Consider the following 71,827-nt stretch of genomic DNA (forward strand, 5'->3'; position numbering starts at 1 on the left):
GAGAGAGAGAGAGAGAGAAGAGAGAGAGAGAGAGAGAGAGAAACAGACAGATACACACAGAGACAGAGAGAGACAGAGAGAGAGAGAGAGAGAGAGAGAGAGAGAGAAACAGAGAGAGAGAGAGAAACAGAGAGAGAGAAAAGAAAGAGGGAAAGAGAGACAGAGAGAAACAGAGAAACACACAGAAGGAGAAACAGAGAAAGAAAGAAAGAAAGGAGAGAAACACAGAGAAAGAAACAGAAAGAGAAAGAGGGGAGAGAGGAGAGGGAGAGAGGAGAGAGAGAGAAACAGAGAAAGAGAGAGAGTGGGGAAGAAAGAGAGGGGGCTGAAACTTTGCAAAGGGGCGTTGCACAGGGAGGAGAAAGACGGGAGGAGGGGAGGGAGGCAGAGACCTTGTCTTCTCCCTGCCCTCCAGTCGCTCAGAGCAGGGATACAGAGAGGGAACTGGGTTTCATCCTGGACAGAGGTGGAAGTTGGATTTACCGGCCAGAAGATGCGCTGAAGGGGGAGCGAGGGGGTGGGGTGGGGCGGCGAGGCGGCTGCAGGAAGGGGGATCCTCTGCCACAAACTCCCGTCTTAGCGTTCGAGGCAGTTTCGGGACCGCTTCCTTCAGGATCGGGAGCGGAGGGGCGTTCAGGATCAAGAGGAACCCGCCCCACCTTCTTCGCCTCCCCCCATCCCAACACACCCCAACGCGCCGTTTTCTGCGGTTCAGCCTCCTCCTTCCTCCTCCTCCTCCTCCTCCTCCTCCTCCTCTCCTCCCAGCCGCCCCTCGGATCTCGTGGCGGCCGGGCTGGCCCCGGGCACCATGCCGCTGCCCTGCCGGAGCTGGACCCTGGCGCTCCTCAGCCTGCTCGTGGGAATCCTGCTCTTCGCGGACATCGCCGAGATAGAGCTGGAAATCGGGTAGGAGAAGTGGCCGCGAGAGGGCAAGCCCACCCACCCAGCCAGCCAGCCACCCCCATCCTCCCCGCCCACCGGCCGGCCAGGGTCCTTTCTCTCGGGGCTGCTTAAGGACAGTTTGGAAGCAGGAGAAAACCCGGGAGGGGCGGGGGAGAGAAGTCAGGGAGGGGGGAAGCTGATAAACGGGGCGCGGGAGGGGGCGGGAGGCAGAAAGGTGGGTCAGACAGGTGGGGCCAAGGGGGCGGCTTGGCTTGCCTTAGACAGCCGGGGTGGGGTGGGGGGACTCCCGGGCCGGGTGTGTGTGCGGGGGGCGAGAAGACAAAAGACGGGCTGCTGGAAGAAAGGGGTGCCAAGAAGAGAGGACTTCGGGGAAGGGCTGGGAGGGGCGCCGGAGTTTTCTTTGTTTCCAGCGCAGCCTGTTTCTGCCTCGGCGGCTGGAGAAGGAAGCGAGAAACCGGGAGCTTGCGGGGAGGAAGAGTGTGTGTGTGGGGGGGGGGGGTCGCTTTCTTTTTTATCTCAAAATAAATACAAAATGAAAAAAAAGAATCGGGGACTAGCCAAGCCGGGGAAAGGTTTGCCAAGAGCGAAAGCGGGGTGTGTGTGTGGAGGAAACCACCCCGCCCAGCGCGCTCCTCAATTGCGATTGTTAGGGGAAATTTCCCCCGGACGGTTGGGGTATCTCTCCCCCCCCCCCGCCCCGTCTCTCTTTCTTCTCCTTGCGCTCCGCACCCCACTTCCCAGGCTCTCTGGGGAAGGGGCTCCTCCTTGGCCATTGGCTTCCACTGCCAGCCAGGGAACCGCGACAGTCTTCCCCTGAGCAGGTGCAGAGCGCGGCTCTTTCTAGCCGGCGCGGCACCATTCCGGGACATCGCCGCCGGTCAGCGCCCCTTCCCCCCCATCCACCTCCACCTCGAAAACCCCACTTTGAGTTGCCTTGGCAACCCCCGCGCTTAGACCCCTAAAGGGAGGAAGTGGTGGGGGGGGGGGGGGGGAAAGCTGACAAGCCCCTGGGAGGAGTTTGGAAAAGACCCCCCCCCCCCAGCCTTAGTCCAGGGAAGACCTCGTCCCAGAGCCCCGAACCATCCAGCCGGTTCCGTGCCTTCGTAGAACGGGCTAAGCCCGGTTCGTGTGAACGGCGGTGTGACTTGTTTTGGTGGTTTGAAGGCGACGCGTGAGAACCCAGCCGGTTGGGTGAGTTCATTGTTCAGCGGATTGTGCAGACCTGCGTACACACCCCCTCCCAAGACGCCTCACTTCCACGACAGAATTGTAGCTTGGAAGGGAAAGTGAGTTAAGGGAGGTGGGCTTGACGTGCCTGGCTTGTTTGGATTTCCTGTCTTTAATTTGGGTGGGATTCCACCCCGTTGTGAGTTCCTTCTAGAAGCCACAGTTAAATCAACCCTGCCTTCGTTTGATTTGGCAACCCTGCCTTAGAAGGAAAGATCACTAGCTCGTATCCAGGCAGGGCTAGAAAAGGACCCGCTGTGGACCATAGGGTTTGGAGTCCAACCCATTGAGAAAGGCTGGTGGGTTATTAATGGCTATTCGCATTGGCAGGAGTACCAAAGGGGAAAAAAAAAAGTTCTCAGCAGGATCCTGGAGGAACTAGAAAGACAACCTTTCAAGGCGTTCTTGTTTGGACAAGGCACTTCTTGGTATCAATGAAGATGGAGGTAGAAATGAGGAGGGGGTCACTTGGGGTCTAGCAGAGCAATTCAATGAATGAGAAAAAGCTTCCAGGGGTATCTGACAACATCCAAAGGACTCAGAGGCTCTGGAAAACCAAACAGAAGCATTGCCAGATCCAATCTGGTTTGAGACTGGGGGAAGTTGCTATCTTGGGTTTCAGTTTCCACCATATCCTCAACTAGGACAACAGAATAACAGAGTTGGAAGGGACCTTAGAGGTCTTCTAGTTCACCCCCACCCCCAGCTCTCAAAGCATTTACATCTGTGGCATTTAATTTGTAATGGCTTTATGGAGAGAGGAAGAGAGGAGAGGAGAGGAAGGGAAAAAGAAAACCGACATATGCCTCTCTGTGTTGGGCAGCCCATTCCTCTTCTTCTGACCCTGTTATTCCATGCCTTGACCTTCAGTAAGGTCCTCTACAGTCTTTGGTGGCTTCCTCTCTCCTCCCCCTGTACCATTTCAGACAAATCTCTTCTTAAAAACTTCCAGTGTTGGAGCTCTCACAACGTCTTAATATTGGCAAAAAAAAATCAGAAAATAAAATGCAGGCTGAATAGTCAAGTCCTTGTTGATGATCCAAACTCTGTCAAGGATCTTGGAGTACTCCTCTCAAATGACCTAAGTGCTAGAGCCCACTGTAACTATATAGCCAAAAAGGCATTAAGAGTTGCTAACCTAATCCTATGTAGCTTTTTCTCTGGTAATATTACACTACTAACTAGGGCATACAAAACATTTGCTAGACCAATACTCGAATACAGCTCATCAGTCTGGAACCCATATTAACACAGTTGAGAAAGTCCAGAAATATTTCACAAGAAGAGTTCTCCACTCCTCTACTCGTCGCAGAATATCTTATGCCACCAGACTTGAAATTCTAGACTTAGAAAACCTAGAACTACACCGCCTTCGGTCCAATCTAAGTATAGTATATAAAATCATACATTGCAATGTCCTACCTGCAAATGAATACTTCAGCTTCAACCATAACAATACAAGAGCACACAATAGATACAAACTCAAGGTAAACCACACCAAACTCGATTGCAGGAAATACGACTTCAGCAACAGAGTGGTAGATGTCTGGAATACCCTACCTGACTCTGTGGTTTCTTCCCCAAACCTCAAAAACTTTAACCTTAGACTGTCTACTATTGACCTCACTCCTTTCCTAAGAGGTCTGTAGGGGGCGTGCATAAGCACACCAATCGTGCCTACCGTCCCTGTCCTATTGTTTCTTTTATTTTTCTTATATGTATTCATGTATTCATAACTATGTTTTTACCTATTATCTTGTAAGCAATTGACAAACCAAATAAAATAAAATAAATAAGTTGTTCCACTGATTAATTGTTCTCACTGTCAGGAAATTCCTCCTTAGTTCTAAGTTGCTTCTCTCCTTGATTAGTTTCCATCCATTGCTTGCTTGTCCTGCCTTCAGGTGCTTTGAAGATTAGCTTGGCTCCCTCTTCTTTGTGGCAGCCCCTTAGATAATGGAAGACTGCTATCATAGTCCTTCTTTTCATTAAACTAGACATACCCAATTCCAACAACCGTTCTTTATATGTTTTAGCCTCTAGTCCCCTAATCATCTTTGTTGCTCTTCTCTGCACTTTTTCTAGAGTCTCAACATCGTGTTTTTTTTTTTACATAGTGGTGACCAGGGCAAGAAGTTTTATTATTTCGTGTTGATCGACACTCCTTAGCAAGGGTGAACCTCTGATGATTTGTGGTTTAGTCTGCTCTGCAGATTAAGTCTCTTTAGGTGATGATGGCTTGGTGTTGTCTTGTGTGAACCCAGGACATGGGTTAATTGAGTAACTAGGTTAAATATACAGGCCAGAGGGACACCAGCTTTTACAGCTCAGTTCTTCTGTGTGAGGAAGGTGGAAAAAGAAGAAAGTGTATTTTGTTTTGCTGCTGGACTGGTTTCTCTTGGAAAAAGGGATCTGGGTGCAAGTAACAAGGGGGTGGTTGTGGCCGCCATCTTGACTTTTTTGACTCTATCCCTACAAGCACCTCTCCCAGTTCTTGAAGCATAACAAGTGCTCTGGGTCCTGGTTACCTATCATCAGTTTGGTTTATTGGGCTGAACCAATTATTGGGTAACATCGGCGCTCGAAAGAGGACTTTGAAAGTTGGAGCAAATCAGCTCTGGTTTGGACAATTCAGGAAGGTGAAAAGTCCTCTCCAAAATTTTTGAAGGCAGTCACGGCAGAAGCCAACTTGCCGTTCTTCTGAGATTGCTTCATCTATGGCAACCACTCGCTTCATTGTCATAGGTGAGCAGAGAGAACACGCAGGATAGGAACAGTGGAACAGCCTGGAAAAACTCCCTCCCCCAGACATGCACAAATATACACTCAGATTTGTTAGTGGTCTGTACTCTGGTAGACTGGGAAGGGAAGGGAAGGGAAGTGGGAAGGGGAAGGGAAGAGTGGAAAGGGAGGGGAGGAGAGAAGAGGAAGATGGGAAGGGAAAGGAGATAGAAGAAGAATAGGAAAGGGGGGAAGGAAAAAGGGAAAGGGGAGGAAAGAGTGGAAAGGGAGGGGAGGAGAGGAAGATGGAAAGGGAAGGGAAACAGAAGGAGAAGGGAGATACCAGTAGAAGAAAAAAAGGAAAGGGAGGGAAAAGGAAAAAGGGAAATAGAAGTGAAGAATGGAAAGGGAGTGGAAGAGAGGAAGATGGGAAAGGAAAGGAAGACTTTCACTGGCCTCTATTGTTTAGGGACTTTTGCTTTTAAATGACACGTTTCTTCAAAACTAAGGCTAGCAATGGAAGCAAATTCTAGCAAAAAGTGGTCAGGACCACAAAACGTCTATTCCCCTTCTCTCTTTTTCCCTCCCTTTCTCTCCCTCGTTTCCTTCTGAGCAGCAGCTGCAGGGATGGAGCAGGATGACTTTGGAAGCGAAAGGGTGGGCTGTGTGAAAGTGGGCCAAGGGCCAGACATAGTCTAAGAGCTGAGTGTTGCCAGATCCTCTTGTAAGCCTGTGAGATGTCAAATAGGTGGATGCAAAAGGTGCTTTCCATTCTAACCTAGTGCCTTAGTTTAAAGTCAGAAAGAAAGCACTTGAGCTGTTAAACTCAGTACACTATAAAAAAGATGTTGAGACTCTGGAAAGAGTGCAGAGAAGAGCAACCAGGAGGATGAGGGGACTGGAAGCTAAAACATACGATGAACACTTGCAGGAACTGGGCCTGGCTAGTCTAGGGAAGAGAAGGACCAGGGGAGACAGGATAGCGGTCTTCCAATATTTGAGGGGCTGCCACAGGAAGGAGGAAGGGGTCAAGCTATTTTCCAACACACCTGAAAGCCAGAAAAGGAATCATGGATGGAAATTGATCAAGGAGAGATTCAACCTGGAAATAAGGAGACATTTTCTGACATTGACCACAATCAACCAATGGAACAAAAGTTGCCTTCAGGAGTTGGGAGCTTCATCACTGGAACTTTCAAGAAGAGATTGAATTGCCATCTGTCATAAATGGTGAAAGGTCTCCTGCTTGGGCAGGGGGTTGGACTAGATGACCTGCAAGGTCCCTTCCAACAATGTTAATCTGTTAAAAACAAAAAACTCCTAGAAAGACTCTGGCTTTCCCAACATGGAGAGTCATCAATGGTCCAGGTACATTAAGGTGGGGAACCTTTTCATGGCCTGAACTCACCTAAGGTGACAAAGGTGGAGATTTGCAATTACCAGGATTAACAAGTATGACACCATGCCCAGGTTGCAAAACTCAACTCAGACACTGAGGACAGCCAAAGAAATTACAGGTAGTCCTCAACTTATGACTACAATTGAGCCCAGAATTTCCCGTGCTAAATGAAACGTTTGTTCTGCATGAATGTTGCCCTATTTTATGACCTTTCTCTGCTGTTAAATGAATCACTGCAAATGTGAAGTCAATAACACGGTTGTTAAGTGGAATCTGGCTTCCCCATTAAGTTTGCTTGTCAGGAGGTCGCAAAAGGGGATCCTGCCACCCCAGGACACTGCAACCGTTGTAAAAATGAGTAAATATGGAGATACTGCAATGGCGATACATGTGAAAAATGGCCATAAGTCACTTGTCAAGATTCCAGCAATCACTCTAATTAAATCATGATTCTCCAGCCAAACTTCAAGAAACTTGGAAGGACTCATTAGAGGCAACATACTGGCACTGCCCTGTATGAAGCCAACTCTGGCATACATGATTTACAGTCCCTTGTGACCTTGTTTCCCCCCTCCCCCTGGGTGTGTCATAAATCAGATTCTCCAATTGAGCATGTTCATGGGCTGGGTGTCATCATTCATGTTCTCTAATTAAATATTTTCACGGGCAAAAGCTGTGGTATTTTAGTTTCAATTTTATAAAGAGAAGAGTTGGAATGTACTTTTGCTTTCAAACTGCTGCACTCTTCTTCCAGATTTCCTTCCTCCTCCTCCCCTTTTTTTATGGCAACTACTAAAACAGGCATAGGAATGTTTTATGAGTTGCCATCACTTTTGTCAGCATCATAACTTTGAACAGTCACTAAATGAAGTGCTGTAAGTCGAGGAAGTCGGTTACAGGAAGCTGTAACCCTTGGCCACATTTCTGTAGCCTGCCTCTGGTAATTAAAGCAGAGTAAACTTCATTAGGCTCATTGGAGTTTTTCTTTCTTTTTAACGCTGTCTGTCGGGGTAAATGATGCTTTCTGTAAAATGTTAAATGTCCTTTAAGGCATTTGCTGGAGCGTTTGCATTGTTCCCATCTCAAAATGTTGGAAAACTCTGCTTTTGATTGTCAGCAGGGGTTGCTGGAGAAGATCCTGGGGTTAAAAAAGAAAAGCAATTTGAGAGCTCCATGTATTTAAGAAAGGCATAAAAATAGGGCACAGAATCCAGACGATTCAAAAGAAAATGGCTCGGTTTGAGACTTGTGGTGAACATCTTAATTAATACCACCATTGTATGTTTCTGGTGTCTTATAAGCATACTTTTTTCCTCTGAATTTTTTCCTCTTTCTCTTTTCTGGAAAGCTGAATCGATAGCATCTGACTTGACTTTCTTTCCCAGTACTTCTACATGAGACATTGGCTTCCATGTGGTTTCTTATTTGCTTGGGATGAATTTCTCTTTGCATTCAAAACAATTCACCCTTTTTTCCATTGTTTAGTTTTTTTTTTTAAAAAAAAGACCTTTGCACTCTTGTTTCAATCTACTTTTTAAGGAAACAAAATGGGTGGAATGGCCCATTAAGTCAAGCTGGTGTGAAACCAACAGTTAAGACGAACTAGTGGAAACAAGACTATTGAAATTGGATCAGAATGTCTTTTGAGGTTAACTTATTTAATTATTCATTCATTCCATTTCTAGTTGCCCATCTCAAGCAAGTGACTTCGGACAGCGAACCGGATTTAAGGCCCGCTATGCCCCTTTTTGCCTGAGAAGATGAAACTTTCATCTTGTGTTGAAAATGTTAGTTTAAGGATACTTAAGAATCTAATAAAAGAAGAATAAATAAAATAAAAGAAGAACCAGAGATATCCATAAGGAGGAGGTTAAAACAGTCAAGATGGCTGCTACAACCCTGTGACAAAAGCCTTATCCCTTATACGTGTGTGTGTGTGTGTGTATACATACACATACATATATACAGATAGATAGATATAGATATAGATATAGATATAGATATAGATATAGATATAAATATAAATATAGATATAGATACAGATCAAGGGTGTTCAAACTTGGCAAGTTTAAGACTTGTGGACTTCAACTCCTAGAATTCCTGAGCTAACATGACTGGAGGAGGAATTCTGGGAGTTGAAATCCACAAGTCTTAAACTTGCCAAGTTTGAAGACCCCTGATATAGATAGAAATGATATAGATACAGACATTGCGATGTAAAAGAGGGTGGGCTTTGATCAATGTTTGTGGCCGCCATCTTGATACTTTGACACCCACCCTTACAGATATCCATGACAAGAAGAGAAAAGATCAAGAAAAAATTGGATGATGATTAAAGATGGATCTTGTACTATTTACTCTACAAAAGTGAGCAACTTTGGTGGAAAGAAGGAAGGAAAGTCAAATTGCCAAATAAATACATGAGAGAAGAATAACTGGGTTGAGAAAAGAGGAAAACAGGAAATCATGGTTGGGTTTCAGAGGCTATCACAGAGAAGAAAGTGTTGACTTATTCTTCAAAGGATCTGAAGGCAGGACAAGGAGTAACAAACAGGTAGAAGCTTGTTAAAGAGAGATCCAACCCAGCAGTTAGGAGAAATTTCCTGAGAGAACAATCAATCAGTGGAACATCTTTGCCTTCAGAAATGGTGGTTGCTCCATCACTGGAGGTTTTTAAGAAGAGACTGGACAACCACTTGTCCAGAATGGTATAGTGATTTCTGCTTGAAACACCAGACTAGAAAAACCTCCAATGTCACTTCCAGATCTGTTATTCTATTCTGTATTTGGTATTCTAATCCAATCCTAAAAATAACGTGAGGGGATTAAAAACAACAACAGTGTATATGAAGTGATGAATAAATGCAGTAGAAAACAAGAGTGCTTTGCAAAGATGAAAGAACTGGAGAGATTTAATGAATGGGGTTGATATAAATCAGATTTAGTTTGAGTTCCCTTTCTTATCTCTTATTTCTTTGACTTGCTTCTCCTCGCTTGTCTTCTAGCCTTTGCATAACATGATTTACTTCAAAAGGGAAAAGCATAAGGCATATCTAAGTATATAAGTATGATTTGAATGTGTTTCAAAATATGGCTTCATCTCTGTTTTTTCCCCGATCCTGTGGATTTCCTTTTATGTTTACACTTTCAAGGCAAGAGGCTATTTTGTGTGTGTGCAGAATAATGCACTATATTGTGGGGATACATTTGAGAACTCAGCTCACAGATGCCCCCTGAAAGCTTTAATGTAGCTTTCGGAGCCCCTCCAAGTATAATGGTCACTAAATTGGAATGTTTAATGTGACAGAAAGGGGAAGGAATTGTCAGATTCATGGGGAACGACCCTTAGCTGCCCATAATGTATTGTAAATGGCTTTAATTTAATTTAAATGCAGTTAAACCCACCTTCTTATCCTGACCCCGGTATGATTGGGAATTTGTCCAATGGTTATTAAAAGGAGGGGCTTAGATTGAAAAGTGATGTGTGTACCCTTGCATTTGAATGGGGGGAGGGGAGAAAGAAAGATGGAGGGGGAGAGAGAAAGTGTGTGTGTGAGAGAGAGAGAAAGAGAGAGGGAGAGAAAAAACAGAAACAGAAAGAGAGAAAATAACAGAGAGGAACAGAGAAAGAGAGAGAAACACATAGAGAGAGAAACAGAGAGAGGGAGAGAGAGGGAGAAGAAAGAGAGAAACAGAGGAAGAGAGAAAAAGAGAGGGGGGAGAAAGAGAATGAGAGGAGACCTGTGGACTTCAACTCCCAGAATTCCCTAAGAGTTGAAGTCTATAAATCTTAAAAGTTGCCAAGGCTGGGTTCCAGTAGTCCACAGCAGAGGTCCCAAACCCCCAATCTCTCCACAGAATCAGTCCCTGGTGCTCAAAAGGTTAGGGGTCACTGGTCTACTACAGCAAGCAACAACATCTTGTTAACCATGGCTAATTTCAGAAAGAGCTGGATTGGGTTGGATCAAGGCAGTAGTTGAATGAACAATTGTTGGAAAATCCCAGGGTTGTAATCTTACCCAATTGTAATGCACTTCCATGCTGCTGCCAATAAAAATTGCGCCCATGAAGACACCACTAGTTAGCTGAGCTCAATGTAAGGGAGACAGAGAAATCATCCCCCAGAAGGTGATTGGTTTTTGTAGCTGAGAAAAGACACATCTTTGCAAAAAAAAAAGTTGCTTGCTTTGGTAGCAGTTCTCTTAACCGGATTTTCCCAAACATTGAGAAAGGGAAGGGTTGTTTACAGACGGCTGTTCCCCACTAGAAACCCAGAAGAGGAGACAGTCGATCTGAAGGCTGGAGGTACAAATCAGAGCACATCTGTGGCATCCTGCAGACTTCACAACTTCAAAATGCTGGTCTGATCTAGGGCCATGTTTTTGTTTGGAAAGTTTTGGGGATTATTGTGAATCAGAGAACACCCAGGAAACCTTTAGAACTGTTTTCCCAGAACCTCTACAAAAATGAACAGTGGAATTTACCTTTTAAATTCAGGAAATCATGGGATGCTCAGCTTGTGTTCCCTTTTCTTAAGCCAGTGAAGGAGAACCAATGATGTCACCTTTGTTCCTTCTCCCCTCCCCTTTTTCCTTCCTCTTCCCCTTCCCCTTTCTTTCTGCCTCCTTTTCTTCCCTTTCCTCTTTCCCTTCCTTCCTTCCTCCTTCCTTCCTCCTTCCTTCCTTCTTGCCTGTCTTCCTTGCCTGCCTGCCTGCCTGCCTTCCTCCCTCCCTCCCTCTCTTTCTTCTTTCTTTCTTTCTTTCTTTCTTTCTTTCTTTCTTTCTTTCTTTCTTTCTTTCTTTCTTTCTTTCTTTCTTTCTTCCTTCCTTCCTTCCTTCCTTCCTTCCTTCCTTCCTTCCTTCCTTCCTTCCTTCCTTTCTTTCTTTCTTTCTTTCTTTCTTTCTTTCTTTCTTTCTTTCTTTCTTCTCAGTTCTCTTTAGGATGAAACTCCCATCTTCCTAGGAATGTTTTCTTTGACTTAATGCCGGAGGCACAGTGTGCCCATGGTTATTTGTTTATTTTTAATCAATATACACTTCTCCTTTTTTATTATGGAATGGTAGAGTATGAATGATGCTGAATGCATAATGGAGGTTACAGAAAGGACAATAACCTCCCACTGAATTAAGTGGAGCCATAACTGAACAGTCCGGGATGTGATGCAGAACGAACGGTGGTCTGTTCTGTTCTAACAATCTCTGCATAATAATGAAGCTGCATATTCCACCACCCTTTCCCAGAAAACATCCTGTTCAAATGCCAAATCCTCCTGTCTGCCTTTCTCCTTTTCCTTCCCTTTATTCTATTTCCTTTAGCTCTTTGAAAGGGGATTCCAGAAGTCTTAGAGACACAATTCCCAGGATTTTCCATCCTGTAAGGGTCCCAGGACGGAGAAATATTTTGAGGGTGTTTTTATTTTTTCCTAAGAGAGAATTTCTTAAGAAATCCATTGTTCTTCTTTCTCAGAGATGCAGGTCTGTGTGTACACAAAAAAGAGAGTGGGTTTATCCATGTTGGATAGATAACCTGTATCCCTGAAAATACCACTACCCTGAAAGTAAGTCCTAGCTTGATTTTACATGTGCTCCCAATATAAGCCGTACCCCCCAAAATAAGCCCTAATTAAAAATCCTACCCACTCCAGAGTGCACAGGTAAAAATTAAGCTAAGGTGGAGATGGGGGTGGTGGAGCTGCCCTACTACTTACCTTTAGACAGATGTAGCCAGACCTTACACCTGCCTTGCCAGCCATTTCTTCTGCAACTGGCAAGGCTTTCCTGAAGGCCTCTGTAGCTGATAACAAAGCTCCGTATCAATCCAGAGTTCTGTTATCAGCTGCAGGGGTCTTCAGGAAAGACTTGCCAGCCACAAAAGAAGATCCTGAGGGCCTCTGAGAGTGAAACGGAGGCCAGGGGTGACACACACAAGTGAGGTTAGTCAGTGGGTGACATCCCCTGAAAATAAGACCTGGTGCCTTTTTTTGGTGGCAAAAATATATATAAGACAGGGTCTTATTTTCAGAGGAACATGGTAGATTGGCTTGGATTAGAATGTTCTAAAAAAGCATGACATAGAAGGAGAAAGGGATAAATAAGCCATTCCTTTTAACACAAATCTTTAAGTTAGGTTTGCTCCGTATGGTTGAAGTTGCTGAATTCTAGATTCATGTTGATTGTGGTTAGCCTTTTTGTGGCTTAGTCCAGAATGGGACAACTTGGTGTGGCCAACTCATCACGGCTAGCTCATCATGCACAACTCGTTTTCTCATTTCTAGCCTACTGTAACCACATGCTAAGCAGATTAAGGACAACTCACTGCAGCCAACTTGCCACAACCAACTCAACATGGCCAATTCGCTGTGGAACAGTTCAACAATTGCTTTAATTATTTAAAATAATTTGAAAAATAATTTTAATTTTTGTCATTCACATTTTATTTTGTCCCTCCTTTGGCATCCTTTCTTTAATGATTCTATTTCACCATTTCTTCTATAGTAGTGTAACTCTTGTCCCACAGCAAGTTGGCCATGGCAAGTTGTTCTAGACCAGCTTAGCATGTAGCAACAACTTAGAAATGAGAAAACTGTTAAGTCCTGATCCTGTACCAAGGACTCAATTGTACAGGTGCAATATATGGGTGAGGTTGGTTTCTCTCTTTATCGGGAAGGAAGTAGCTCGTTCATGCAATTTGCTTAACCCTAGCTGCAAGTTAACAACAGAATTACATCCTACAGAGATATATTATGACTTAATACAATGGCCAGGTTCCCACAACCTATTGAGACAAAGCTGGATTCACACAACATGCACAACTGCAAAGAACCCAAGGCTATCTGGCCTAGACTAGCAAGTTGTGGGAACCAGGGAAGCAGTTGATTTCTCTGAGTGGGCAAGGTAGGTGTGAGTAGATTGGTTAGTTAATTTGACATGCTGGTTAGTTTGGTATCAACTTAGCCTAGTGGGTGGACTCAGCCACTGTAGCTTATCAACTACAATTCAAGGTTGAGTTGCTGTGTGAATGAGGTCAGTTGGAAAAGCTGGACACAAGTTGTTGTTCAATCTTCAGATATTGGGATGGGGCAGGCGTGGGATTCTACCAGTTCAGACCAGTTCTATAGAACCGGTTGTTATGATTTTATGCAGTTCGGAGAACCGGCAAATCACGCTACTGGCTGGCCTTCCCCTCCCCTCCTGTCGGATTTCTGCTTTCTAACTAATCTAAATTGCTGTTGTACTGCTTTGCCTTCACCCAGGAGGCTTCCCTAAGGCCCAATCAGTGGTGGTATTCAGGAGGTTGGGGGAGGAGAAGTGGCCTGAGAGCAGAGCTGAACCTTCCTTAGGACTGAAGCTTCTATTTTTCAGTGTAGACTCAGGCAGCAGATTGCAGAGAGGTAGATCTGTGAGTGAATCTGTTATTCTGCAAGCAACTCAATCTGCCATCATCAGGCTTTAAAAGCACAACTATATTGACATGGGAAAGTACCCAAACAAAGCTGAATACCATACATGTAAGTACCCGCGAAAACTTAAGAAAATATATATATATATATTTACATCTATATATATGTTTTCTTAAGTTATCGCGGGTACTTGCATATGTGGTATTCAGCTTTGCCGAAATGTTGCTACAACTATAATGATGTGGGAAAATACCGAACAAAGCTGAATTTTGTATGTATGTGTATATATATATATATATATATATATATATATATATATATATATCTTTGGTTGTTGGTTTCTCCGTATTTGAAGTATCTAGCACGTTTGATGAAGTCTCATTCATCATCTTCAGGCTTCTGTCTCCAGCTCTGTGCTTCTCAGAGTAATGAGATTGCAGCTGCTCCTCCTTTAACTGCCAGTGGGGGGGACTTGATTGGGTGGGGGCTTGGCTGTGTTCTGATTGGGTGGGGTGTGTTCTCATTGGTAGGGGGTTTGGCTGTGTTCTGATTGGTTGGGGGTTATGATGCAGCAGGACCAAGAACTAGAAGCCAAACAGCAAGATCACAACTCTCCAGCTCAAATCCCCAGCAACTAAAACTAACCTGAGCACAACCAAGCCCCTCCTGAACAGAACACGCCTCCAACCAATCAGAACATGGCTAACCCCCAACCAATCAGAACACAGCCAAACCCCTACCAATGAGAACACACCCCCACCCAATCAGAACACAGCCAAGCCCCCACCCAATCAAGTCCCACCCCACTGGCAGTTAAAAGGAGGAAGCAGCTGCAATCTCCATTACTCTGAGAAGCACAGAGCTGGAGACAGAAGCCTGAAGATGATGAATGAGACTTCATCAAGCGCTAGATACTTCAAATCTTACGCGGAGAAAACCCAACAACCAAAGATCTACATATAAATACCGAGAACCTCAGAAAACAAATATATATATATATATATATATACACATACAAAATTATACATACAAAATTAATTATATATATATAATTAATTCAATATTTACATAAATATTTACAATATTTACATATAAGCCATGTCAGCCAGTCACGTGACCACCAAGTCACCCCCCCAGTCAGCTAAACACACCCACCCAGTCACATGACCACCAAGCCACACCCACAAATTAGGCCATGCCCACAGAACCGATTGTTAAGAAATTTGAACCTCATCCCTGGATGGGGGAGATTACAAAATTCAGCTCGTGAGGAGAAGAACATCTTGAGAACATTTTCCCAAGTGGAAAAATAAAAAGGCATTCTTGAATTTTATTGGCGAAGGTTTCCTCGAATTCCCAATACTGACTTTAAATGTGACAGCTTGGTTTATTAAGAGAAAAACAAATTCTTTGGGCAGCCAATTGCCAAGCTGTGATGACATGAATGATAACTGTTTATGTGCTTCCTTTCATATCTCTCCTTCAAATAGGAGCATTAGATTCCCTTTTGTCTAGCAAGGAAATGGATGCGACCAGATTTTTTTTTTTCAAAATTAATCCCAGCGGTCCATTCAGGATCGCCGCAAGTCAGAATTTCTTTAATGTTCCCCCAGCTCTTCCGCTGCATCCAACCGTGACATCACAGGCTGTTCACCTCAAGTTGGCAGGTGGGACCCCAACATAAATTGTTATGCAGAATGCACCATCAGCTCTCATTCCTCGGCCCATTGCCCATGAAAGAGTCAGGACTGTGATACCCGGAATTATTTGGGCCACACATTGGCAGAGCAAGAGGTTGGGGAAGGTTGTTTTATACCAGATTCCTCCTCCAGATAAGGTGAGACAGGAGACAATGAGTTATCTTTCTGGCACCACTGACATATTTTTATTGCAAAAGATTCCAAGGCACAGACCAGACAATCAAACCTACTTACTTACTTACTTTCTCTCTCTCCCTTCTATTCTCACTCTCCTTCCTTCCTTCCTTCCTTCCTTCCTTCCTTCCTTCCTTCCTTCCTTCCTTCTTTCCACTCTCTTTCTTTCTCTCTTTCTTTCTTCCTTTCACTCCTTCCTTCCTTTTTGTCTTTCTTTCCCTTCTTCCATTCTTTCTCATTTTTTTCTTTTTCTTTCTTCCTTTCTCTCTCTCTCCTTCCTTCTTTTCTCAAATATAAAACATATTAACTTTTGCCTCCCAAAACCCAATAGTACACACTATTTCTATAATGATAAACCATTCTAATCATTAAATCCCAAAATTAAAAGTTCCTTTCTTTCTGATTCAAGCAAACAGACCACATAGAAATCAAGCTAGACCAAGGTTTTAATCAAGATTGTTGGTTTCGCTATCTCAGCCAGTTTCATTAACTTCTTCATCCATTTTTCCATTGTGGGAAACTGCAGATCCGTCCATCTCTGTGCATACAAAAGACTTGTTGTCATATAGGAACAATGTCCACCCCCCCTTTTTTCTCCTCAATCTGTTTATCTAAAAGATAAGCCTAAACCTAAAAGAAAAATGTCAATTGTTCATTTGGTTTAGGAGTCCTCTGAATCAAAGCTCTTTATGATCCCAATAATTTGCTTACATTTCCAGTATATATTTGAACTTACAATTCAGAATGGTATGACAGATAGGAGCAGTTGTCCATACAAGCAATTGGGGAAGAGGGATTTTGGCTGATCAGCATGCAAAACATTCGCAAGACGGAATCCCTTGCACTTCTCAATTGGGAAACCCATCAAGGGTTATCCCAAAGATGCTTTTTCAAAAGGCAACTGGACCTTCTTTGCTTTTCCTTTTAAGACATTTAACTTCTCATCCAAGAAGCTTCTTCAGTTCTGACTGAATGGTAGGGTATGGAAGGATTTATATTCCTGGCAGTCATCTGGTCATTAGCACTCTTTCTGAGAGTCCCTGAGGCCACTCGGAGGTTTATCTATGCCTTCAGGGTCACCCGAATAGTGCAAATGGGTGTGGATTCTTTTTGGAACTGCTGAAAGGACTGGGTTGTCCATTTGCACTATTCGGGTGACCCTGAAGGCATAAATAAACCTCCGAGTGGCCTCAGGGACTCTCAGAAAGAGTGCTAATGATTAGATGACTGCCAGGAATATAAATCCTTCCATCCTCCACCATTCAGTCAAAACTGAAGAAGCTTCTTGGATGAGAAGGAAAAAGTCTTCAAGGAAAAACAAAGTCCAGTTGCCTTGTGAAAAAAATGAAAAAAGCCCCTCTGGGACAACCATGACTTGTATGACCGAAAATCTCCATAGATAATCCAGGGCTGGCTTAACCAACATCCTGATGGAATACCTACCCATCATTCCATCCAGACTAAAGGTAGTCCTCAATTTATGACCACAATTGAGCCCAGAATTTATGTTGCTAAGTGAGAAATTTGTTAAGCGAGTTTTGGGCCATTTTATGGCTTTTCTTGCCACATTTGTTAAGTGAATCTTTTCAGTTGTTAATTTAGTCACACGGTTGTTAAGTGAACCTGGTTGATTTTGCTTGTCAGAAGGCGATCACGTGGTCCCAGGACACTGCAGTTGTCATAAGTGTGAGTCAGTTGTCAAGCATCCAAATGTAAAACATGACCATGGGGATGCTGCAATGGTCACAAGTCCCTTTTTGTCAGTGCCATGGTAACTTTGAACCATCACTAGACTGTTATAAGTTGAGGATTACCTGTAGAGGAAGGGGTTAAAATCTATAACGGGGTTTCTTAAGCCAGCTTCATTTCCAGCCGGTTTATGCTTGGAAGACTAACTGCTGAAAGCTTCAGTGTGAAAAAAAAAAAAAACCTCTCAGGGGAAAAATGTAATAGATCTGAAATGAAGCAGTCTTGATGAATGGATGAATACCAGCAGAGAAATGAAGAGGTATGTTTAGTTATAAATGAAAGGTCTAAAATGTATCGGAGAAAGTATGAATTAGTGTTCTCCAGACTACTACGAGTATCTATGAAAATAGGAATCTGTAAGTTGGTAATAAAATGCATGTTACATTCCAGTGAATGGTGATCGTGAAAGGGCCAGAAATGAATCTGGCGGAAAATTGAGTGACATTTTGAATTAATATAATTGGAGATGGGAGATGCGTTGTTAGGAACCATGATTAAATGGGTGTGTGGAGTGTAGCAAAGACCATTTGGGTCACTCAAACGTTCAGGCAAGAATGAATGAGAATTATATTGTGAGCCTCTGCTTAAATACTGCTTCAAATATATAACTCAAGCATATGTCTATTCAGATATACACAGGAAGACAACTTCTTTCATTGTTTATAATGAAAGAATGAGATAATTGATGAGCAATTCAGGAGCGAAGTGAGATTCTCAATGTAAAAAAGGAGCCTTTATCAATAGCATCAAGAGTGAATTTGGAGTGAAATGGACGTGAAAGGAATGAAAGGAGAATGTCTACTGGACTAGAACAAAGTTTATTTATTTTATTTATTCATTTTATTTTGTTAAAAACTTACAATACAATAGAAATAAGAATAAACATAAATTTAAATATAAGAAATAGGAACTAATAATTGGGGACAATAGGACAGGGACGGTAGGCACAATTATGCGCTTATGCATGCCTTCTTGTTCCTTCTTCTTGTTCTTGTTTTCCTCCTCCTCCTCCTCCCTCCTCCTCCTCCTCCTCCTCCTCCTCCTCCTCCTCCTCCTCCTCCTCCTCCTCCTCCTCCTCCTCCTCCTCCTCCTCCTCCTTCCATGGCTAGATCAAACTTTAAACTTCCAGAATGAAGCCACCTTCTTGGCATTGCCTCTGGCTAGAAATAAGTCATTATCAGTACGTGTTTCTGGTAGTAGCTGACATACCAGTAGATGGGCCGGGTTCTGTGTATCTCCACATTCACACAGCATGTTGTTATTGCTAACATCCTCCAATTGAGCATATTGGTTTTACACTTAGGCCTTCCAACTCTCAAACTACTCTGTGTCCTCTAAGTATCATAAGGGAGGTCAGGTCCTTCAGCCGTATCCTCCTGTAAGTTTATTGCCTGCTTAATTGTTTCTTCCATCCATCTTTTGATTCAGTTTTGTTCTTGTGTATGCTGAAGAATGTTTGTTCTTAGAAAAAGCTGTTCTTAGATCTAACTCGGCAGGCTTGGGGCATCTATCCCAAGAAGAAACTAAATATGAAGAAATAAAAAATGATAAGAGTAAATAGAAGAAATAAGAAATGGAATTTAAATCCTGGGAGAAACAACAATCAAAGACATGCTGATTACCACTTGAAGGGCTAAACATGAGGAAATCTTTAAAAAAAGTTTCTTGTTGAAGGCAAAATAGACAGAATAACAGAGTTGGAAAGAATCCTAGAGGTCTTCTAGTCCAAACCCTTGAAGGAAACCCTATACCATTTCAGACAAATGGCTGTCCAGTCTCTACTTAAAACCCTCCAGCGCTGGAGCACCCACAATTTCTGGAGGCAATTTGCTAATCAATTAGCCTTAGGTTACGACAATAGGTACCGGATTCCTCAAAAATAAGACTGGAACTTATGTTAATTCTTGCTCCAAAAGATCCATTAGGACTTATTTTCCAGTTAGGTTTTATTTTCAGGGAAATATAGTAACACCAAGGCAATGCAAATAACTGAAGAAGTTACAGTTGATGTGACATTTGTATCTGACTAGGCTCAGCAATTCACTAGAGTGATAACTAACCACTATAATAGTCACCTGCTACTTGGGAGAAAGACCGTGATGAACTGAGATGAAATATTAAACTGCAGAGACATCACCCGAAGGAAAGGTATGTATTGCCAACCTGGATCATCAGAAAGAAGAAGAAGAATTAATGCCTTTTAGCTGTGGTGCTGCAGACAATTGTTGAGAAGAGCTTAACCTGCAAAAGGAACAAATAATTCAATATGAGCTGAAGTAAAATCTACTGGAAGCGCTAGTAATGAAGCTCACCAGAAACACTAACAATGAAAAACTGACTGGATTTGAAGCTAATGCTTTTTTTGGAGATGTAATGAACAGGCAAGAGTGATTGGAAAAGTCCCTTATGCAGTGTGTGTGTGTGGGGGAAACCCCAAAGCTGATTATAAAAAGGCTAATAGAAAAAGAGAAAGGCTATAAACCAGTGTTGGCTAACCTTTTGGGGCTCCTGTGCCAAAAATGGTACGTGTGCTTGCATGCTCGCGCTCGCGTGCCCACACCCAGAAGGCAATGTGCCCCCTACACATGTGCGTACAATCCTCCACCCCCCTACCCCCTTACCTGCACTGCACCTCACAGCTGATTTTCGGCTGGTTTGAGGTCTTTTTTGACCTCCCAGAGGCTTAAGGAAGGCTTCTGCAGGTTTCTGCAGGCTTTCCAGGACAAAAACTAGCCCTGTTTTGTCACTTCCAGTATTTTCGGAAAAACAGGAAATAATGAAACGGGGCTAGTTTTCGGCCTGCAAAGCGTTCAGAAGCCTTCCTCAAGCCTTTGGGAGGCTGAAAAAGGCTTCAAGCCCGCCAAAAATCAGCTGTGAGGCGCACACATGTGCAGTGAGGTAAGTTTGCCTGCAGTTTGTGTGCCGGCACATGTGCCATACGTTCGCCATCACGGCTATAAACTATCATGGAGAACACAACCTGGAGCAGAGTACAGGTAGTTCTCAACTTACAATCACAATTAAGCCCAAAATTTTTGCTGCTGAGTGAAACATTTCTTAAGTGAGTTTTCTCCCATTGTAGGACCTTTCTTGCCGCAGTTGTTAAGTGAATCAACGTAGTTGTTAAGTTAGTCACATGGTTGTTAAGTGAATCTGGGCTTCCCCACTGACTTTGCTTGTCAGAAGGTTGCAAAAGGGGATCCCATGACCCCGGGACACTGCAATCATCATAAATGTGAGTCAGTTGCCAAGGGTCTAAATTTTAATCAAGTGATCATGGGAATGCTACAATGCACGTAAGTATGAAAAACGTCTGTAAGTCACTTTGTTTGGTGGCTGTTGTGACATCAAAGGGTCACTAAATGAGCTGCTATAAGTTGAGGACTATCCTATGCTAGGGTTCCAGGGACAAAAATGATGACATGGAAGTCATAAACGTTGAAAGGAAATTTGTAAAGTGGCAGGAGTAGTTGGTGTAACTGGAGAAGAACAGTTGTGGTTTACTTACTGGGTAGCTGTGCAATTGGTTTAAGATGTGTGTAAAGGCTCCATCTGTGCCTGATAATTGAAACACCACCATTATTGTTCTCCCTACAAAGGAAACAACTGAATGAAAACTACTCAACAGTAGTTTGCTAAGTGTGCCTGGGAAGAATTTTGGCGGAATTATGATTGAAAGGATGCAAAAGATGACTTGTGAGCAAAATTTGGGAACTGCAGGCAAATGTTATGCTTTCTCCCTCTCCCTCTTTCTCTCCTTCTGTCTTCCACCTTCCTTCCCTCTCTCCCCCTTCTCTCTCCCCTCCCGCTCCCTCTCTTCCACCCTCCTTCCCTCCTCTCCTTCTCCCTCTTTCTCTCTTCCACCCTCCTTCCCTCCTCCCTTCTCTCCTTCTCCCTCTTTCTCTCTTCCACCCTCCTTCCCTCTCTCCCCCTCCCCCTTCCCTCCCTCTCTCTCCTTCCACCCTGCTTCTCTCCCCCCTCTCCTTCTTCTTCCGTCCTCCTTCCCTCTCCCTGTGTGTGTGTGTGTGTGTGTGTGTGTGTGTGTGTGTGTGTAATGCAGCTCATATCAACTCTTCAGCAGATCTTTGAGAAAACCATGCAAATGTGAGCAGCTCCTAATAGTGTGAAACGTATAAAACAAGCATTGGTGATGTCCCCTTGTTTGCTTCGTGTATTTATGGAGAGTGAAAAAACACTTATGGTGATGTTGGAAATGTTTTGGATGGGTGCACAAGTATACCATGTTCTTGGCGAAGAACTTAAATAACTTTCAGTGAATGTTAGACAGCTTGTATCATGCAACAAGAGAACCTGTTTGTTCTGGTAATTAAGGTACAGGGTTAGGAATGAGAATACCCAAGTTTTGGTCTTTCCTGAACCTTCTTGATCTTGGCCAGTCACACTCTCTCAGTAATACAAAAACAGCAGTTTTCCCCACCCCAAATTATATGGACTTCTGTGTGTATGTGCTTGTGTGTGTGTTGCCATATATAAAACCCATCATCCATGAGTCTTTTCTTATTGACTATCCATAAGTCCTAATAAGAAAGACTCTGCTCCACGATAATGCTTAGCTTTCCAGTTCAAAGTTGATTTTGCAGTTGTGAATTTCCCGAAAAGGAGGCCGTGTATCCGTCTTTCACCCTGCAGAGATGTTGGGCTTTAGTTTCCAGAGGGCCAGTTCTGTTTCTGGGAAAGTTTGGATTCAGCTGGAAATTGTGAATAGAAGATGCAAGGAAAACCTAGACCAGACCTGGCAAAAATTATCCTGCTCGCTTTGCTGTTATTGATTTCATTGGAAGTTCCTTCTGAATAAGAGCCCTTTGGCCAACACTCTTGATCAATTCCAACAAAGGATTGGCCTGGGTGGAATCATTTCTCACCAACCTGCTTGCTTTTCATCTTGGTTAGAAGATGTTTCACCAGAGCTGTGAAGGACAGGAGAAAAAAAGAAACGGTCTCTGAACACAAGAGCGTATCTAAGCATCTTATCTCTAGACGATGAACTCTGTGAGTGTTTTTGCTACTCCGTGGTGCAGAAGGAATCGCTGAGAGCAGTTGATAAATAATACATTTCCTTTTGTTTTGCAGGAATTCTGGGGGCCGAGGTGCAGTCCGATCAGCAGTGAGCAGTTTACATAGCAGATTGAATAGGTTCGTAAAATAGATGGCGTGTTCCTTTGTTTTCTGCTCAAAGGTGCCATTAATCTCCTTCATTCCATCATTTTCTCCTTTTCAGTGTGTGTGTGGGAGATGTTCTATTGACTTACTCTCTGGATCTGCTTTTCCCCCATGTTTCTGGGCATTTTCCACAAAGAGACTGTATAGTATATCTTGTTAGGCCCTGTTTGGTTCAGCGTGGATTATGTCTAAGGCACAGTTTGCTGACGTTACACTAAGCCACAATGGTTTTAGCAAACCATAGATAGCAGGTGAATCCAGCCATTAACTGGTTGAGAGTGTTGAAAGCAAATAAACAGCTGGATCTTTACTGGATCCAAATGCATCTCTGTCTCTTCTGAAATTTAGAATAGAATAGAAATAGGAGTAGAGTAGAGTAGAGTAGAATGAATAGAGAATAGAGTGAATAGAGAATAGAATGAATAGAGAATGGCATGGCATGGCATGGCATAGCATAGCATAGCATAGCATAGCATAGCATAGCATAGCATAGAATATTGTCACATTAAATGTACACTAATCAGCATATATTACAATGAAATGTCCTTGCATTCAGCTCTCAAAAGATAACCTTTATGCCTATGCCCACATACACACACACACACACACATATGACACAAAGAAACATCACAGTCTAGTTTGAATGTACACATATACATGGCAAAAAGAAAAAGGAAAAAGTTTTCTACATCGATGTGTGATTACCCATGCAAACTCTCCCTTCTTCAATTTAGCATCTGGTTGGGTACAGGCGAGTTATTCTCTACAACGAGAACAAACAACATTTGTACCTTGCTTTCTGTTTTCAGGATTTTAGCTTCAAATAAATTCTTTGTTTACATTACCAACATGTGGGAAGTTTTGAAGACAATTTAGTCTTGCAGGTTGGTATGGCAATCTCATAAACACTGCAATGTGTTAGCAATATGTTCCCTTTTATTGAAATGAAAAAAGTGGGGGAGGGGAAAGTCATGGGTTGAGTCATTGACCTGAAAAAGTGGTACTCAGTTACTGGTCAACATTTCAGCACTGGTTGGTGGACAGTTCTCTGAGCTCAGCTAATCTTATGTGGAAGACTAGCAAGGGTTGGTAGCTGATGGCTCTTCCTAAGCCTTTTACTCATAGATAAGTCCAGAGATTCATGTTTATAGCATCCTGAGCTCCAGATAGTCAGATCAGCCTGGATCATCCTCAGAGGCATTTCAGATTGAATTCAGATGACCTGGGAAATAAAGAACTGCTTATGTGGAAGGGATTCATGTACCAACCGATGTGCTCTATCGCATTATTGCTTAGTTTCTTGGTTTGTTTCCACCGGATAATCTTTCCTAGACTATGGCTTCCCAGATTTGGTAGGATTGCTACTCCTGGGAAGATCAACATGGGCCAAAGTTGCAAATATGCAAGATGTCAGGTTGAGGAAGATGAGCATCATCCAATACATAGGATTGATTGCTTTGGCATGTTCAACCAAAGAAGTAAATGGGTGATGAGACCCCTGGAATATGAGGCATATAGGAAGCAAACGTTCGAGAAGGAATATGCAAGGTTTGCATTTAATTCCACACTTTGAAACTGACCAAGAAACCCAAAGTTACCAATTTAAATATGCAGATTTTACACACACACACACATACACACACACACACACACACACACTTATAAAATGAGAAATCCAGGTTTCTGCATGCATCTGTGAAAACAACATTTCCAAATGGCCTGAGGGAAAACCGCTTGCACACATGGTGTACATTAATTTGCAAACAAAATGAGCCTCTTCAAGAAAATGCTTACCAAATTGCAAGCACATTATAGCACATTTTGTTTTGTTTTGTTTTTTGTTTATTTTTATTTTTTTTAAAAATCAGTGTGATATAGGAAATAAGACACGGGGGTGAGAAACAGAGAAAACCTAAATGGATTGGTTTCAAAAGAGAAAAAATAGAGAGGAATCCAAACTGATAAGAGTCAGGTCTCCCAACCCATCAGGATGGTGTTTGACTGTCACCAGAAGAGAAATAGGAATGGGGAAACCCAGCCAATTTCTAACTGATAGCTTCAACTAGCTTACTTCTCAGGGATTGCAGGCTGGCTGGCATAGGCGAGCAATCAGAAGGATATTGGGAATACTATTAATAAATAGCACCTTCTCTTTCTCTCTCTCTCTCTTTCCATCCATCCATATACATACACACACACACACACAATCTATTCATCTATCTACACATCTATCATCTCTCTATCATCTATTTCTCTCTCCCTCTTTCTATAATCTATTCATTATCTATCTATATCTTCAATCTACCTCTATCTATCTATCGATCTATCTATCTATCTATCCATCCATCTACACACACACACAATCTATTCTTCTATCTACATATCTACCATCTATCATCTATTTCTCTCTCTCTCTTTCTATAATCTATTTATTATCTATCTGCTTGCCTGCCTGTCTTTCCATCTGTCTATCTGTATCTATCTATCTATTTATCTATCTATCTATCTATCTATCTATCTATCTAGTCTCTGTCTGTCTGTCTGTCCGTCCATCCATCCATCCATCCATCCATCCATCTATCTATCTATCTATCTATCTATCTATCAATCTATCTAGTCTCTGTCTGTCTGTCCGTCCGTCCGTCCATCCATCCATCCATCCATCCATCCATCTATCTATCTATCTATCTAGTCTCTGTCTGTCTGTCTGTCTGTCCGTCCATCCACCCACCCATCCATCCATCCATCCATCCATCCATCCATCCATCCATCCATCCATCCATCTATCTATCTATCTATCTATCTATCTATCTATCTATCTTTCATTCTTCTTTGTTCTCCTTTTTCTCTCCAGAACGGAAGGGACAGTAAATGGTTCCTCATCTCCACCTGTTGCTGAGCAAAGCAATGGCAACGTTAAGCACCAGGACAAGACAGTTCAATCCCAGTGGATACACAATCAGACCCTGTCACTGACCATCAGGTATGGGGGAATGGCCCATAGGGACAAACGTCAGCTGCGGTTGACAAATGGCAGACAAAGGCCAAGGTGGACACTAGTTATGTGGTGGACAAGGAGTGGAACAACCAGGGGTCAATTCATGGGGTGAGTTTGGGCCTTCCAAAGGATAGATTTCTGATCCCTCTCTTGACAAATGGCCCCATAGGCAGCTCCCTTAACACCAATGATTTTAAAGACAAGCAGAATAAAATTGCTCTAAAAGCTCCTGGGGAAACGCCAGTACAGGCAATCCTTACTTACAACCATTGCAGCATTCCCATCAGAGGTCGTGTATTCAGCCAGTTCTGGCCAGTTCTGGAGAACCGGTAATGGAAATTTTGAGTAGTTCGGAGAACCAGCCAATACCACCTCTGACTGGCCCCACCCCCATCCCGAATCCCAGCTGGTCGGCCGGGTCTTCTTTTGTGGCCCTGCACAGGAGAAGGGAGCTGCAAAGCAGGCTAGTGGGGTGGGGAGGGAATGGGGATTTTTCAGTTTCCTTCCCTTGCCACTCCCATCAAGCCACCCCATGCCCACCAAGCCATGCCCACAGAACTGGTAGTAAAAAAATTTGAATCTCACCACTGATCCCCATGGTCATGTGATCAAATTTCGGAAGCTTGGCAACTGGCTCATATTTCAGCGTCCCGATCTCATGCAAAAAGAAGCAACACAGCACTTAAATTCACAGGCAACCCTGAAGGCTTTTTGTAGCCTTCATCTCATGGAATATATAAAAAGAAGCCATTTGCAAACACCAATGGATTACTTCCTTCTTTTGTTCCATTGTACAATTCTGTTTGGATAAGTTGGAATCCCTCAAAGAATGGGATAGCTCCAGGCTAGAAAACCTTGTTGACAGAGCTGGGGAAATGATTTTTGCATGAAGTGCACATAGATTATGCATGCCAAGAAGAATTAGTATTACAGAAATGGCCTCTGAGTCGAGCTGAATGCTTAATGAATACACATCTGTGCAGTTGGTCAGGAATGAAGGCCTACCTTTCAACTTCTTCGGGGCGGGGGGGGGTTGCCTTCTTTTGGGGGGAGAGCGGGACGTTCCTCTCCCTCTCCAAATTTCCATAAGGTTACATAAATCAATAGTAGTCTCATGCTTCCCCTTCTTGCTACAGGAGCAATTGAAATTTCAAAATTCCTGTCCCCATTTGCAAGAGAGGATTTCCCAGCCATCCAGGGGTGGGCTTCAAAAATGTCAGCAACGGGTTCTCTGCGTGATTGCTGGGTGGGCGTGGCCAGGGTGGGTGGGGCCTAGTTGGCCTCCTGCACCACAGCGGGCCGGGGGACATTTTCACCTCCCCAGACTCCGGAGGCTTTCCTCGAGCCTCTGGGAGGGTGAAATCTGCCTCCCCCAGGCTCCGGAGGCCCTCCGGAGGCCGAAAACAGGCCCATTTCAAGCCTACCCAAACTTCCGGGAGGCCCATTTTTCACCCTCCCCAGGCTACGGAGGCTTTCCTCGAGCCTCTGGGAGGATGAAAACTGGTTCCTCCTGGCTCCAGAGGCCCTCCGGAAACCAGAAACAGGCCCGTTTTCAAACTTCTGGAATTTCCAGGAGGCCCATTTCTTCCCCATCCCCCCAAGCCTCCGTGCAGGCCCTGCACTTACTTCGCATACAAAATGGGCCTCGTGGAGGCTCCTGGGAGAAGCGGGATAGGGTGGGAGGGGTGGGCAGGGCCAGCCAGGGGTAGGATTTAGCGGTTTGTAAAACTGGCCATAACATTAGCTATGGGTCTGCCCGAGCCCCGGGAGAACCCATAGCAGCCCACTCCTGCAACCATCCCAAAAAAACCTTTGCTCTGTTTTGTGACCTTTCCCTGCCATACAAGAGGAAAGGAGGAAGGGCTAGGCAGCATTCCTGAGGCATAACGGCTCTTTCTGTGTTCGTATCTTCCTCTTCTTCCGAAAGAAAACACATCCTGAAGTTTTTGGATGCCGAGAAAGACATCTCGGTGCTCAAGGGAACGCTGAAACCGGGGGACATCATCCACTATGTGTTTGACAGAGACAGCACCATGAATGTGTCCCAAAATCTCTATGCGCTCCTGCCGAGGACATCCCCGCTGAAGGGCAAGCATTATCGGACCTGTGCCATCGTGGGGAATTCAGGCATCCTGTTGAACAGCGGCTGCGGCAAGGAAATTGATACCCACAGCTTTGTGATAAGGTAACCCCCTCCTGAAAAAGGCAAGGAGACTTCTCAGCTTCAGGCAGGGTAAGACAGACCTTGGGTGGCAAAGAAGCAAGAAAACTTCTTTCTCTCCCTTCCTTCTCGCCTTCCCTCCTTCTCTCTTATTAAGGTACCACCTAGCTAGGCTGCTTAGTTCTGGGGGTTAAATATTGGCTCCTTCCTTATTTGTTTTTAAGCAGAGAGCTTAAAGAAGCTGTTGACTGATGGGAAAAGGCTTGGACAATGGAAGCCCCGTCGGAGGCCTCAGAGTGGCATAAGCACATTGTGCCCAAAGGGGTAGAGCTTTGGCACAACCCTACAATGTTGTGTTTCTCATTTGGAGACCTACGGAGAGACCATTGAATGGAAGGCAGCTGCCAGCTGCCGATCTTCGCTTTCTTTGAAGCTTGCTAGCAACTACCTTAACCACGGGAGAGAGGGCATTTGGGAAGGGAAGAGGGCCGAAGGTGTGAAAAGAATCATCATCACCTTCTTTTTACGACCCCAGGGGTGGACTCTGGGCAACTGAATGGAGCTAGCCGAGTGATTTAATGGCCCGACGCCCTCCCTGTTGCCAATGCAGAGTTTTGTTCAGCAGATATATTCCCAGAGAGAGAAATATCTGCCTCTAACTAGGATCGAACTCACAGCCTCCTGATTGTGAGACGAGAGTTCCCCCTCTAGGCCACCACGCCACTTGGAGGTGTGAAAAGAAGGCGATGGGAAAATGGGGAGTATGGACACGGACCGGAACCAGAGGTGCCAAACCAAGCCATCTTCCTGCCTGAAAGGACGCTGGGCCTGGGAAAGGAATTTACTGCAGTGCCGGAGGCACCAGGTTCCAAAAACGTGGGAATAGAACCTGATTGGACTATTATCCCAGTAGGGGGGAGATTTTGGACATTGCTTTCAATGTACGCTTTTTGTGTGGTTTTTCTTCAGAGATTGCCTTCCTCACGCTGCAGTCAGCATCTCTAATAAAGTTAGAAAGGTTGTGGACTACTGCTGTAGATGATGTCTAGAATGAAATAGGTAGTCTGTCCGTGAGCCTGTATTCTCTTTTTTAGTATGTATAACTTTTATAATAGGCTGACTCTGTAAACCATTTAGAGAGGGCTGTAAAGCACGGTGAAGCGGTATGTAAGTGCTATTGCTATTTTATTGTTTTATCCAAGTATAAAATAGAAAGGAAAAGAAAAATAGGAAATTAGGAGAAGGAAAAAGAAGGAGGGAATAAGATATGGGGTACAAGAGAAAAAAGAAAAAAGTGTTGCCTTTCGACTCTTTTTAGCACAGTAGAAGATAATATCACAGCCTCAACCTTTTCCTTTTACACGCTAGCATTTATTAGCCATTTCTATAACAAAAAATCTATCTAATCGGCAAAGCCAAACTCAGAGTTTCTTCTCTTCTTTTTATCACAAGCACAAAATCCAGAAGTGATTTCCAAATTTAAAAAAAAACATAATTAAATAGATTCTCCTCTTGGAATAAAGCAACCAATTTAACCATTTCTGCTCTTTCTTCCTTGCTAGGAAAATACCGTAATATATATTTCTGTTTGCACATAATCATCTTTATAAACTATCACCATTTTTATTTACAAAATTCACTGCATTCTTTCAGATTCTTTCACTTAAAGGGAAACCTGAGCCTGTATTCTAATAATTTCCCATTTCCAGATGCAACCTAGCCCCAGTGCAAGAATATACCCACGACGTTGGAACGAAGACTGATCTGGTCACCATGAATCCTTCCGTCATCCAGCGTGCTTTTGAGGACCTGGTGAATGACACTTGGCGCGAGAAGCTGCTTCAACGCCTTCATAGCCTCAATGGCAGCATCCTTTGGATCCCAGCATTCATGGCCAAAGGGGGCAAGGAACGGGTGGAGTGGGTCAATGAACTTATCCTCAAGCATCACATTAATGTCCGCACTGCCTACCCATCTCTACGACTGCTGCATGCTGTACGAGGGTGAGCAGTTCTCGGGCTACAGAAGATGAAATAAAACAGGAGGGGAAGTTAGTTTGGAGTGGAAGATCAATCCAACATTTCAAATTTGGGACAGTTCCATCATCTCAGTTGAGAGAGAGGAGATGTAGGAAGTGATGGAGTACCCCTAGGGACTTCTGCCTTTCTATTTGTGCACTGAACCACTAAGGGAGGATAAAGTGAGAATTGAGTCCTGGAGCAGGGGAAAGTGTGAGAAAGTAGCTCAGAATAATATCACTGTCATAGCTGTCTCGTCTTGGATCCTTAGGGAAGAAAGACCCTCGACTCCATTTGGTGGGAAAGGTATACTTTTACTAAGAGCCAAGGGTTTACAGCAGTGGTGGGATTCAAAAACTTTTACCACCGGTTCGGTGGGCGTGGTTTGGTGGGCATGCTCTGTGTGCGTGCACATACTTTGTGTGCATGCGTGCATCAAATGAGCACTTTGCGCAGGCACAGAGGCGTTCCAACTCACCTCCTGCAAGCCTGCACTCTCCCTGTCACTTCAGCAGCTGCCACGCAGCACTCTGCTGTGCTGCACAAAGCAGCTGCGCTTCAAAAGCAGAGGATAACGGTGAGTCTGGGAGCCCAGGTGGGCCCAACAGCAGAGCAGCAGAGAGAACTGGTTCAGACTCCGCTATTCATTGCCGCTACCGGCTTGGCAGAACCAGGCCGAACCGGTAGAATACCACCACTGGTTTACAGTATAGCAAAGCCAGAACTAAAGGTTTGCACATGAAGATTTCCCCAGTTAACTTCTCCTTTTCCGTTCCTCCCACCTATTATCTCCCTATTGTCCAGTTACGTTCGAAGGAGTTGTTTTGGTAACAGTCTCTGTGTTGGTGGGTGAAATGGTAAGCCGTTCCATTTCATTCCCAGGCTTCTGGCCTTGGGACGGTGAGCTGATGTCTCTGGAAGGCGCGATGAGTGATTTCTGTTCCCTGCTCCCAACACCTCCTTCCCCCCCATATTTTATGACAGGCTGACATCTAGCAAAGCAAAGCTGAAGCACTGGATGGCAGTTCTGACAATCATTTTGATTCTGCTTGGTACAACTGATAGGCTTTGGGAATTGATGTTAGACCCTCGGGGGAGACCAGGCCAGGAAACAGATAACAAGAGGATTTTAGGAGCGCAGTAGTCCTTGAGTCCAAACCTTTCATTGCTAAGCGAGACAGTTCTTCAGTGAGTTTCGCCCCGTTTTACCACCGCCTTCCTTGCCTCCATTGTTAACGTGAATTGCTGCAGTTGCTAAGTTAGGAACACAGCCGTTAAGTGAATCTGGCTTCCCCACCGACTTTGCTCATCAGAATCTGCAACCGTCATAAATATGAGTCGGTTGGCAAGCGTCCGAATTTTGATCCATGTGACTGTGGATGTGTAAGTGTAATTGTACCTGTACCTTTGAAGGGTCACTAAACAAATTGTTGTAAGCCGAGATCTACCCGTATTACTTTTTGGGCTGATGTAGAATAGATTAACAGAATCTCGTAAATCTCTAGGACTTCCTCTCTACTCCACCTTATAGCAAGCAGAATCAAGGTGGGATTGTTTTAAGTTTCCTTCTCACCCTGTCTTCTTTTCGTGGATTGAGTTGCTATTTCTTCTCCCTTAGCAGTTTCTCCACTGCAAGGTCACTTCTGCATTCCTTTATGGTAGAACAACTGGAGGGAAGCTGCCAAAACAAGAGCTAATTGCAGCTCCCAGATGTAGAAAAGTGACTCCCCCTCAAATAAGCTTTGAAATGACCAGCTTTAATATATGCATCCCTTTGTCCTTGTTTGTCTCTGTGTGTATTGTTGGTATGGAGATGATTAAACCTGGGAGTGAATTATTAAAAGAGCTATCATGTCCGAGCTGGAAAAATCTGCATTACCCCTAAACAGCAGCCTAAAGATGCAGATGGTAGCAGCTTTTTGCTGTCTTCTAGTGGTTGTTTAGAGTCTACCAGCTACATAAAGTAACTCTAATTGCTGATTGCAGAATTCTCCTTCCTCTGGAGCTAGAATAATTTTTCCTTTCAATTCAGGCAGCAGAAAATAAGCCCCATTAGATTAAAAACAAGCTATGGATTATTTGATATAAGCAAATTCAGGGAGACATGGAAAATATATTGATTTGCAGCTAAGACGTTGAGACCTTGTGGGATGGATGGATGAGTGGGTGGGTGGGTGGATGGATTAGATAGCTAGATAGCTAGGTAGTGGGATAGAGATAGATAGGTAGGTAGGTAGGTAGGTAGGTAGGTAGGTAGATAGATAGATAGACAGAGATAGATGATAGATAGATAGATAGATAGATAGATAGATAGATAGAGATAGATAGATGATAGATAGATAGATGGAGAGGTAGATGATAGATAGATAGATAGATAGATAGATAGATAGATAGATAGATAGATAGATAGATAGAGATAGATGATAGATAGATAGATAGATAGATAGATAGATAGATAGATAGACAGAGATAGATGGACACAGTGATAGATAGATAGATAGATAGACAGATAGATAGATAGATAGGAGAGGGAGAGAAATAGAGAGACAGCAGACAGACAAATTCTGATAATTTTAATGCTGATAAAGAGATTATTGTTACTTAAGCATTGAGATTAATGAATCTGTTCTTCAATTTATAAGTCTTGGAGAATCAATGTTTTACTCTAACATGGAGCTCAACTGATAGTATAAGCAGGGAGCTAAGCGAGATTGGACTGGGATAATATTTGGATGAGAAACTACTCGGAAATCTCAGGCATAATGCTAAATTGGCTACTTGAAAACTCTCTCAGAAGAAGGCAGTGATCAACCACCTCCTTGTTGTCACCATGAAAAATGCATAAGTGTCTCTGAGACATTAGCAGGATTTAAGCTTGACTTGAAGAAAGTTTGTTCCGTGTGTTGTAAAATCTGATTATTGAAGATCCATAAACTTTCTTGATGATTTTATTTTATTTATTTATTTGATTTGTCAATCGCTTACAAGATAATAGATATAAGTATAAACATGAGTACGAATACAGGAAATAGGTACAAATAAATGGGGGCAATAGGACAGGTGTTCTGTATTCTGTACAGATGCAGGTAGATGAACTCCACAAGACGTCCATAACAAAGTATTTTCATTGGTTCATCAGGTAATCCTCATAACTCACATTTGTGACGAAGTTCTTCTTTAATGACCGATCCTTTGCATATCTGCCTTGTAGGTAAAAAGGTGGTTTATCTCCTATCCTTTTTCTCCCATCTTGTCATGATAGAAGTAGAACAGTTACCATGAGTCCATGAGTTCAGCCAAGAGTGAGAAAAACCTTCCCCAACCCATCGAGGGTCAATTTAGTGACCAATTAGCATTACAGATGTGATCACGTGACATGGACTACATTTCCCAGGATACCTTAGCTACATTGACCATGATGCATTCCCTTAAGGGGACAGTTCACAATTGCTACCTAGCTATCCAATTCCCGTACACTGGCTGGACAGCACAACAGGGACGGTAGGCACGATTTGATGAAGATCAGAACAAGCCTTGCAATTTCTGGAAGCTTTCTTCTTTCTTTTTTCTGTGAAAGAAGATTTTGGTTTTTTATGTCACCTTTGGAGTGCTTGGAAATTTATTCTAAATAATTTCTGTAGTGTTTCTGAGCTCAGTTTCTTATTAAAGGGATAGAGGGAGCTATTCCTGGTGCTATTTTTCCTATCTTTCTGTCATTTTTGAGTTTCCTGGTGCGAAAAAACCCTCAGAGAAGTCCCTTCCTGGCTTTTTCCTTGGGATTTAATACTGGAAATGTGGGCAGCCAGGGAGGCTGTGATTGGCTGGAGAGAGGACTGGACAATAAAAAATGTGTACAGTATTCCCTGGTCTCAGCCTGACTGGGTAGAGCACATTATAAAAGTCAACTCTACAAGAAAACTAGAACTATGCTTTATTGAGATAGACTAATTACAGGTAGTCCTTGACTTATGCCCACAATTGAGCCCCAAATTTCTGTTACTAAGTCAGACATTTGTGAGTTTTGCCCTATTTTACGACCTTTCTTGCCACCGTTGTTAAGTAAATCACCACAGTTTTGAAGATAATAACACAGTTGTTAAGCAAATCTGTTTTCCCCATTGACTTTGCTTGTCATAAGGTCGCAAAAGGGGATCTCATGACCCTAGGACACTGCAGCCGTCATAAATAGGAGTCAGTTGCCAAGAGTCCGAATTTTTGATCCCATGAGCCACGGGGACACCGAAGGGTTATAATTGTGAAAAACAGTCATAAGTCACTTTTTGTAGTGCCATTTTATTCGGGATTTCACAGTGTTATTTTAGCGCCAGAAAAATAAACACAGATGGCTGGTACTTCATTTAACATCTTTTATAAACATAAGTAGATTTTACAAACCAGCTGTAGATTTCTCCAACATGGAGCAAACTCAGACAGGAACATGTTGCAAGTCACTTCAGTAGCAACTCAGGGGCTCTGAAACAGACATCAGTTTCACTTTACTTCAGCAGGCAAGCAGAGGACAGAAGCAGTTTCATTCTCAATAGACAGACTCAGAGCTCAACATAGTTTCAGTGCTGCAGAGCTTAATAAAAGAGCCATGCCTAGGCTACTTCTAGTTTCAGTTTCCAGCCTCGGCTAATTCTAGTTTCAGGTTCTAAAACAGCCCTCATTGGTTGACTTAGTTGCTATGCCTATTCATTGGCTAACCTTGTTACCAATCTCTATTCCAGTTCATAAATATACTCTGATACATTTGAATGGTCACTAAATGAACTGTTGTAGGTTGAGGATTACCTGTATAGTAACAGATTCTTGTATGTCTGATTGTGCTACATCCGCACTCTCTTACACTCAGGCATTTAACGGAGTCATTATTTTGCTTCCCAGGACTTTAAGAATGTTTCAGCCCTCCTTACCCAGATCTAGGGTTCCCAAACCTCCCCACCATTCATGGACCAGTACCGGGCTGTGGAATGCCAGCAAGCGGGCCACACAAACAAAATGAAGGCCCATTTGCAGGATGCAGGCAACACACGAAACCATGCCTCCTCTGATCCGTGGAAAATCCTCTCTCCATGGAACTGGTCCCTGGTGTCCCAAACTCTTGCATAGTTCCCTAAGGTCACTTGCCTCATTTCCCACTTGGCTGCCACATTTTTTACTACCAGTTCTGTGGGCGTGGCTTAGTGGGTATGGCATGGATTGATGGCTTGGTGGATGTGGCAGGGGAAGGATACTGCAAAATCTCCATTCCCTCCCCACTAACCTCCTTTCCAGCTCTGTTCTCCTGTGCAGGGCAACCAAAGAAGACCCAGCTGATCTGCTGGGACTCAGGAGGCAGAGAATAGTTGGGGTTGGCGGCGCCAGTCAGAGATGATATTTGCCGGTTTTCCAAACAACTCAAAATTTTGGCTATCGGTTCTCCAGAACTGGTTAGAACCGGCTGAATGCCACCTCTGCACAACCACATCACTAAATGTGCCATACCATCCTACTCCATACCTGAGAATTTCACCAAAGTTCCCTTCTTCTTTGAAATGAATTTGGAAAGCAGATTTCCTTTCACCCAATTGACTGATGGCTTGTAGGCAGAAAGATGTAGGAGGTTTTTCTCGTATGGAGAACTCCTGATTTAAACCCTGCTTGTTTCGGATGCACTAACCTTCATGAGTCCCCTGGCATCCAAGGGACTAACCTACTCCAAAATAAACCCTTCCGTGCAAATAGTATTTTTCCAACTAAGGGAGAAGCTTGGCACAACCGTCCCAGCTCACAGAAAACCCCGTACCCAATAACAGATGTCGGCTTGTTTTTCCTCCCCCTCCCCCACAGCTGCCTCAGTCAATTCGAGTAGTAATAGCAACGCCAAATGATGTAGTCGGTGGGTTGGCAGTAAGGAAATAATTATGCCTTTTCTGCCAGCCTTCTCATTAAAACCTGGAATCTCGCACAACAGTGGTGGCACACGCAGTCGATGCCACATTGTTTATACACTTGCAAAATTAATTAGCCTTTGTTATGAGCTCAGGTGTTTAGCCAAGCGGAGAGGGAGGTGTTTGTTGGCAGCAAATCTTTCTTGAAGCTGGTCAGGAATGGAACAGAAAACTCGCTGCCTTTTGCTCTCGCTGTGATTTGGCCTGAGCAACTGGGATCTCCAAGCACACCATCTGTAAGGAGAACAGGGGCTGTGCCTCTAAGGCTGCCCCTCTACCTCAGTTAGATCCATTGTTGACCTCTAAGCTTCTGGTTTCTTGCAGGTACATCTTTTGTCTATGGAGACTCTCAGTCATCCAGGTCAGGGTTGTCCCAAAGGCGCTTTTTCAAGAGGCAGCTGGACTTCTCTTTGTTGTCCCTTGAAGACGTTTCGCTTCTGAACTGAGCTGAAGAAGCTTCTTGGATGTAGCGAAACATCTTCAAGGAAAAGCAAAGAGAAGTCCAGCTGCCTCTTGGAAAAGCACCTTTAGAATAGAACAGAGTTGGGAGGGATCTCGGAGGTCTTCTAGTCCAGCCCCCCTGCCCAAGCAGAAGAACCTGTACAATTTCAGACAGCCTTTTGGGACAGTACACCTTTTGGTTGCTAACTAAACCCTATGCCTTTGGACTTTTCCTTCTGTTGAGCTGAAGGGCTTTCCATCCAACCTGATGTCAGAAGAAAACCAAGCCTGGAATGAAATATAGGTAGTCCTCAATTTACAACCACAGTGGTGTCCAAAATTTCTGTTGCTAAGTGAGACAGTTGAATTTTGGCCCATTTTAAGAGCTTTCATGACATAATCGTTAAGTGAATCACTGCAGTTGTTAAGTTAGACACCTGGTTCAGTGGTGGGATTCTACCGGTTCAGCCTGGTTCACCTGAACTGGTAGTAAAAATGCTATCGTTCAGCTGAACTGGTAATAAAAAACCAGCTACCAGATTGCCCAAACCGGTATTTCTATTTTTCTTGTTTTCCTCCCAATGATCAGCTGTTCTGACAATCAGCTGTGCCAGGATCCCCCTCACTCTCTTACTGCTTCACCCAGGAGGCTTCCCTGAGGCCCAGAAGGCCAAAAAAAATGGAGCGCAGGGAAGGGGATGCGGCACACACACACACAAAAAGAAGCCACACCTATCCAACCACATGGCCATGCCCACCTAGCCACTCCCACCTAGTCACACCCACAGAACCAGTAATAAAAATATTTGCATCCTACCCCTGACCTGATTGTTAAGTGAATCTGGCTTCCCCGTTGACAGAAGATTCCACAAAAGTGGAATTGCATGATCTGGGACTCTGCAACTGCATATAAATATGAATAACCAGCTACCAAGTGGCTGAATTTTGATCATGTGACCATACAGCCACGGTCCTAAGTGTGAAAAAAGGTCATAGTCACTTTTTTTCGGTGCCATTGTAACTTTGAATGGCCACTAAATGAATAATTGTAAGTTGGGGACTACCTGTACATGAGGAATGTGAGGAAACAAGTTGTTTGGATCCTGCTGCAATTATGGACAAATTCAGCCTGACTGACTCATGGCTTGAAGATGAGGTGAAGGTGTTGCTTTGGGAGATCCAGCAGAGGGAATAAAGGGCATCATTAGTGGTTAGAAGCTGGTGGAGAAAGGCCATTTGGAGACCCTCCAGTGGCCCTGGATGGAGGGCCACTTTCCAAATTTCTGCAACTGTTTATCTTAGAATCTCCCTCTAATCGCTGCTTGATGCTTATGCTATCCTTCAACAGTTGTGTCTTAGACAATACAATAGAGGCAAGGATTCCTGCCTAGATTCCTTCCTAAGGAGAAATTTCCTGATAGAGAGAACAATTAAGCAATGGAACCACTTGCCTTCAGAAGTTGTGGATGCTCTATCACTGGAGGCTTTTATGAAGAGAAGAGAGCCATTTGTCTGAAATGGTGTAGGGTCTCCTGCTTGTACAGGAGGTAGTATTAGAAGGTCTCCAAGGTCCCATCCTTGTGAAGGCGATCTGGCTGCGACATCTGTCACCCCATTGATCGTCAGGGTTGATTCGGCTGATCTGGCTGGCTAGGCGGGTGTCCCCTTCCTCAACCTCCATCCAATCAGGCAGAGTGGATGCATTTCAGGTCCCTTCGATTAAACGATGTCATCTCATGGGACCCAAGAAGTAAGCCTTCTCAGTTGGCAGTCCTGGAATGACTTTCCGCAGGACGGGTCCAATTTTGCTCCTATCTTACTGACTTTCCTCCAAAAATCCCCACCACTTATTAAAAATCTGATTGTTTTTCCAGGCCTTGAGTGAGGGAAATTGTAGCATTGTATGTTTTTGCTTCTTTGGGTGTTGAGTTAGCCTTCAAATTGGTTGTTTTCTTTTGACATGTGTTGTATTTATTCCTTTAATTGCAAACCTCCCAGAGTCATTGAGAAGTTGAGCAGCCTCAAAATCAAAATAAATCAATAGCAACCTTAGCGAACCTAACATTGATGCCATGCTGGCTCACCTAGGAATAAATCTTACTAGCTTCAAAATGAAATCAACTCCCTCTTTTAGGTCATTTCAGCTACTTGTGAGCAGATTAAGTTGACAGCTTGCAACTTGTTACTTCAAAGTTCTGCTGGAAATTCCAGCAGGTATCTTTCTTTCATCGCCGTCGTCTTCCCCTTCACCTCTGTCTTCCAGTGGTTTCCACTCATCGCTGTTCTTTGTTATTTTCCTGTTCTTCATCGTCTGACATTCTCAAGGTCTGCTGAGAACTTATAGATACTGATTTTTAGCCCCTATTGATTTTTTGTCTCCAAACTGCTCCAAATTTTTTGGCAGTGATGATGAGGCTGTTTGTGTAAAGAAGCATCTCCCCCCCCCCAGTGGTCTGAAACTCATGCCAAAAGAAGTTAACAATTTCTTGTATTATTTTTTTTTTGTCCCTTTCCAGGTATTGGCTGACGAACAAAGTGTACATCAAGCGTCCAACTACTGGTTTATTGATGTACACCCTGGCAACTCGCTTCTGCAACCAGATTTACCTCTATGGTTTCTGGCCGTTTCCCCAAGATCCAGACCAAAACCCCGTCAAGTACCACTACTATGACCGCCTGAAATATGGCTACATGTCCCAGGCCAGTCCTCACACCATGCCTTTGGAATTCAAAGCATTAAAGCTCCTACACCACCAAGGAGCCTTGAAGCTCACAGTCGGGCCCTGCAACGGAACCACGTAAAAAAGAGGCTTCCGGCAAGCCACTTTCCTGGAGGCTGTGCCCCATGGGAGGATTGGGGAGGGGAGGCTGGTAGTCGTAGTAGATGGAGAGGTGGGTTTTCTTGGTTTGGGAGAAGAGCACAGACATGGCCGTGGGGGCTCCGCGTTGAAGTGGAGCTGGCGTTTGGTGCAAGGACCCGAAGAGCTAGGGAAAGAAGCCCTAGGAGAAGATAGCCTTTGCCCTCCCCAGGCCTGGAAGCCACTGTGATGTGTATGGGTACTTTAAGTGTGACAACTCAGTGTTAGGCCAGATGTTGTGCGTGGTCTAGAATTTGGTAGGTAGGGCCCGTTTGGCTAAGAAAGCCGGGCATTTCCCAGTTCGTGTTGTGTTCTTGGCTTAGTGGATGTAGGGGTAGGGGTTAATCCTTAGAACTGCTGTTTTTTCGAGCAGGGAGGGAAATGGAGCAGAGACACTGCAGGTCAGTTCTCAGAAAGCTACTGGCCAAGGAGAGGTTAACCGTGTAAGGAACTTTTTTTTGCAACTGGGCCACCAGCTGTGCCCATTCAGAAAAACCACAGAGCGAGAGACTCCGTTGACAAAGCCAACTCAGGATCTTCAGACCCAAGAGAGTTGATGTTTCTGACATTTCCACTGGAAGAGAAAATATCAGCCCGTTCATCGGACGATGCGGCTCTTTGTTTTTGTTTTTAAATATAAATGACGGAAGTGGACTTAAAAGGCAGCATGGTTTTTGTTTCCTGCTGTGGTTTTCCTTTTCCTTGGTAGAGAAGCCCCTTTGGGCGGTACTAAATAAGCGATGCCAGTCTGGAGCATCCATCGACGTGGCATTAAAAAAGGCAAAAAGGTGGCCATAATTGTACGAACAAAGGCCAGTTCCTTTTTTCTTCTTCTTTTTTAAAGACGTTCTGCCTTGGTGCGATGTAAAAGAAAGAATTGACATTTGGGGTTTTCGATTTGTAAAAGCGAATTTGCAGGCTGGATTTTTCTTTTTCTTTGGTTCCAACTGTTTTATTGTGCTTTAGCAGATTTGTTAATAAACCCAGGTTTAAGTCCTTGTAGCAATCTGTGCCTTTGTTATTTGAGGCCCTGCTTACACAAACAACAGAGAAGAAATTGGTCTGAAGTTAGAATGGCACCCCATTTAGTGACAAATTCCTTGTGTGTTTAATCACACTTGGCCAATTCAATTAATCCCTGCTCAAAAGCTTGCAGATCCAGAAGAATATTTTATGCGCTGGGCAGGAGTGAAGTGATCTTTAACAAAACACAGCAAACAGGGAAGGGAAGTTTCATCCATCTTTAATTATAGATTAATGAATATCTAAGAGGCTGCCAATATCTAAGGAGCTGCCACAAAGAAGAGGGGGTCAACCTATTCTCCAAAGCACTGAAGGCAGAACAAGAAGAAATGGATAGAAACTAATCAAGGAGAGGAACAGCCTAGAACTAAGGAGAAATTTCCAGATGGTTAGAACAATTAATCAGTGGAACAGCTTGCCTTCTAAAGTGGTAGGTGTTCCATCACTGGAGGTTTTCAAGAAGAGACTGGGCAGCCATTTGTATGGGTATAGGTGTAGAATGCTTGAGCAGAGGGTTGGCTTAGAAGACTTCCAAGATCCCTTCTACCCTTCCAACTTTGTTATTCTGTTCTCCTTCCCAATCTTCAGTACCTCTCCATTTTCCAGAAAATTGGCACAGAACACTTAACATGGTTGATATTTTGGTGACACACACTCCTCTTCATTTCATGGCGAAGTTAAGAAATCTGTGTCCTTGCAAATGTGTTTGGACCACATTGCCTCTCAGCCTTGGTCATTTGTTATCTTGGCTGGGACTGATGGAGTCCAATGATATTGCAGTGCTGGAAGGAGGGGGTGATACATTCTTTGGTTCTGATGGTGGGTGATTAGATACCAAAAAAAGGACCATGAGCTAACAGGTTGAGTAGAATGAGACATTGCTGAAGGTGCCATCATGGACAGATGAACATGGGAAGGCTACTGCACTAAATTCCACGATTGCCTTCAACTAAAAAGAGCTTTCCAGGGCATAAGGGAGTTATTTTCCCTTGAATAAGAATGAACAAAAAGGGTTCCTAGTGACCCTTCTTGTTCATATTTCCAACATAAATTTGAAGTACCTGCATACATTCTGGATAACTGTTCAGGTGTCATAAACCAATGGTAAAAGTAAAAAAAAAAATCCTTAAGAGTATAATATAAGGTAAATTTCAATTATAGCAATTACACACTTTCTCATTGGTCCTATCAGGAGGCCAGGCAGCTGAAATCAGGAGGCCAGGCAGTTGAAATGAATACAGGTTTATTGCATGCTAACCCTCTCTACAAGAATCTGAACTTCTAATGGTCAAAGCAAGTTGGTGGGAGATAAGAGTCAATGGTCTTCAAGAGGGCCTGGATCTCTTGTGAGTAAGAAGGGACTCGAGGCTGATGACGCACTTGACTTCTGCCTTGGGCTCAGCCTGGTCCTCCCCTACGATTCCATCTGTATGTTATAACCAACATTTTTGGTCAACTCAACACTTGTATACAATTCTATTTCAAATTCTGCCTTACATTGTTCAATACCATGAATTCTTTTATCTACTTCAAATCTTATCAGCAAAAGTAAGAAAACCATCGGCAACTATATCCCTCTGCCATCATCAGTTGTCTTCTTGATAATGCTTTATATTTCCCTTGGGTCTTCTGTAGCTTTTTCTTGTGTGATGAATCTTTCCAAAGGAAAAAAATAGATGAGATACTGAGTTTCACCTTTACTGATACAGATTTTTATGGGCTTTATCTCCTCAAACGGTGGGATGGGGGAGATATACATCATATCTCCTTTCTAAGCCTCACAATGACCTTCCTAGTACAAGAATAATGTCTTGATTTAGAAAAGACTATAGAGCTTGAATTTGTTGTGAATGGTTGAAGGGCTTCCTAATCTTGGCTAATAGATGCCTTTCTAACCATCTGCTAGGGATATCTCTGTCTGATGCAGCTGTGTTCTCTCATCCAAAACTCATCGCTGAGACTGTCTTTGGGTTTTGCTTTGTTTTTTCTGATCCAGGGTAGACATTTTCCCTCTTCTCCTGACACAAGCCTTGTTATTTGCATGATTAATTCAACCATGATGAAAACACAATAAGGTGCTGGCTAGCCAGCTCCATTTGGCACCTTCTCTATCTTTCCTTAGACACTTCGATTTGTTCTGTGTGATTGATATGACCCTCAGGAGGGAAAACAACAGTGTCCAGATCACTAAAGAAAGCCATGTTGTGGTTTGCAGGCAACCTGCAGAGATGGCAGACAGTGGGGAAGAACGGGGACCAGTCAGGGAGTCTGGAGAGGATTCGGATGAGGGTCCTGCATCTGATGTAGAGATGGGGCCAAGACTATTTGGGAGTGGGGTGGTGACTCCGGAGCTTCTGGAGTCTGGCAGCAGCGAGGCCGAGGAACAAGGGTAGCCTGATCCCAGTGTGTGTATGCGCGCAGAGCTGCCAGAAGGCAAGAACAGCTGAGACAAAAGGGGCGACTTGGGAGTAAGGCTCAGAGGTGATTGCCCCTCCCATAAGGTATAAAGGACAGGCAAAGATGATGAAACCTTTATAGGAAGTAAAGTTGTTCATTCTGTTCGGATTAATCCTTGAAGCTCTGTGTGGATTTTGTACTTCGGTTGGTTTTTATAGTTCATTTGGCACTCTAGTTGTTGGAAGCAATTCAAAGGAAAGAAAGGTGGGTGCTTATCTCGAGGGACTGTTTGGGACTCATTACTGGCTGGAAATGAACATAATTCTCAGCCTTGAAATAAAACGAGTTGTTTTAACTAAATGTGTCCGTAATTACGGTCTCGGGAAGCCTCAGTCAGAACAAGCCATAACATCAAGAGGATTTTGGAAGATGGTATCCCAACCTTGGCCATTTGCAGGTTTGTGGACTTCAAATCCCAGAATGCAGCCACCAGCACAGCCAATGATGAAATTTTAGGAGTTGGCATCTACACAACTGGATGTGGCTAAGTTTGGGAAACACTGCTCTAGAAACATCTGCCTGTAAGAATGATTCTGGTCCATGTCTTTCTCTAGTGATCATTACGGTAAAGGTAAAGGATTCCCCTGTCCAGATGTAGAGTCCAGTTCAGACTCTAGTGGGCAGTGCTCATCTCTGTTTCTTAGCCAAAGGAGCCATCATTGTCCAAAGACACTTCAGTGGTCATGTGGCCAATATGACTATATGCCAAACTGCATGGAATGCTTTTACCTTCCCATGGAAGTGGTACCTATTTATCTACTTGCATTAGCAGGCTTCAAATTGCTAGGTAGGCAGGAGCTGGGGCAAGAATGGGAGTTCACCCCATTGCACAATGCTTTGGTCTTGAACCCAGGATGTCAGCTTTCCAGTTGACCAGCTCAGTGTCTTTAACCACTGAGACATCATGCTCTCTCTAGTAATCGTAACGTTGCTTTAATAATGGGGTAGAGCCAGACCTCTTTGGTTGACTAGACAAGTACCAAACTCACTAGAGAAACTATAGACCAGATGTTTGCAGAGGGTCCTGGCTGCCAGTTGAGACTACATACATCTGACATGTGTGATGCTCCAAAAATGCTGGGCAGTGCGTATATTTACAGCTTCCGAACAGATGGCAAAACCTGCTGCTCTAGCCATCTGTCAAAATTTGCCTTCTTCCCAGCACTTGTCCAGAAGAGAGATTGATGGATGAGGTTCCTGCTACATTTTCATTTGCCCCATCATGAACTGTTCGATCAGCAGCTCTGCTAACAAGGTGCAGGGTGCAGCTACACAGGGTGCAGCTACACAGACAGAACAAATTTACACTAACCTATCTTGTGTCATATGCAGATTGGAGACAAATAACGTCAAATGGCTGTCTAAATGTGTCCTAGTTTTCTATACTTGGACCCTTTCCTTTCCCTTTCTCTTTCCTCTTTCTTTTTTTCTTTAGAAGGAAGCTTATCCAACCTAGAATTAAAGAGAAATTTCATGACAGTGAGAACAATTAATCAGTAGAAATTGTGCTCCATCACTGGAGGCTTTTAAGAAGAGACTGGACAACCGCCTGTCTGCAATGGTATAGGATCACCTGCTTGAAAAGGGGGTTGGACTAGAAGACCTCCAAGGTACCTCCCAACCCTGTTATTCGATATTCTGATAAGCTAGGCTCCCAGAGTAGGCTTAACTTAATGGATTCAACAATTTCCTGTATTTACACAAGACACTGAACCAGAAGTACGCAAATGGGCATGGGATTTGCCCAAATTTCTAAACCCCTCAAGAGAACTAACGCTGGTTAAAACTGATCAGATTCAACTTCTTGGAAGAACACAGCTGCTCAGCTTCTAACTACGTCATCTGAGTTCATTACACAAACGCAACCACAAAGTTGTTAGCTAACCTGATTAAATGTGCTATGGGAAGCCTGCAATTACGTTGTTTTTTCCCATTCATTTAACTGCTTACATGACTACATCTTATCAGCTCTGCAGTTCAGTTCAGCTCAGTGAGTTATGGGAAACAAATCCGCTTCAGATTCACCCACACTCATATGCAGGCTACCCAACTGCTGCATACCATTCTAGATTTGAAAACCACATGTGTGAGTTGATTTAATCAATTTCAAAAAAATTGTTATGTAGTAGAGAGCAGGGGATGCAATGGTTCAGTGATTAAAGATGCTGAGCTTGTCAGCTGGAAAGCTAAAGCCCAGGTTTGAGATCCGAGCACCCTGCAATGGGGTGAGCTCCACTTCCTTCCTCCAGCACCTGCCCACCTGGCAGTTTGGAAAGCAGGCAAATGCAAGTAGATTATGTCAGACCTGCCCCAACTTGGTCCTTTAGGAAAGGGAAACCCTCGATTCCGTTTATAGTAAAAGGTATATTTTTTTTACTGAAAGCCAAGTGGATTACAATAAAGCAGAGCTGAAACTAGAGTTTAGGTGTGCCAAAGGTTAACTTTTCTCCCATTCCTCCCCTTCCAAGTCTCCCATTGTCCAATTAGATTTGAATTAATTGTTTTAGAAACAGTCTCAAGAATGGTGGGCTAGCTGGGGAGCCGCTGCATTCCATTCCTAGGGTTTTGACCTTGGGTTGGTGAGTTGATGTCTCTGGAAGGCATGGTGAGCAGTTAGCATTTCCCCTCCCAACAGCTCCCTCTCCCCGTAGTTTATGGCAGGCTGGCAGCTAGCAATGCAAAGCGGAAGCATACGATGGCAGCTCTGACAGATTAATAGGTACCATTTCGGAGGGAAGATAGCAGCATTCTGTGCACCTAGGCATATAGGCCATATGACCACAAAAACATCTTTGAACATGGCATAGAAACGGAGATGAGCACGATGCCCTAGATTTGGAGACGTCTGGACAGGATAAACCTTTATCTCTAGATAAGGCAAAGCAATAGATCATCTTAGAGAAGGAGTGTTAAATCGCGTCATCACAGCGGCGTCACATGATGTATCATGATTTTTTTTGCCTTTGCTAAACCGGGTGCGAGCATGGCCAGCACATGACACATCCGGCCCATGGGTTGCAAGTTTGACAGACCTGTCTTAGAGCAGTGTCAAAGTTTTTTGCAACTTCAAAACATTGCCATAATATCTGTACAGCTCATCAAGTCACAGATGACAATGCGGCTAAAAAAATAGGATATAAACAGCGTAAATAAATAAATATTTACTCAGAAGCAATTCTCAGAAATGGAGCGAGTGTTTAGCAAGGCAATTCATAAATTCTGTCTCAATTCCACCATCGAGCTCAAAAAAAGTTGCTACCCTTGGCAAGATTTCTCTAGAACTGCCACCATTTTGAATTGTGTTATGGACGCAGGCCAAAGCCTATTCGATTGCAGGAAGCTTTTAAGTCCGAGAGCTTGATATTGCTTTTGGCATCTTGGTGACTTTTGCAAAAATAGCTTAGATCTTGGCTGCGAGATGGACCGCCAAGTTGTGAACTGTTGATGCATCTCACTATTATCTTAAAGAGGAAGCAATTCTTTTTTTTCCCCAAGTGAAAGAAATGCCAAATGAAGGCCTGCTATAACAACTCAATAGATTTGTTCTACTTTCTCTGATCATTCTCTTACTGACAAGAGCTGAACTTCCACTGACCTCTTTTATCATTACTCAGAGTTGACTGCTATAACTGTAAATGGAAACATCAGCAAGGTATAAGGCTGGGGAAAACTTTTAAGCAAGACAGACAGCTTTGAAAAGACAGAAGGTGAAGGGAGGGAGACCATCTAAGCCAGGGGTCAGCAGCCTTAATCACTCAAAGAGCCACAAAGGTCCTAACTGGGAGCCCCCTGTTCAATTCTGGAGCCAAAGTCCGATTCCCCCACCATAGAGTCTCCTCCTAGCACGGCGTCCTTTTTCCTCTGCCGACCAGAAATCCAGTTTCCCCACCATAAAGTCTCCTCCTAACATGGCAGCCTTTTTACTTGGCTGACCAGAAGTCTATTTCTGCTACCACAGTCTCCTCCTAGAGAAGCCTCCTTTTTCCTCTGCCAACCAGAAATCCATTTCCCCCACCAGAGTCTCCTCCTAGTGTGGCATCCTTTTTACTCTGCTAACCGCAAGTCTGCTTCCGCCACCATCGAGTCTCCTCCTAACACAGTGTTCTTTTTCTCTACCTGTCCTAACCAAAAGCCCTATCAACTGTGGAGCCGACTGGTGACAGGGAGCAGAGGGATGAAAGAGCTGCATGTAGCTCCACAGCCGCATGTGGCTCCAGAGCCGCATGTGGCTCCAGAGCCACAGGTTGCTGCCCCTTGATCTAAGCAAAGGGCTCTATGTATAAAAGTTGGTTCTCAGAATTTGTCCAGCTCCACTGCAGGGCGAAGCAATGTTGGGGTTTCCATAAGCCTCAGAGCCTCCAAAGATTCTTCCCTTGAATACACAGAGTTGGATGTGACTTTGGAGGTCTACTAGTGCAACGTTCTACTCAAGCTTATTCATTTTCGGACAGAGAAGAGAGGGAGGATGGGAAGTGACTTTTGCTGCTTGTGTAAAAAATTAGCTCATCTTGATGCCAGTAGCTCACTGTCGGTTTTCATTTATTCCAATGCATGAATGAGTACCAGAATTCTCTGCTGCTTGGAAGCAAGATGGAAGTCAGCCCACCAACTGTCTTTGGGACTGATGATCTTCTCCAGAAGATGGCAGGCAGAAGTGGACTGCTGCAGGTTTGGATGGGTTTGTCTTAACCCCTTGTTCTGATTCTGTGCAGTTCTGAGAACCGGCAAATCAGACCACTGGCTGGCCCTGCCTCCTTCTGGTTTTGGGGCCATTTTCAGCTGTTTTTTGTGTGGAAAAAATGGCCTGAAAAGGCCCAAAAACCATCCTGAAAACAGCCTGAAAAACAGCCTGAAAATCAACCTGAAAATGCCCTGAAAAATGCCCCCCAAAACAGTCTGAAAAATGGGCAGGGGTGGGGCCAGCCAGTGACGGGATTAGCCCCAACCAGATGAATCCTACCTGTTCCTTTGAAGTGAGTGGCTGGGAGGCAGGGCTGGGTGTGATGAGTGACATCACTCACCCAGTCACATGACCATCCGGCCGTGTCTACCCAGCCAGAGAACCGGTTGTTAAAAAGTTTGCAATCCACCACTAATGGCCAGTGTTGGGAAATAGGTCAAGGCCCGTCTTGTCAAGAGAATGGAACAAAAAGGATACTGATGCTGCTCAGACGGGATTCCACACAAGAGTGCATCCCATTGCAAACATCTGTAATAATAACACCCTGAATAACAGCAGATGTTTTTTTTTTTTTTTTTATGCAATGTGGGGTGTGTGTCTCTCCGACTTCCTGCTAACTTCTGAGAGGCTCATTATCTCCTGCTGGCAAAGGCTGAAAGAGGCCCCCTTGCTACTCCTTGGAGGTTCTCCAAATTGCCAGACACCTCAACCCCTTCGTTGTTGTTAGTGCCATGTAAACACTTAGCCATGAGAGGGAAACACCGGGGCAGCTTTTTCAATATTTGCAAAGATCATCTTTTCCCCCACCTGGAATTAGCGGGACATGTTGCTGGGAATTGTGGAATTCCTATTATATATGGGACACTTGAAATGGGATAAGAAACGTCGTGTCTTCCTTCCTTCCCTCCTTCCATGCTCCCTCCCTCCTTTCCTATCTTTCTTTCTTCCTTCCTTCCTTATGTCCTCCCACCCTCCCTCCTTTCTTATCTTCCTTCCTTCCCCAGCCTGTTTTCTCTGAATGGGGATGCACCTCCCGAAAATATATACATCTATGAAAACACGTATACACATAAGAAGGCAACCACTTTACCCCTGTTTTTCTATCGTGAATACTGCAAGAGAATTAGCCTGAGTAACCTGTGGCCCCCACAACTTAATAGCTGTTAAATATGTATGTATCCATGCACCAGTATAGAAGCAGATATAGACTTGTGTTTGGGCAGGGAATGAAGCACCACACATGCACACAGACCACAGGTAATATCTGCGCATTCCTTGTATGTCCATACATTTACTGAAGGTCGTGTTGCTTTTCCAGGCATTCAAATATAGCTTTAGGAAGAACAAATAAGAACAAGTAAAATCACAACTTCCACACGCTACACTCTGCTTTTTCCCCTTTCCCTCTTGTATCTCTACAGCAGGGGTCCCCACCCTCTGGGTCAGGCCATTGCCTATTTGAAACTGGGCCAATCAAGCAGTGGGCTAGCGTGCTTGCGCACGTGAACAGCTGAACTTGTGCAAGCTGTGGGCCGGCGCATGTACACACGAGCGCACAGCTCAACTCACACAAGTCCAGATGCAGGTGCAGGCTCACGCCTTGCCAACATTCATGCAAGTCAAATTGCATGCACACAAGCACCAAATAGTCACACTCACACAGCCGGGTTCCCCTCTCTCCCTCCCAGCAGCCGGACTGCCAAGCTGCTGTGGTTGGGGATCATTGCTCTACAGGATACGGTATAGTGGTGGAATTGGAATTCTTTTACTTCTGGTTCTGTAGGCGTGGCTTGGTGGGTGTGGCAGGAGAAGGTTACTGCAACATCTCCATTCCTTCCCCACTCCTGGGAGAAGGTTACTGCAAAATCTGCTCCCCTCCCCACCCCACTAACCTGCTTTCCAGCTCCGTTCTCCTGTGCAGGGCAGCCAAAGGAGACCCAGCTGATCAACTGGGACTCAATGGAAGGCAGAGAATAGATGGGGGCGGGGCCAGTCAGAGGTGGCATTTGCCGATTCTCTGGACTACTCAAAATTTCTGCTACCGGTTCTCCAGAACTGGTCAGAACCTGCAAAATACCACCTCTGATACACTAGCTCTGCATTTCTTCTTCCACATCTTCCTATCAAGATGTAGACATGCGGCTTCTATTTTATTATACTGCTTATTTTATTGGCTCCTTTACTTTAGAAGATATGTCCATCGATTGATGTTTCCTCCAACTTTGCTGCCTTTCTTCTCCTGTTCCTCTGGCCACTCAGAAGCAGGACTTCCACTAGACCATACGAGCCTCTACAGTCTTCACCGTCACCATTTTTTCCCAATCAAGGCTGGTGTGAGTGATGGGCAGCTGTCTCCGAAAATACTTTATGTAGCTGCTGTTCATGTGGTCGTACTCTTCCATGATTTTACTCTGGGTCTGATTTTCCATTTTTTCTACCAGCTTTGCAAAGTCCTTCGCCGTCTGGGCTTCATCGGTGACCAGCAGTGTCTCCTCAGCCTCCTTGACCGTTGTCAGGTGCATGCTGCCATCTTCGAAGTAGTGCGCTTGGATCATGATGACACCGGTCACCTGAGTGGATGTAGAGGCCGGAGCTAGAGCAAAGGTCCATTCTGATTTCCACAAGCCATTCCAGAAGGCAGTAGGTTTGTATCGGTGGCTTTCAATGCAAGCCACGAAAATCGTCCGCATAGCTGTGTCCTTGACGAAGACGCTACAGAGCCCATCAGGATAGTGGTTGTCAACATAAATTTTCAGGGCCTCGTGGAGGGCTCTCCTCCATAGTTCTCCTTTCTTGTCCTCTTCAGGATGAGCCTGGAAGTCACTTGGTATTCTCCTCAGGTGGTCGTACTTGAAGGAGATCTGGTTCTGTGGATCCAGGAAGTAGTTCTCTTCCAGCTCATTGTGGCGAGTCAAGAGGACCTCACATTTCTTGGTTCGGACTGGTGTGAAATGATCCTTGTTGTACATGGCACAGAGACTAGGTGCCTCTTCACACATCATAGCATCATCTTCTACCAACATGCGTAAGTCACTGAAGGCCTCATTAAATTCTCCAGGTGGAATTTGTTTCAAGAGTCTATGCACTACTTGGGCTTTCTCTGTCTTGATTTGGGGGAAGTCTACAGACTGTGGATCTGTAGGCATCTTGGCCTAGTTTTCAAAGGATGGATCTTGGAATTGTGAACACTGTTGACCTATGGATGAAAAGTACCCAAAGCATTAACTTAATATTAGCGAGGAGAGCGGGTTTTGATTTTACACTGAAACCTCATTAAATCAAGAACACTTGATTGTTCAGGTCATCCCCTTTCAGAGGACTGAAATAATAGAGACATGTTGGTGTGATTTAGCTCCATAACCACTTCTACGTCCCCTAGAATGGGCTAATCTGAGTATATAGGATAGGATAGGATAGAATTAGAGTAGAGACTGGAATGGAGTGGAGTGGAGTGGAGTGGAGTGGAGTGGAATAGAATAGAATAGAATAGAATAGAATAGAATAGAATAGAATAGAATAGAATAGAATAGAACCCTTGGGGTGTTCCAAGCTTTTGTCACCTGCCAACTTTCTTATAATATTGTGATTCAGATTAAAAGGATTTTCAGATTTCAGAGCCATAGAGTTGGACGGGACCTTGGAGGTCTTCTAGTCCAACCCCCTGCTTAGGCAGGAAACCCAAGGACTATTTAAAGGATGGTTTGTGTATTTCAGAAGAGACAGGACAGCCACTTGTCTGGAATGGTATAGGGTCTCCTGCTTGGGCAGGGGGTTGGACTAGAAGACCTCTGTTATGTCTGTGGAACTGGTTGGAGTTCCCAACCAGGTCCGCTGTTTAAGCGGGAGCACCAGCAGCTCCCATTGGTTGGCTCCGTTTGACAGCCGGCTATATAAGCCGGCTGTCGAGCAGAGCCAGCCCATTGTTGCCCGCTGGTCTGAGAGTTAGCTAGCAGACGCGACAACCCTTTATTCATTGCAATAAAGCCTGTTACTTGTACGCTCTGGTCTCATGCCTCGTCCTTACCATCGCTCTACAACACTGGCGATGAGGGTGGGATGGTCGAAGGCTAGCCAGACGCGTTTTTACAAAGAGCTGTAGTCACAGAGAGAGAAAGCAAGGGCGCTGTAACCGCAGCCGCCCCACGCTCGCACAGAGCGCGAAATTCAAAACTGATACTGTGAGAGCTGATTCGCTGAAACGAGCCTCAGGCACAGCAGCCGAGGCCGCCCACGCTCACCAAGAGCGCATTTTTCAAAAAGAGCTAAGCAACCCAGAGAGACAACCGCAGCCGTTCTTTTAAGAGCGTGATTTCGAATAACAATTTGAAACAGACGAACCTGTTCCTTCTCCACGATGAGCACCATTCCATCCCGCTAGCAACGGGATGATCCCGCTAGCAACGGGATGGCAGAGAGAGCAGTTAGATCAGCCAAGGAAGCACTTGCCAGGTTTGGTCAGGAGGACTGGCACTCTAAATTGTCTCGTTTCCTACTCAGCCAGCACACAACCCCCTGCACCACCACCAACAAGTCTCCGGCTGAACTTTTAATGGGGAGACGCCTTAGAACCACTCTAGACAGGCTACACCCCCACTATTGCCCAGACACCCCCTTAGGGTCCGATAGCCTGGTCAGAGACTTCGCCCCACAAGACCTGGTATACGCCAGGAACTACGCAGGGGAACCATTGTGGGTGCCAGGACAGATCGTATCGGTTACCGGCCCCAGATCCTATCGGGTCCTTCTTGGGGATGGACGTCTGTGGCGGAGACACGTCGATCAACTCAGAAGGCGACGGATGGGCGCGACAGATACCAACCCGTGCCAACCAGCCAGCTCCAACAATGCCTCACCCGCGCCTGATGGAGATCCCCTGCGGAACCAGGTTTTCCCAGACGAGCGAGAGGACTGGATGGAGAACCCGAGTTTCCAACCAGAGTCACCGATCCAGCCACCGAGTGACCCAGCCGACCAGCCGGACCTCGAGACTCGATCGGGCCAACCTGAGCAGGGGGTTTCACCAGCACCGTCGGGCACCACACCAGGGCAAGCCCCGGTACCAACAACCGCTGAGGCGCACTCCGAGAGCCAGGGTTTGGCACAGACTGGCAGTTCACCCGAACTGCGACGCTCTGGGCGCCAGCGAAGACAGCCCATGTACCTACAAGACTATGCATGTTCGCAGCTGGAGGGAAGGGGTGTTATGTCTGTGGAACTGGTTGGAGTTCCCAACCAGGTCCGCTGTTTAAGCGGGAGCACCAGCAGCTCCCATTGGTTGGCTCCGTTTGACGAGCAGAGCCAGCCCGTTGTCGCCCGCTGGTCTGCGAGTTAGCTAGCAGACGCGACAACCCTTTATTCATTGCAATAAAGCCTGTTAGTTGTACGCTCTGGTCTCATGCCTCGTCCTTACCATCGCTCTACAACAACCTCCAAGATCCCTTTCCAACTCTATGGCTCTGGAATCTGAAAATCCTTTTAATCTGAATCACAATATTATAAGAAAGTTGGCAGGTGACAAAAGCTTGCAACACCCCAGGGGTTGGAGGCAGCTATAAATGTATCTCTTGGTGTCCACAAGGATCCCTGTCACTATTTTCTTTTTCTATTAGATCCATTTACTTTTCCAAAAAAAAAAAAAAACGAATGCGAAAGCTACATCTTGCTAGTCAAAGCAACGTCTTCCGGCACGAACTACTTTTCAAAGAATGCTTCTGGGCTCTGATTAAGACCCCAGAGGCAGCCTTAGAAGATAGAAATGGTACGGCCTCAAGGGAGTGTTTGTTTTAAAAGCATGCCTTCATGCAAGGGGAAAAAAATCAATTAACTGCCAACTGTAGAAACACAGTATCTGTAACTAGTATCCTGGGAAGCTAGAGAGGTTCTGCAAGTGCTCCTCCTAATAGATTGTTCATTGGTAGTTGGCCATTCAAACTAAGGTAGTGCCCACAACAGCAGAGGAGATATTCAGCAGGTTCTGACCAGTGGTGGAATTATTTTTACTACCGGTTCTGTAGGTGTGGCTTGGTGGGCTGAGGAAGGATACTGTAAAATCTCCAGTCAGAGGTGGGATTTGCCAGTTTTCCGAACTACTCAAAATTTCCACTACCGGTTCTCCAGAACTGGTCAGAACCTGCTGATTACCACCTCTGGTTTTGACCAGTTCTGGAGAACCAGTAGCAGAAATTTTGAGTCCTTCAGAGAACCGGCAAATACCACCTCTGACTGGCCCCGCCAACCTCATCTCTCCTCCGCCTCCTCGGCTGGGCCTTCTTGGGTTGCCCTGCACAGGAGAATGGAGCTGGAAAGCAGGTTAGTGGGGTGGGGAGGGAACAGGGATTTTGCAGTATCCTTCCCCTGCCACGCCTACCAAGCCACACTCACCAAGCCATGCCCACAGAACCGGTAGTAAAAAAAATTGAATCCCACCACTGCACAACACGCTTCAAAATTTCAACAGTGTCCATCAAATGGTGGTAACAGTTTTACTATTACTCCGGCGTTGCGTGAGGGTGAGATGAAAACCCCACTTGGTCTTTTGCATTGAGCAGATTCTGAAAAGGGCTTCATTTAGGTTGACGCCAGGTTCAATAAGGCATTAAGAATGAAGCCATTCTGTTCCAGTCTGGGTCTCTTTTCAGGTATTTTCCCTTGGTTCTTATCTAGCCCTTTTCTAGCAACAAGAAGAACAAGAGGAGACATGATGGTAGCGTTCCAATATTTGAGGGGTCTGCCACAAAAAGGAGGGGATCAAACTATTTTCCAAAGCACCAGAAGGCAAGGCAAGAAACAACGGAAGGAAACTAATCAAAGAAAGAAGCTACCTAGAACTAAGGAGAAATTTCCTGACAGTGAGAACATTCAACCGGTGGAATGGCATTGCCTTTAGAGGTTGTGGGTGCTAGAGGCTTTTGAGAAGAGACTGGACAGTCATTTGTCTGAAATGGTAGAGCAGGGGGCTGGACTAGAAGACCTCCAAGGTCCCTTCCAACTCTGATATTCTATGTTCCAACCCCTGATTTAGCTTTTGTTGTTTGAAGTCTGACCTGGGACATGCAATTTCCTGGTTCAAACAGGAGCCCAGAAAAACTGGCTTGCTCTCATTTGATTGCTCCACTGGACTTTAGTTTTCAACCTTGGGTATTCTATGTTTCCTGGCAACCAGGAAATTCCAGTCTGACTCTGACTATTGAGCTGCAAATCAGTTTCAACTCTCTCTCTCTCTCTTTCTCTTTCTCTCTATTTTTTGTATCTCCCAGAATTCCCCTGAGCCATTCCTTAATGGCTGGAGGCAAACTTTGTCCCTAAATAATGGGGATTGATTTCAAACTGATCTGAAGGCAGAGCAAGAAATAAAAAGCATTTTGGCGTTTCCAGTAGGCTTAGCATATATATTTTTGGTTGCACTCGTTGGTTTCTTCATTTGTTTTTAACACCTCCTAAAATTCAACACTTGGACAGGGCACGAATATGGACCTCTCCAAGGAAATTTGCCCTAAGCTTTTTTAAACAAGCTTTTGATATGCAAAGTTGGCAAGGCCGGAGGACTTTATGCTGTCTCCTTTGACAGCTACCCTTTCACTGATTTCTGAATAGGTTTCCAGTGTGTATTTTGCTTTCAGAGATACTTACGTTCTATCGGGCACCTCTCAGAATAAAAGAAGAAAGTCCATTCCCCAGGAGCAGACGTCCTCAGAATTCATTGACAATTTCGGTGAATATAATGAATAAATTTTTGGTGGCTCAGGCAAGGGGTATGGTAATGTGGAAGAAATTGTTTCTCCTCTAAAGGAAACATCTATTTTTTTTCCTCCATTACAGCACTTAAAAAAACACAAACAGATTGGAAGAGTGCAGAAAGCTGAGACAGAAATGGTGATAATGGTGATAAGGACAGAGTAGTTTAATTGTCTGTAATTGGAGAACAAATCTCAAAAACCACACTAAGTCCTAAAGATTGGATTCCAGCACCCAGATTATTAAAATATAATCCTTGGTGCAATCTATTCCTGGCAGGCACATCTATCACTACCAACTGCATTACAATTTGCACAGGTGAACTTTCAACCAGATTTTAAAATCAATTCCATAAAAATTGCATTTATTTCCTTCCTTCCTTCCTTCCTTCCTTCCTTCCTTCCTTCCTTCCTTCCTTCCTTCCTTCCTTCCTTCCTTCCTTCCTTCCTTCCTTCTAATAGACAAGCTTTAGACACACAAAAGTCTATATTTAAATTGAGAGGGGAAAACTTAAGGAAAGGTTTTCTCCTTGGTTGTACATAGTAGGACATGGAAAGGGAAATACCTTTTTGTTTTCCAAATGATTATATTCCAGCATATTATATATTATGCAAAACAAATCATATTAGGAAATTGTTTGCAGCAATAGTACATAAGAATTCTTCTCTTTCTACGATGTAGATGATGTGAAAATTGAAAATGCCACTGAACTTCCAAGATGGACAAAAATTATAATCTGGCTGTTACCAAAACTCTGAGGAATGTTTATAGTATTCCTCACAAATCATGAATATTAGTGACATTGATAGACTAGATGATTGATGTTGATGATAATTATGTTGTTGATAATGATGAATAGAGATAGCTAGCTAAATGATAGCTAGCTAGACAGACAGACAGATAGATGATAAATAGACAGATATTGATCAAATTATATATATAGAGAGAGAGACAGAAAGAAATAGAGAGACAAATAGAGAGACAGACAGACCAAGGAGGGATAATTGGGGTAACGTGATGCAATTTGTTAATTGGCCTAGAATTTATACATTTCTTAGGTTCTCAATGCCTTGATTATGAGGAAGAAATTTTTGTAAAAATCATTTAAAAATGACAGTTTTATCATATTGAACATTAGCAAAATGTCACCCATATTATAAATCCCCAAAATCTGACATTGGTCCATTATTGTAAGTCAGAGTTGGTAAGCTATGGCAATTTATCTTGAGACTTGTAATTTTGCAGATTCCATGCTGAACTGAAATGTAATTAGAGATGGACAGAGAACAAGACGAGGGTATGGAAAAGTGGTTGTGGTTTGCCCACAGGCTAAATTAATGCCAATATTCCTCATTACCCCTACTTGTGTGAGAAATAATTAATAAGACAGAACACACCATCATTTATGTATTTTAAGGTGAAATAGATCGAGATAATGTTAGCTTTTCTTTAAGTCCTTCTTCTGTTATAGTTCTCTTGAGGTAATTAAAGTCAGGTTTTTTCTTTCTTAAATTGGACTAGCCTCTCGTACATTATTAAAGTCAACATATTTCTAAATTGGATTGACCTTTTCTACTTCAATGGCCACAGAGGAAGTAATGCAAATGTATTGACTCACAGAATGGTCAAAGATTATTCTTTTTGACAGAGGCTTCTATCAGTATACTCTTAGCTTCTTAACCAAGAAAATCTGACATCCTGCCAGAAGTTTGCATATTTTTTAAAAAAAATCAGTCGTACACTCATCCAGCTTCTACGTGATAATTTTTCAATACTTCTCTTCTGCAGAACATGTTTCAGCTTTGCCAGCTTATTCTTAGGACCATGAAATTCATTTCAAATTCTTTCTGAGGTGCTTTGGGATTTAGAACTTTTCTGAAGGTGGAGGTGTGGCTTTCTGGGAAGCCTCTTTTCATTCTTTTGAAGTTCCCTCATTGCCCACTCTTTCCAATCTGAAAAGGTTGGCAAAGCTGGCTGAGGAATTCTGGGAGTTGAAGTCCACAAGTCTTAAAGTTGCCAAGGTTGGACACCCCTGCTTTAGGTAAAGGTAAAGATTCCCCTTGCACATACATGCTAGTCGTTTCTGGCTCTAGCGGGGCGGTGCTCATCTTCGTTTCAAAGCCAAAGAGCCAACGCTGTCCGAAGCGTCATGTGGTCAGCATGACTAAATGCCGAAGGCACACAGAACACTGTGACCTTCCCACCAAAGTGGTCCCTATTTTTCTACTTGCATTTTTTTACATGCTTTAGAGCTGCTAGGTTGGCAGAAACTGGGACAAGTAATGGGAGCTCACCCCGTTACGCGGCTCTAGGGATTCAAACCGCCGAACTGCCGACCTTCCTGATCGACAAAGCTCAGCATCTTAGCCACTGAGCCACCGCGTCCCCTTAGAGACCCTTTAGGTATTTCCAAAACGAGCCTCTTAATTTTAGAGACTCAAAGGAAAGCATATCTACAACGGGGTGCCCCTCATCAAAGCAACATGTATGATTGGTAGAGGAATAGGGAAGGATTATCTGGTTTCAAGGGTAACTGTTGGGAAGAGATCAAAATAGTCAGGAGGGAAGTCAAATCCATGAAATGGAAACCTTGCCCCTACATCAAGACCCATAAAAGGAGGGAAGACCTCCAAGTTATGCGGTGGCTGCTCTCTTGACTTTTCTTTTCTCTTCCAAATACCCCCATGTGCTTATTTATTCCATTACTGTCTTCCATCATTGACACCCTCAGGACTCTGTATTAGAAGCTCTAAATCAAAGGATTAAGGTTATTGATATTCAACTAGAGTTTACATTTCTTCCTATTATTATTATTATTATTCCAGCTGGTCCAATTTTACTGGTGCTTATAATTCATTGATCTCAGTTCGTTATAGGTGTCTTTGTTCTTTCTCCTTTCCCTTGCTTCGCCTGACTAGCCTTCTTCCATCTCTTCTTTTATGAGCTGCACAGGTTGCCAGGTTCCTTCCTGGTGCAATTCAAGGGGCTGGCATGACCTATGAAGTCCTACCTGGCAGAGGGCCTGCTTACTTGAAGGGCTGCCCGTTTCCCATATCATCTTGCCTGGCTGATTCGATCTGGCAAATTTGGCAGGCACCTTCCAAATTCTTTTGATTGAGCAACGTTATCTATGACAACCCTGGAAGCAGGGCTTCACCTGCCTTTTAGAATGAATTGTGATCTTGATCAGGGGTCCACAACCCCTTGGCAACTTTGAGACTTGTGGACTTCAACGCCCAGAATTCCTCAGCAAAGCTTTGCTGCGGAATTCTGGGAGTTGAAGTCCACAAGTCTTAAAGTTGCCAGGGTTGGAGACCCCTGATCTAGAAGGCCCCACTCTGGTGTCATTTAGAATAGGGGTTCCCAACCCCTGGTCCATGGATTGGCACCAGGCCATGGTGTGCCAGCCACCGGGCCATGCAAACAAGTGAAGCCCCATTTGTAGGATGCAGCCAGCATGCAAAACCACATCAGCCAGCATGCAAAACTATTTGTGAGATGCAGCCAGCATGCAAAACCAGTCCGTGGAAAACCTTTCTCCACGGAATTGGTCCCTGATCCCCAGAAGGTTGGGGGCTACTGTTTTAGAAGAATGTTAGCAGTGGTGGGATTCAACTTTTTTTATTACCAGTTCTGTGGGCGTGGCTTGGTGGGCGTGGCAGGGGAAGGATACTGTAAAATCTCCATTCCCTCCCCACCCCACTAACCTGCTTTCCAGCTCCCTTCTCCTGTGCAGGGCAACCAAAGAAGACCCAGCTGATCAGCTGGGACTCAGGTGGTGGAGAATAGATGGGGCTGGTGGGGCCAGTCAGAGGTGGTACTTGCCGGTTCTCCAAACTACTCAATATTTCCACTACCGATTCTCCAGAACTGGTCAGAACCGGCTGAATACCACCTCTACTGTTAAGCCATTGGGGGTTCCTGACTTTCTGCTGTGATGGTTTCCTAGGCAGCATCTCATCCCCTTATGACCCAGGATCTTGAAAACCTGGCTCTCTACCCTTTGGCAAAGGAGAATGAGACTCTTTGCTTCATGACACTTGCTGTCGTTTATCCTTTACGTTTTATCGATTGAATTGCAATTCCTTTATTTGATTGTTGCGAGATGCCAGAGGCACTGAGATGCAGACAGTGTACAAGTTTAATACGCTATTATTATGGTTCGTTGCACAGTCAGCCTAATGTTCAAACTGGATTTGGCATTTTTATTTACCTGCCGAGTCCTTTCCGAGGACCTGGGAGAGGCAGATGTGGAAGTCTTATTTATTTACTTAGCGTATGGCATATCATACACAAATCAGTAATATATAGTAACATTCCATCTAGATCAGTAGAACCCAATGAAATATAAATGTTAAAAAGATCTATGTTCAAACGTCAATGTCTAGGCTAGGGGTGTCAAACTCAAGGCTGGATCTGGCCCTGGAAACAGCAAAGGACCGGCTCATGGTGCCCCTGCCAGTGAAAATGGAGCTCGTGTGGCCCTCCTGGCTCTGTTTTCAGCTGCGATGGCCTCCCGCACCCTCCTGCAGCCTGCTGTGACAGCCCTCCTGCAACCCCAGCTCCGTTTTCACGGGCAGAAGGCTGCAGGAGGCCATCGCAGCTGAAAACAGAGCCTAGGAGGGCCGAGTGCATCCCCCCACAAGCTCCATTTTTGCTGGTTATACTGCTAGCAAAACAAACTACTAGCAAAAGTGGCATTTGATCACACGAGCGATATTGAGCTAGTGATGCCCACCTTGGCCATGCCTACCCTGGCTAGTGGTGGGATTCAAAAAAAATGTACTACTGGTTCTGTGGGTTTGGCTCGGTGGGTGTGTCATAGCGTGGCTTGGTAGGCGTGGCAGGGGAAAGTTACTGCAAAATCCCCATTTCCTCCCCACCCCACTAACCTGCTTTCCAGCTCCGTTCTCCTGTGCAGGGCAACAAAGGAAGGCCCAGATGATCAGCTGGGACTCGGGAAGCAGAGAATAGGTGAGGGCGGGGCCAATCAGAGGTGGGATTTGCTGGTTCTCCAAACTACTCAACTACTCAAAACGTTATTACTGGTACTGTGGGGAACTACAACTACTTAAAATGTTACTACCGGTTCTGTGGGCGTGGCTTGGTGGGCATGGCAGGGAAAGGTTATTTGCTGGTTCTCCGAACTACTCAAAATTTCCGCTACTGGTTCTCCAGAACTGGTCAGAAGCTGCTGAATACTACCTCTGACCCTTGCCCCCCATAGTCAAACACAACTCTGATACAGCCTTCAGTGAAATTGAATTTGACACCCGTGGTCTTGGCCATCTAACCATTAAAGCGCAGCATCATTTATAGCAAGAGTCTTCAAACTTGGCAAGTTTAAGACTTGTGGACTTCACCTCCCAGAATTCCTGAGCTAACATGACTGGAGGAAGAATTCTGGGAGCTGAAGTCCACAAGTCTTAAAGCTGTCAAGTTTGAAGACCCCTGGTTTATATGAAAAAAGAAAACCTCAGATACTGGACTGGTAGATGCTCTCAGCTTACAGCCGGTCATGAAATGACCTACAATTTGATGTGGGACCCCCACAATCACCCTGAGGGGAGGATAAGGTGCCCCATTTATACAGAAAGTCCCAGCAGTCGCCGTGTGAAGTGCGAATCCTATTCAGGATTTTCAACTGCTGATATGGTAGTTCAAAGCCTGCCACCATTTTTATGGAATTATTTATTTGTGTCAACCTGTGTGAGTGTTCGGTGACCCATTTGGTTTTCCACCGAGAATCTGTCAGCCTCCAAGATTCTGTCTTCTGCTTGACTCTTTCCGGCTGCCATAGAAATGGGGGGGGGAATAATTTGTGGGGGGAAGGGTGCTGGAGGTTGAAGTTGTGTGAATTGTAAAAGTTGGGATGCTTTCTTGTTTACTGCACAAATGCAGCCACTTATCTTTCCAGGCCAAGGTCAACCGTCTTTGCATACCAGATGTCTGAGACACTACCTGAAGATGCACCTACATGACATTATACACACCTCAGATTGGATGGCCAGTTTGAACTATTGGGGGTGGGGACATGGGACCACTTTCTATATGTGATTTCCATGCCTTTTGCCTCAGATCTTGTATTTCTTCTGATGCTACCACTTCAATTTCAGTAAAAGTCCTTTTCTCTATACAAATGGAGTCTAAGATTTTTTTTTCTTGGATTTTGAATGGAACCACACCTGACAGAATTGGTGTTAAGTTGTTGGGCAGAAGTGGTGGAAGTGCCAGTGGGGGCTTCTTGGATTTGAGTCTTCCTGCCAACAAATGAGGAAGATTGGCATGACAGATATCATCATGGGATGTGAGCTGTTCCGGATAAAGCCGCCTTTTGCAATTATTATTATCCATCCAGTTCTTATTATTAGGTTATAAAGTATTATAAAATGCAAAATACAAAAGTCAATAAAACAGCAGTGGGGGGAGAAGGGGAGAGAGAAGTGAGGAAAGGTAGGGAAAAGAAAAGACAGAAAACACTCTCTGTTGCAGTAGAATAAGGCATTAACATCAAATCACAGCTTTTTATCTTTCCATAATAACACGAACAAGTCATTTCTATATCAATCTAATCTATAAGACCCAGAGTCAAAATTACGTTCTTTTCCACATCAAGGACAAAATTTAGAAGCGGTTTCCATGTGCAATTATTATTATCCAGATACCTGGAAGCTGCCAAATATTTAAGCCAAATTAAAGTCCCCAATATAAGATGGCATGGTTTCTGACATGCCTCAAGCTTTCCATGCCATGCAGAGGTGGTATCCAGCAGGTTCTGGAGAACCGGTAGCGGAAATTTTGAGTAGTTTGGAGAACCGGCAAATACCCCCAGTGGACTGGCCTGCCCGCATCTATTCTCCACCTCCCGAGTCCCAGCTGATCGGCTGGGTCTTCTTTTGTTGCCCTGCACAGAAGAACAGAGCTGGAAAGCAGGTTAGTGGAGTGGGGAGGGAATGGGGATTTTTACAGTATCCTTCCCCTGCCATGCCCACCAAGCCACCCCCACCAAGCCATGCCACGGCCACCATGCCACGGCCACGGAACCAGTAGTAGAATGTTTTGAATCCCACCACTGATGCCATGCCTTAGAGGGGTGATATAAGAGTGCCCCATTTTGGGTAAAGATTTTCACTATGCAGCAAATGGGCTATTGCAACCATAAGCCATGTTTTATTATGTTGTCTTTTTCATACTGATATCGATGTAGGGCTGATAACCTTAAACAAATTCATCCCAGCTGGTTCTATTTCTACTTTCAGATCCCCGAGATTCTGTTACTTTAAATGTAGCCAAATTTTGCTGATGTATATATAAAACCTGTAGCTAAGGATATGCCTAGTTAATTTTGTGAGTAATACTTTCCTGCACACAAGTAATTTGTTTATAGTATAAAATTTTATTATGCGTTTGTTCACTGACCGCAACGATGGTTTTGTTCTATTTAGGGCCAGGCTTCCCATGAAGCAGAAGGAAACAAACTTCCTTGGGGAGCAAACTGTGATGCATGGTGAATTGAGGAAAGGCAGTTTTTTCTCGCTGTAGACTTCAATTCCCAGAATTCCTCAGCCAGCTTTCTGGGAGAAGAAGTCCACGCATCTACAGGTTGCTGAGGTTGAGAAACAATGGGTTAAATTTAAGACTCACAGACTTCAACTTGCAGAATTCCTCGGCCTTCCATGCTGGTTGGGAGAATTGTGGACGTTGAAGTCTGCAAGTCTTTAAAACTTGCCAAGTTTGGAAAGCCCTGGGCTAAATGCTAAGGTGACGATATCCCCAACCAGTATAAGAATAGATTGCTTTCTACATGTAACAATGTTGAGAACAAGACATGTGGAACAACTTACAAGCTCCTGGTAGAGAAGAGTTTGCTACCGAGAACACATGGAAATTGGGCCCTTCTCCTCCGTCAAATAATGTGTCTCCTTCAATTGCTTTTGCTCTATTCACTTTAAGTTATAGCATACAGAGAGTGATTTCTGTTCTGTTTTTCCTCAAACAAGGTATTCCAAAGATCAGGAAAGTGGGTTTTAACTAGTGGACTACGTTTTTCTAAAATGAATTTTAAATTTCAACCTTGGGATACCCTCAAGGCGGCGGCAAATAGTGAGATAACTTTTGTAGCTTACTCAGTAAAACATAACAGTGGTTAAATAGTTTATTCCAGTAAGATTTTTTTTTTTTAGCATAGTCAAACAGTCCATATAACATTCACTAGTTCAGTCTGTCCGGGGATTATTCAGTTGCAAAGTCCAGTGTCAAAAAAGAGGTCAGTAAACTTACAAATATCAGTCCAGTAATATATCTCCTCGCAGTAGAGATATGAAGAAGTCAAACCTCCTTTCTTCCTCTAACGTTCAGCAACTCAGCAGTAGGGAACACGCAGTTAGCAAACCATCGATCGATCAAACCAGCAATCGTCAGCAATCCAGCAGGTTCTCTTGCTCCCTCTTATGGCGGTTTCACACCACACCCAAAATTACATGCTTTGCAGTTTAAAGTGACACACACTTAAACTTACTATCATAGTTTATATATATATTATTTTACCCAAACTACGTTAAGTAACCTTGCTATTCCTAACAAACTTCTACTTTCAACTTCTTTTTTAACAGTCACTGGCCTCTAAGTCAGCAATGTAGAGCCCATAGAATCACCTACAATTGCTGATTCTTGGAGGAAAGCAGTCGGCGCCGGTAGTCAGAGTTAAATGTGTCATCAGCTTAGAATCCTTACATTGACACAAACGATCCAAGTCCAACCCCTAATGAATTCCGTTGACTCTGATCTGAAGCCAGTTTAATATTGAACTTTAGTTGATTAGATTCTTGTGTCTAGGCTTGAATAAATCTTCTGTGCTGCATCTTCACATATGGTCCTGATTCTTTGGAACTGACAGCGATCTCTTTGATTCCATCCAAAACTTGAGAAATTAGTCCTTTGCTTCCCATAGCACCATGATGGAGGTTCGTGAAGCATTGGGGAAATTATACCAGAACAGCAGAGCTATGAGAACACCCCCCCAAAAAAACCTTCAGTGTAGATTGTGCTTCAAATGGAATTAGCAGCGGGATTACAGAGTGTAAGCAGTGGAAAGCTGTAGTTTTGCACTGTCTTTTTTAAAGAGAGAATTTATTTGGAGAAGTGTCTCTGGATAACAAAAAATAAATAAAGAGAAAATAAAGCCACGCAACTGTGAAGATGAATTAATGTTAGCCAAAGGGGACCTTTGAATTTAGAGCAAATCTTAAACAGCAGGAACTGAAGGAGCTGCACAAAAGGGAAGTTGAATAATTGACAAATATGGGCATAAACTGCTATGGGAGCTAAGAGCGACATGGCCTTCCCCCATCCTTCTCCCAAGTTAAAAACCATAACTTCAATAAAGTGTAATTAATTCAAGCTCAGGGATACATTTCCAGCAACAAATATAAAGGATAAGGAAGAATATCTGAGCATGTCAAGAGTGTGTGTTTGTCTTTGGAAGCCCTTGATTGGGACTGTTCAAAGATAGCTTTCCAGGGCGCACATTTCTGCATTGCTATGTTCCATGGTGGTGTTTTAATTTACAACAGGGGCATTTTGACTTTCTTTGGAAGATGTTTGGTAAGAGTTGGGTGCAGGGCAGTGGTGATATTCAGATTTTTTTTACTACTGGTTTTGTGGGCATAGCTTGGTGGATGTGGAAGGAGAAGGATACTGTAAAATCCCCATTTCCATCCCACTCCAGGGGAAGGACACTGTAAAATCCCCTCCCCACCCCCCTAACCTGCTTTCCAGCTCCGTTCTCCTGTGCAGGGCAACAAAAGAAGACCCAGCCAATCAGCTGGGACTCAATGGGAGGCAGAGAATAGATGGGGGCGGGGCCAACCAGAGGTGATATTTACCAGTTCTCTGAACTATTCAAAATTTCCACTACCGGTTCTCCAGAACCTATCAGAACTGGCTTCAAAAATTTCAGCAAACCAGTTCTCTTCCCAGTTGCTGGGTGGGCGTGGCCATGGTGGGCGTGGCTTAGTCAGCCTCCTGCACCATAGCGGGAGGCCTGTTGTTTTCACCTTTCCCAGGCTCCCAAGGCTTTTCTCTAGCCTCCGGGAGGGCGAAAACAGCCTCCCTGGACTCTGGAGGCTCTCTGGAAGCAAGAAACGGGCCCAATTCCAACCTTCACAAACTTCTGGCAGGCTCCTTTTTTGCCCTCCCTGAGCCTCCATGTGGGTCTTGCACTTACCTCACATCCAAAATGGGCCACGTGGAGACTCCTGGGAGGGGAGAGGCAGGGAGGGAGGAGCTAGAGGTGGGTTTTGGCAGTTCTCCAAACTGGCCATAACCCTAGCTACAGGTTCTCCCGAACCCCTGGTTGTGCATCTGCTAAGATGATGAATCGTGTTTCATAATCTCTCACGGCAATTGAGAGATTAAAATCCTCCCCAAAGGGTGGCTTAAGGAGGTTGAAGGTGGGCTCTCCTTAAGGGTCCGTATTCTGGGGAAAGCTCCGTAGGTAGGTGCATTTCTTGTGGAGGCTTTCTCTGTAAGTGCATAGATCTCTCCGTTGGGCCTGCCTTAGACGGTCACTCCATAATTCCCAGGAAGTCTGAAAGAAGAACCCTGGAAGGAAATTTCCGGGGTGGGGTGGGGGGTAGGCAGAAGGCAAACTATCACCCCCACTGAATTTCTAGCCTCTTTACTCTGACACACACTCCTAACCTGAGCCAAAGTGAACTGGGTTGCAGAAATGCTGATTTCTCTCCTCCTGGAACAACACACATTTTTCAAGATACAAAAGATCACACACACACACACACACACACACACACACACACACACCTTTCCTAGAAATTAGCACATTCTTTGCTCTGTTTTTCTCTTTTTTCCAAAGGTTAAAACTGTAATTCTTTTGCATTCCTATCGTTTTTATCCTTCCTTTTAGACCAGGTGGTTAAACGTTTTTGTCCAACTGCTTCTACTGAAAAATATTTTTTATTGTTCATTTGATTGTGTTTATCATCAGGTTCCCTTGGGGAAGAAGGGAGGTGTAATCTGTACAGAAATGCTCTCCTTCTCTCATCTTGGATTAGGGACCCGGTAAATGGTAAAATTGCCTGTTACATTTCTAAAACCAAATTCGCTTTAATATGAAGAGCACTGAGGTTGACATTGTTTGGGAACTGTGCGTCTCATCATGACACCGAAGACACAATACAGTCCCCGCGTATCTTTCTACTTACACGTTCATTCTCTTAAAATCTACAAAGTTATTTGTTTCCTCAAAACTGCTTCATTTCCAGTTCATGCAAACTGAGTGCCAAGTTTTGGAACCTGTCCATCAGAAAGGGTCTTCCCTCCCCCATTGAAGGCTTCAGACTGTCATTTTTGGAATGCGTCTCTTTTAGAACAAGATCCAGAGAGATTTACTTTCTCCTCTTCTCTCTGTCCTGCTGTTAGGGTAGCCACCCAGGAACTCAGAAGCTGACCAGTATGGGAATATGAAAGGGAAACAGATGCTTAGCTGAGGAACTGGGAAACTCTATGCAATGGTGGCAAATACCAGTAGCTCAGGTGTAGGATGAGGGTGGAAGTTTGTTCTCCGAGCTTGTTGGTTGGTTTCCAAATGTTTCTTGTAAGGCTAAGTAACATCTTCAGTGGAGTTTAGGGGGTGTCTGTGTTCTTCTGCTTATAAAGGCTTGGCGAGGTCAGTAGGACTTGTGATGGGGAGGTCACATCAGGTGAGGGTCTTGTGATGGGTCAGATGTGGGTGTCAGCTGTGCCTCCATTCAAAATCCAAGAAAGAAAACCTTAGATTCCATTAAAATAGAGAAAAGTACTTGAAAAGTACTGGATTTGAAGCGATAGCGATGAAAGGAAAGCAAGATCTCAGGCAAATAGGTGTGGAAATTACATATTGAAAGTTATCCCAAGTCTGCTTCCCCAGGAGTTCAAACTGGACATCCAATCTGAGGTGTGTATAATGTCACGTGGGTACATCTTCAGGGGGTGTCGTCTCACACATCTGGTATGCCAAGACGGTTGACCTTGGCCTACAAAAGACAAGTGGATGCTGTTGCACAGAAAGCAGGAAAGCATCCCATCTTTTTCAGTTCACACAACTCCATTCTCCAGCACCCTTTCCCCTCAACACCAGATTATTCCTCCCCCCACCCCATTTCCATGGCAGCGGACAAGAGTCAAGCAATAAAAGATGTCAGGAAAAAGTCTTGGAGGCTGAGAGTAGGTTACAACAGGTGAGGGTCTTGTAATAGGCTTTTGTGATGGAGAGGTCATGCAAGGTGAGGGTCTTGTGATGGGTGTGGGTCACATCAGGTGAGGGTTACATCAGGTCATGTCAGGTGAGGGCCACTGGAAAAGTATCTCAGAAGAAAGCAATGGCAAACCACTGGAAAGAAAAGTGGAGCATGGTGACTCACATGGGTTGGAGGTTAGCAAGCCCATGTTCAAGACTTAAATGCTGCTGGGTGAGCTCTGGCTACCCACTCCAGCTCCTTGACTGGGATGTGAAAGGAGCCACCACAGACATCCCCTGGGCAATGGGGATATCAGCAGCTAATCCTGTGTACCTGGAAGCACCTTCAACTGTTCCTCCCACTTGAATGGTTGCGGGGGAAAGAACTGCATGGATGAGCTTGACTTGAATGTTCCTTTTTGTTTGTTTGTTTTTTGGGTTCTGGAGTTGGATATCAATGTATTTACTTTCCTGGGTTTCTGAGATGCTTCAGTTCCAAATAACTCTGAGCAATGGTCAGCCCCTCCAGATAAACCAGACAGGAAGCGCACTAGATGAACAAATTCTACTTTGTTATGAGGCTACATTAGCAGAGTCTTGCAAGTGTGAAAATGCCATTTTTCCTAGCAACACTTCTAAATGCTTGATCCAGTGTGGTGATGTGGGGTTCCTTCCCAAGTTTCTTTCTCTGATCCTTAAGCCACTGGGGGCTGCTCTCCCTCTTATCTGATTGTTTCCAAGGTGGCACCTCTTCCCGTCTTTCCCCAAGGTCATTCACACATTCTATTACCACAGTGTACATCCCAACCTCTGTATGTCAAGTATAATAAAAAAACAAGCATATAAATCCTATTAGAACAAGATATAGCCAGCACTGGGAACATTAATTGAAGAAATCAATCCATCCAACACTAGGAAAGAAAACAACCACTGCTAGAAGTCTGTAGGGATTCTTGGCCATCCAGGTCATGGTTGGGATGAACACCCTGTGAATGGTGTGGGAGTAGGAATGGATTTCCAGAGTAAAAATTGCAGACTATAGAAATGAGGAGCACCACTCAGTTGATCCTGAGGGCACAGATAAATCTCCAAGTGGCCTCAATGACTCTTTAAAAGGATGCAAATGACCAGCAAGGAAAATAAATTCTTCTATTCCCCACTATAGTCAGAGCTGAAGAAGCTTCTTGGATGAGAAACGAAACGTCTTCAAAGAAGAAAAAACAAGTTGCCTCCTGAAAAAGCTAGAGGGGACAACCACAGCTAGAAGGAATGAGTTCACAATGTTCTAACCTCCCAAAGCTGGATGGAAAAACCACGTTTTAAAGATTAAACTTGGTTAAATCCAAAAGAAAAAGTCAAAAAGGAGAGAAGGGAAACAAGAAAAAAGGCTTGAAAGGGGACAGCCAACAAAGTGGATTGTCCTCAAAACCAACTGGCAACCAGTGCAACAGACCGCTGGTGTTATATGGGAAGTCCATCCGCCTATTTAACTACTTGAAGGGTGCAATGGCACAGTGGTTAACGATGACGGGTGAGTCCCTGTTCCTCCTACCAGCTCCTGCCCTGCCTGGCAGTTTGAAAAAAGACAAATGCAAGCAGATACATAGGTATAGAGTAGATAAATATGAAGAATGGTTGCAGGAATTGGATACGGCTAGTCTAGAGAAAAAAAGAGGGACACAGTGGCTCAGTGGCTAGACGCTGAGCTTGTACATCAGAAAGGCTGGCAGTTCAGTGGTTCGAATCCCTAGTGCCGCATAAAAGAGTGAGCTCCCGTTACTTGTGCCAGCTTCGGCCAACCTAGCAGTTCAAAAGCATGTAAAAAAATGCAAGTAGAAAAATGGGGACCCCTTTGGTGGGAAGGTAACAGCATTCCGTGCGCCTTCGGCATTTAGTCCTGCCAGCCACATGACCACAGAGACATCTTCGGACAGCAAACTCAAGGTTAACCGCACCAAACTTGATTGCACTGGGTCCTCGGCTTTGTAACGGAGATGAGCACTGCCTTTTAGAGCTAGAAGCAACTAACACAGATGTGAGAGGGGTACCTTTAGTCTGGAGAAAAAAAGGCCTAGGGGTGACATGATAGCAATGTTCCAGTATTTGAGGGGCTGCCACAAAGAGGAGGGAAGTCAACTTATTTTCCAAAGCACCAGAAGGCAAGATGAGAAACAATGGATGCAAACTAATCCGGGAGAGAAGCAACGTGGAATTAAGGAGAAACTTCCCAACAGTGAGGACAATTAACCACTGGAACAGCTTTGCCTTTGGAAGTTGTAGGTGCTTCATCACTGGAGGTTGTTGAGAAAAGACTGGACAGCCACCTATCTGAAATGGTATGGGGTCTCCTGCTTGAGCAGGGGGTTGGACTAGAAGACCTTCAAGGGTCCCTTCCAGTTCTATTCTGATTAAGGTACCACTTCAGTAGGAAGCTAACAGCGTTCTATGCGCTTTTGGCATGACAATGGAAATTGTCTTTGGACAACGCTGGATCCCTTGGCCAAAAAGCGGAGATGAGCACCATGCCTAGAATCAGACACAACTGGACAGAAAACCTTCATCTTTGAATCGTTACTTGGGATGCCAGATTCAAGTCCAGCTGTTGCAACCTCGGAGCTCCACTTTTGTTCGTTTCTGCCACGGCGGCAATGTTACTCCCTGAGCAGAATGAGGAGGGATGATAAATTCCTCGCTTGGCAGGGCTTCATTAATAAGTAATCCAAAGCATTTATAAATAAAAAGAGGCATTTAGACTATTCCCCGCTTCCTGAGTTATGAGAGGAGCAATTAAGGAGAAAGGCTTTAAAAAGAGCCGAACCTGCTGAATTGAAGATGGTTCAGGAAGGAGGGGGAAAAAAATTGCTATTGGGATTTTGATGCAGAGAGATTGTTGCCAAGGTTTGGCCTTCTGCAGCTTGACAGCAAAGGCTGAATGGACAATCATTTATTCATAAAAATAGGTGCATTCAAATGCAGCCATTGGAGACGGCAGGATTGAATAGATTCTGCCCTAGTTATTGCTGTCTCCAGGGTGGCTTCCTGATCAAGAAGAATCAATCTTCACATTGGTTGGGTTCATGCAGGGTCCTTGGCCAGATTAAACAATGATCTAATGGTTCAGAGGTGGCATTCAGAAGGTTCTGACCAGTTCTGGAGAACCAGTAGTGGAAATTTTGAGTAGTTCTGAGAACCAGCAAATGACTGGAGATCTGACTGGAGATTTTACAGTATCCTTTCCCTGCCACGCCCACCAAGCCACGCCCACAGAACCAGTAGTAAAAAAATTTGAATCCCACCACTGTAATGGTTGCTTTCACACCTGTTAAGGTGGATTAACTTTATGTACGGTTTTCTGTGGCCTAGCATAAGATATGAAGGATCCCTTTTGGTTAATTTATCGTTCGATGAATTGTGTGAATACAAAACAGCAATAGCACTTAGACTTATATACCACTTCATAGTGCTTACAATTTACAGAATCAGCATAAGGAGGAGGAGGAGGAGGAGGAGGAGGCGGAGGTGGAGGCGGAGGAGAAGAAGGAGGAGAAGGAGAAGGGGAAGGAGAAGGGGAAGAAGGAGAAGGAGAAGGAGAAGGAGAAGGAGAAGAAGAAGAAGAAGAAGAAGAAGAAGAAGAAGAAGAAGAAGAAGAAGAAGAAGAAGAAGAAGAAGAAGAAGAAGAAGAAGAAGAAGAAGAAGAAGAAGAAGAAGAAGAAGAAGAAGAAGAAGAAGAAGAAGAAGAAGAAGAAGAAGAGGAGGAGGAAGTGCTTTACAGCCCGCTCTAAGCAGTTTACAGAGTCAGCCTCTTGCCCCCAACAATCTGGGTCCTCATTTTACCCACCTTGGAAGGATGGAAGGCTTGAGCTGGTCAGGATCAAACTGTGATGACCCAGGGTGGGATACAAAATAAACACAGTCACAAAAAACATGTTAAGCCCCTTTTATTCCTTCACTTTGCTTCCAAGTTCCAAATATCCTTGACTGGAGACAAAAAAAAAACTCCCACACAAGCAATTACCAGAAGGAAAACATGCCATTTAAATTATAAAGAGTAAAAAGCAACACAAACTAGGCAAGATAAGGGCTGGAGGACGTCCACAGATATCAGAACACACACTGGGAAGGACGCCAAACTCAGAGAGGAACCATAAACTAGAGATATTTCCACGCTTTGTTTCCAGCACTCACCTGTATGCATGTCCATCCCCTTATTCAGTTGTCACAGCTGCAGCCCATGAAGAGGATCAAGGCCCTCTCCTCCCAAGGAGACCACATCTCTCCCTTATCTTCTCCTCCTTGCGTGATCTAGGATGGATAGGGATGGGCCTGGGTCCTCCTCTGACTGCTCAGCTGGCCTCTGCCCTTCCCCAGCCTCCTCCACAACCTCCGGAGCCCCACTTCCACTCCCTGTGGGCTGTTCCTCCTCTCCCTCGGAGTCAGTTTCCATCAGGGGCAGGACACAAACTCCTGCTGTGGGCAGAGTTAGCTTGCAATACTTTATTCTGCCACTGCTCTGGCTCAAAAAATGAATAAAATCAGTAAACAAATTTAGAGAGTTATGTGTGAACACAATTAGTCAATAAGCATGGCAGAAAAATGGCTTTTGATATCAATGCATTTTGGTCTGTTTTTCCACTTTTAAATTATTACTCAGATGGAGATTCAGTTTTTGAATTGTCTTTCCCTGAATTTTACCGGTTGTTGTTTTTTAAAACTCATGTTAAGGAAAGGTCTGAGCATAAAATGTTCTGCCAACATGATGTTTTTCCAAAGTCAAGCTAATATGGAAAAAGAGAAAGCTGAAAGAAAGTGAAATTGACAGATCTGCCCTCTGAAAA

At 44.2% G+C, this 71,827-nt stretch overlaps 1 protein-coding gene and 1 pseudogene across 2 annotated transcripts; one reads left to right on the plus strand and one right to left on the minus strand.

Moving 5' to 3' along the window:
* Positions 1-394: 394 nt before the first annotated feature.
* ST8SIA2 (ST8 alpha-N-acetyl-neuraminide alpha-2,8-sialyltransferase 2) lies at positions 395-39,864 on the plus strand. Of its 2 annotated transcripts, XM_026709337.2 has the most exons (6): positions 398-906; positions 22,364-22,426; positions 25,308-25,436; positions 27,379-27,636; positions 29,322-29,615; positions 38,521-39,864. In XM_026709337.2, exons 1-6 carry the CDS (start codon positions 809-811, stop codon positions 38,804-38,806), a joined length of 1,128 nt encoding a protein of 375 aa, XP_026565122.1. In that variant the 5' UTR covers positions 398-808; the 3' UTR covers positions 38,807-39,864. The 2 variants fall into 2 exon arrangements, with proteins under 2 accessions (XP_087797434.1, XP_026565122.1); XM_087941308.1 differs by lacking the exon at positions 25,308-25,436 and having other exon boundaries at positions 395-906.
* Positions 39,865-49,199: 9,335 nt separating this feature from the next.
* On the minus strand, positions 49,200-50,236 carry LOC113441995 (F-actin-capping protein subunit alpha-1 pseudogene; annotated as a pseudogene).
* Positions 50,237-71,827: the final 21,591 nt, after the last annotated feature.

This window comes from Pseudonaja textilis, chromosome 13 (genome assembly GCF_049901715.1).
Source record: "Pseudonaja textilis isolate UNSWEBS1 chromosome 13, rPseTex1.2, whole genome shotgun sequence".
NCBI lineage: Eukaryota > Metazoa > Chordata > Lepidosauria > Squamata > Elapidae > Pseudonaja > Pseudonaja textilis.

Coding starts and splice junctions, on each gene's coding strand:
- ST8SIA2 (XM_026709337.2), top strand. CDS start 809: ATGCCGCTGCCCTGCCGGAGCTGGACCCTGGCGCTCCTCAGCCTGCTC. Junction 907..22,363: donor GAGATAGAGCTGGAAATCGG/GTAGGAGAAGTG, acceptor TTTGTTTTGCAG/GAATTCTGGGGGCCGAGGTG. Junction 22,427..25,307: donor TTACATAGCAGATTGAATAG/GTTCGTAAAATA, acceptor TTTTCTCTCCAG/AACGGAAGGGACAGTAAATG.